The sequence below is a fragment of the Lepisma saccharinum genome, chromosome 28, assembly GCF_977018435.1.
Source record: "Lepisma saccharinum chromosome 28, izLepSacc3.1, whole genome shotgun sequence".
In the NCBI taxonomy this organism is placed as follows: Eukaryota; Metazoa; Arthropoda; class Insecta; order Zygentoma; family Lepismatidae; genus Lepisma; species Lepisma saccharinum.
In genome coordinates this window covers 27,070,615-27,135,134 of record NC_139256.1, presented here as the reverse complement: position 1 = coordinate 27,135,134, position 64,520 = coordinate 27,070,615, and the positions used below count along the sequence as shown (strand labels likewise).

Here is a 64,520-nt window from a genome sequence, read left to right as displayed (position 1 = left end):
ATGTAACGGCATGGCTTCCTGAGTATACACTGTCTTCTTCAGCTGTTGGCTACACTCTTTGAACATTCATTTTTGTACAATTCAAGGGTTCACAAAATAATTCATAGGTATTAAAAGACAAGATGAGGAGATGAGATTTTTTTCCCCTCTAGGTGTAAGGCTGTATTTTTTGTCAATAACCTGAAATTTTATTTTAAACTTGTGCATTTCTCTTTGTGAGTGCCAGGGTTCCCAGGTTCAAATCTCAGCTTGGTCATGGGTGTTTTTTGTGATTGTCCTTTCATCACATCATCACTCATCCTCATCTTCACAATTTGCCAAAGTGGCAGAAAAACGAAGTCCTGGTCATATTTGAATGACCTAGTATATTGAAAATATGTTTTCAGTAACTTTTATTACAATGTTTAATTTTTTTTTTACTTTCAAAAAATTGTTAAAGAAAAAAATCATAAATGTGAGAATATTTATATAAAATGTAACATTACATATCTGTGGAAAGAGGGCGTGTTGTAAAAAAAAAGTTCAATAATAGCACACTTAGCAACGTACTTTTTATGATATTTTGAAAAACAGTAAAAAAAAGCAAAAAAAACTCCCATCTCCTGGGAGAATCTTGGTATCTTCAGGCTCGTCCGGAAAGTGTTAATATTGTTAATGCCAGACACAATGTGGGGGCTATTTGCTTAAATTTAGAGGGGGGAGGGTAGGCATTCATCATTCACTCTTGTTACTCTCGGGAGGACATGGCTCCCTCTCTTTTACATTGCAGATATTTATATACGCTTTTGATTGCTGCTTGTGGGTTAAATTAGTGTAGACATTTCCTTTCATTTTTTATGTGTATAACCATTGATAGCTTGGGATAAGAGCAGGCGCGGCTCGTGCATAATTTTCCTGGGGGTTCACCAAAATTATGCAAAGTGTATATATTCTAAGACAACTAAACCTAAAAAGCCTAACATGTCAACGAAAGCATTTAGTCTGACGTAAGAAGACCAAAAGGTTGTTTAAGTCTTGTCCGATAAGCAACCCCTCGCCCTCGCGCTATTTTTGACTTTTCGGCTCCTTCCACCTGAAGTGTTTCCATCTTAAAGATGAAAACTCTGAATGTGTAGCAAGTTGTTTTCTATCATATTTATCTTATTTGTCCCATCATCTTTACTTCTAGCTTTCGTTCGGTGTTACCTCTACATTTATATTACACCCTCTTCATTAATCTAATAAGTCTTGTAACATATAAAAATACAAAGAAAATGCCAAATGAATTCAAATTAAAACACATAGTGCAACACTGGAAGAGAGAAGAGCGTGATTCACTCCAGCTCGCTGGTGATACTACGAACTGCACATGTCCGTTTTGACGAGACGGCCTTCCTCCAGTCTCAGACTGCATGTATTTTCGCCATATGTACGCGTCAAGCTTCTGCTAGCCGTCCTAAGCTTTTAGCATGGTAGGGGTTGGCTTGCGGAGGTTCAGCGGAGGCTTTGCACGAAACGGAACTAGAGGGGAGCTGAGTGGCTCTGGCCTGCGGTTTCTCCTTCTCACTAAGAGAATTTGCCACTCTACGCTTATGAACTTCTCAGTTATTGTTTATTTTGTATATTACTGGGGGTTCACTGCACATTTGCGCTATACAGCCAACCGCGCCTGGATAAGAGGTATCTCAGTTTTTCACAACATGACTGGGGATGGCAGTGTCCCTCCTGTCCTGATGAGTTCCAACGTTCCTACATGCATAAGGGCCCCCAAAATCCTCAGTACATAAGGAATGTTACATAATGTGCTCAATGTGGTGGCCTTCGAAAACTTGTTACTATTTATTGTTAATAATTTCAAATTACAACCAATAAAATTTTGTCTAAGCAATTTACATAATAATACTTCCCTTCCATCAAGTCATCACTCATCCTCATCTTTGCGACTATCAGAAGTGGCAGGGAAATGAAGTAAAATAAAGTAAGTAAATCAACATTGTTTTTCCATTTAACTTCTTAGAGTAAGATTTTATTTCTAAAAACCTATTTGTGTGTGTGTGTAATATTAATAGAACTTTCAAAATCTTTTAGAACTACACAATATGTATTTATGTCCAGATATTATTAGAATAATTAAATCAAGAAGACTTACATGGGCAAAATAAGAGTTTACAGGATTCTTGTTGGGAAACCTGATGACAGAGACATGTAGGAAGGCCAAGACGAAGTTCGAGGGATAACGTTGAGATTGACCTAAAGGAAATCGCCAAGGATGGGAAAGGTTCGATTGATCTTAACCGAGATAGGGACAGATGAAAGGCTTGTGTTGCTGCGGCCATAAACCTTCGAGTTTAAGAAGGCTACAGGGGCGTACAATTTAAAGTGGGATCCGAACCACTATATGTGCCTCCACCGGGTATCGAATCCGGGATCCCTTGATTACAAGGCGACGACGCTACCATTGCGCCATCGGGGAGGCCACAAATTTGCAATGTTGATGCTCTCGTCAGAAGTGAGGCATTTTGGCGTCTCACCTGCAAAAAAAAGGAACGTTATTGCCAGTGGCGTGCCCAGGGTTTTCGAAAGGGAGGGGTTACGTACACTTTTTCTGGTAGTCAGCTCTGATTTTGCCATCTTTTCCTACCTCTAACGTTCTTTTTTTTTTAGGAATGCTGGGCCAAAGGGGGGGTTATAACCCCCACCAACCCCCCCTTGGGCACACCACTGGTTATTTCTACAATATGTGTGGAGACTTAAGGGACATCCTGTAGAAATGTATTCTGTCTACAGTACATTACTGGTCAAATGCAAGCCACATTATTTTGCTTCCTCCTTTTGTATCATTCATGGTCAGTACACAAAACTCAACGTGTACCCAAATGAAATTTGGTTGAAAATGTTTTACCTCCAGGAGTGCCTTGTAAACTCTGACATAACCATTCGTCATTCAGTGAAGGAAGTAGTGGAAAGCGTGGTCGAATTTCAAGAGTAACCTGCCAGAGGACGTAATCGGCAGACGGCAATGGAAAAGAGTATGGGCCCTTTTTTTTTTATGGCCCATTAGCAGTCGAAACCTTCATTACAACCCAGCAAGGTGGAAGTGAAATCTTAAGCTGAAACACCTTTATAGTGGCGGAAGCTAAGCTTGCGTGTATTGCACAACAGTTGTTACGCATTTTTGTAATCCGAATCTCATTGCTATTCAAAAGCAGTGCAAGGGGGATTACTTACTTCCGGTCAGTAATGTGTGTCTAGACATGAACGACGATAGCGCGGCGGCGCCAGGATTAAACATCTAGGGGTGCGGAATGAAATGTAAGGGGCGCGATGTTGAAAAAAATGAAGCATGCATATGTTTTAGTCCTAAATGACATGCTAATCAACTTTTAGTAGGCAAGTATGATAATATGCCAATGAGACTGAATAAAACTTTCTTAATTTTTGTTTGATTTTATCCAACAACGACATGTTTGCAAATTTGAAAGGAACAGCTTGTCAAGGGAGGCCAGTGATAGATGTGGACGACCGGAGAATTTTTTCCAGGGACAGGCAATAACAGTGGTCTCACTTCATAACCTAACATTCCGTGCTCAATGTGACGGCATGACGTAACATGACACTGTAAGAGTTAATGTTTTCGGTTAAACATAGGTTCTGAAAAGGTGCCGCCTCTGGTCGAAAGGGTTCGATCAATGAACGCGTGAGAGGGAAAAAAGCGACAGCAGCTACCAGTCGTTTGCAGGAGTGTGTTCTGCTTCCCTCCACACACTCGCTTTCTACCCTTATCCACCGTTATGCGCGACCTTGCTCCAGAGATTCCCGAGATAAAGTATACACCTACGATTTTTTCTGTCTGTTCAAACAATTCTGAACATCATCGTCATCCATTACTCACCGAACCTTAATAGTTACAGTGTTGCCTTACAACAATGTACCAGCACAACAATGACGACATGTTTCCCTAGAGCTATTCCTAGCCAAAATAGCCATGCATAAAAAAATCTGTGACTGAAGAGTAAATTTCAATTTTTTTTTGACTTCTCACAGTCAGGAAGAAGTTGAAGCCAAATTCAATCAACAAGAACAAAAAGTAAGTATGGCTTAAATAATAAAAAATGTATACTGTACTCTCATCCAAACTTTAACAATTCGCAATTGTACTAATAACAGGTTATTAGTGATAATTTCGTTCATAAAATAACGAACAAAAATCACGCAACAAGCTGTTTCAAATTGTACATAACATAGATTATCATTACAAGTATGAGTGTGAGTTCGTGAACAAATAGGAGTTGCATTCGTTTAAATTAGTACTCCCTGTATTTTTGCAGTCCGATAACTTTATTTTGTTTTGAAAATAAAATAGTAACAAAGCTCACTCATAAAAGTACAAGTAATTTTAACCCATCTGGCATTTTACTGTCTTATGATCAAGTCAGGTTTGAATATTGCTACAACGAACACATTAATGCTTTTCTTTTTGCAACGCGTAAAACACTTGGCCGTGTTCAATAATATGCAATGCTAATTAGAATCTACATTCTAATTTAATCTTCAAAGTCTGCACAAGATGCAATTCATTGGTCGCTTTTATTAATATGGTTGCATGAAACTTCCATGTGAATAGTATAGTAAAACGAATATATTTTTGTTTCTCAGATGACAGTTGAAGGCTTAGGCAAGTGGAAGACTGCCGGATTCATGGCGCACAGCGAAGTTCGACTTCACGATTTGATTTCGAAGTCAAAGAAACTGCAGAAGAAATATCACCTGGCAAGAAAATTACTGTGCAATCAGCAGGTGAGAATTATTTTTATTTATAACATGTACTGTTTCAAAACATTATGATTCTACATGTTGCACAATTTCTTGTGCTATTATAGGAAAAATTGTGGTACGAATGGAATAGTAAAACGAATACATTTTTCTTTCTCAGATGATGGATGCCTGAACGCGTTGAAGACTTCGACAAGTGGAAAAAGAAACCTCCAATCGAAGACCTCTCCTCAGAAGCCAATCAAAATCAAATAGGAGAACAGAAGCAAAGAGCACCTAGCAAAAGGAGGACTGTACGAGCAGTAGGTGGGAGTTTATTTTATTTACATAATTTAAATCACACAACTGCTATAGAGAAGCCTGTCAGACTGCTGTTTTTATTTTGAACTGTGAACTAGTTGTTTTCAATTTCACGTGACTTGACATTGCTACAGAAGAATATCTACTTTTGGTTTGGTGTTTTAAGTCGACTTTATGCACAGTAAGGCTAATCGGGACCGGACCTACAGTTTAATGTGGGATCCGAACCACTATGTGCCTCCAGAATATCTACTGTAAAGCAGTTTTCATTTATTATTGTTTAGTTAAAGAAACATAACGTAATTTATGCAAGGAGGAAGAAAATCAGGCCAAAAATTGCAACAATGGCTGCTCTACTTTTTTTTTTTTTTGAAATTCGAAATTCTTAAAATTTGTACCTTTTGTTGACAGAAGAAAGGTAGTTCAAAGTAATGTAATATTTTGCTGAAATTGAAAATTAGTTGTGTTGTAAGCCGTTTCAAACAACGTAATAAAAAACAAATGTAAGTGGCATGGGACGTCTGTCTGACCGCTCTCGCAGAAAAAATAATTAAATAAGATTGGAGAAATATAATGGCAAGACCTCGTGACCTTGACAGCGTGCAACCAACCGTAACACCCCAACTGAAAGGTATGGAGAAGAGTCCACTTGTGGTGGAAGGGGTGCGAGAAATAAAGTAAGAAAGAAATTCAGCGGGGTCTGAGAGACGGGTTCCAGCAGGCCCGTAGCTAGAGGGGGGGGCAGGGGGGCAACTGCCCCCCCTGAGAAAATACACACCACATTCCTACCTGGAATTCTCACTACTCTTTACAATATTATATCCCGTATTACTCTAGCAACATAACAAAGACATTTATTGATTTTATGATTTATGAAGGTGTGTGGGATTCCGTATAATGTATCAGTATTGGGGGGAAAATTACCTTCCTTAGCGATTCATGTGATAGAGAGGGGGGTGGATATTTTTTTTTACTTAGCGTTGCTTTTCTACCACATCTAGCTAATCGTGACAATGAGTGATGACGTGAAATTGATGAAGAGACACTCACAAACAGTGCTGCAACCACAGGGGGGCAGGGGCATTCCATCCCCCCAACCTTGGCCGGATGCCAAATCTAGGGGGGGGAGGCAAACGTTGAAGTAAAGAAACATGACTAGCAGAATCTAAGGATAGCAGGACAAATGGATACTCAAAATTAAATTAATTTTCAAGTGTTTCTTGCATCTTTCTTCCAGACGGTTAAGGGCACTCACAGGAGGCACAGAGGGGCAATTTCCCCTCGATTTCAAATTTTATACAAATGAAAGTACATTTCGTAAAATTTTCATGCTCGCTTCGCTCGCAAAAGTGGGGCGCGCACACTTGAGAGACAATTTGCCTGATGAATTTATCATGTAATGTATATAAATAATATATACGGTATATGTATATATATATATATATATATATATATTAAAAAACTTTCAATACGTACACAATTTGGCGTTAACATGTTGCACATGTATTTTCTTATTTTACGTCGCTCCATGTTGCATATGTGTAAAATATATGTTGTACATGAAAGTTATACGTGTCATATGTACAAAAAGAATAATGTTCGTCATGCATATTCTGTCTTTCAAAAATATAGTTTGTGTGCTTGTTTTCCAATATTAGCTAACATGAAACTGAATGTGTTGGAAAAATTATTTCAAATCATTTGTTCAAACACAAATGTTTTAGCACCGACTTCTACCCCCTTTTGCTCAATTTACGACGATAATAACGTCTTGTAATGCTACTATTATTACTACCACTACAGGCCCGTAGCCAGGCAGGGGCCAGGGGGGGCTGATCCCCCCCTGGCACTGAGGTCAGCCCCCCCTGGCACTGAGGTCAGCCCCCTTGACATTAGGTAAAACTATTTTGTGTAATTTGTTTGCAGTGAAGAGTGAAAATGTAGACAGCAGATATTATTTTGCTCACAACTTTGGTGAAGGATAAATTCAGGGAGCATGAACAGCAGCTATTACATTCGTTCATCTTATTTATAAGAAGAAGTGTAAGTAGTGTAAGTAGCGGCAAGTATTTAGGAGATTCTCTTCTCTAGACTTTAGAAAGTTCCTTCACAGGCATGGACGTCCGCAGGATTTTTTGCAGGGAGGGGCAAGGAAGGTATTTTTTTCCAGGGGGGGCAAACGAAGGCAAATTTTCCCCAAAAATAGTGTTGTTCCCTAAAAAAAACATTGCTTTAATTTGAATTTATGGTGTTAATGCAATAATTAACACATATTATTGTGGCTAAAATGAAATTATATGTGTGAAATACATATTTTTTTGGTTGACTTTCATTTTCCAGGGGGTGCCACGGCTCCCCCTTCCGGACGCCCATGTTCACAGGGAGCTTCTTTACCTGTACCTTCGTTGCCCCTGTTACGACCTCCCATTTATACAGAAATCTGTGATGCTGATGTCATTATGCAAATTCCCTGCGCATATGTGTCAGGTGAACAGCTCCCAAGTTTTGGAAATGAAGGGGAGTTTTATTGTTTCGGCCGGGGAGTGGAATGTACGCTAGGCACTATGATTGAATATTGTCCACCTTTTCTTGGGTGATATAAATATCTGTATCATCAAACGTAGTATGGAGTGTGTAGTAAGGGATGATTTTAGTAAGAGCCAAGCGATATTTTAAAAGATATAGAAAACATGTAGTATTTGTGTGATATTTCTAAGCTGTATGTAACTTAATGACCCCCTCCCCCATAATTTACCTTCATTTAACACTGTTAAACTTTTGAAAAATGGACTTGATTTACAAAGCCCCCCCTGATAACCTGTGAGCCCCCCCTGGAGATCAATTCTGGCTACGGGCCTGTACCACTACCACCACCACTATTATTATTATTATTATTATTATTATTATTATTATTATTGGCACATTTGCCCTGGTACTTGACCCTCTCCCCTCCAGATAAAAATTTGTGGTTTCGCCTCTGCTCACAAAGAACACTCATGCCCAGGCTCGAACCTGGAACCCCTGGCTTCCTAGCATGTTATGTAACCATCCCACCATGGAGGCCGGCTAGTGAAAGATGTAAGATTCACATTTATTATTTCGGTTAGAAAGCGATAAAATTTGTAGTTTGATACGGGTTACACTAAGAATCTTATGGAGTGTAAATATCAATTTCAAATCTTATGAATCATTTCTCTATGCAAACGCATCAAATGTGATAAGCAACATAGGTGTGTGTTATGATATCCATTTTATAAAGAAAAAATTAAGTTTTAACCCTGACTGTTTGCATGATATCGTTTCCATAGCATGTTATATATTGCTCTCAGAATTTTAAACGGCAGTAGAAATAAATGACATTTGCAACTGCAAAGCTATCAATGGGATTGCATGCATTAAGGACAGAAGATGCCATATTTCGATTTCTTGTAACATCGAAAGAAGAATTAGACAAGCAAATAGTGACTGAGAAAAGTTGCTTGTCTTGATGTCCTGTACACACTGTGAAAGTTGTGGGCGTTATCAGGCGGCACCCTATGAATATAGGTTCAAGAAAATGACAAGTTGAAAAAAGCTCCAATGAAATAAATACGATTGAAAATCTCTCAAATTATATTATATTAATTTTCTTATATTTATAATATTACATTGTGTCTGTAGCAGATGATATCTGTTCAAGTACCTCAGGCACAACCTAATTTTTTGACAAATAACACTGGTCTACATATGAATTTTTTTTTCTGCTGACTTAGATATTTTAACTGATTCTATATAATTTGAGGTCGCTGATTTCAAATATGTAGTCAGAAAAAGTGTATCACGTCACAATTTTTCACAAATCACATTTGAAAATTTTCACAATATTATAATACTGGGCTAAACTCCAACAATTTTCCATATAGATATCTGCACATAATGAAATTATAGGACTATACATAGGTGGCGTGGCTGATAACAGGTATTAAGTTGCATTGCTTCACAAGTCACATTTCAAAATTTTCAGAAAATTATATCCGGTTACATTCCTACAGAACTTGCAAAGAAAATGCGACGTAGTCAGATGTCCATGCAGAGTATCACGTCACGTTGTTTAACAAACATACGTTTCTATTTTCTCAATAGGGAGTTTTTAATGGACAAAAAGTTTAGGCAATTCCGGCAAAGTGATCAATTTGTTTCACGAGCACATACAGTCAACACCTGATGTCTGTTCTTATGTTAAACTTAACATACACCACAGAATAGCACAACATGCATACGTACTTATGCAAAAATTTTCGTTTCTTTGATTTTCTGGAGTAGGTGGCCTCAGGAACGTCACGCTGCAAGAATCAGCAATAGTCGGCCATCATGTTTTCATTCCATCTCCCCTGATATCGGTGCTCCATGGTTTTTATGTCTTGGTGGAAGCGTTCGCCCTGTTCTTCACTTACGGCACCAAGATTGGACGGAAATGCATATAAGTGGCTGTGCAGGAAGTGAAGCTTGACACTCATATTTACTTCTAACTTTTGAAACGTCACCAACAAATTTTCAACTAGAACCTCGTAGTAGTGCGCCCTGAAGTTTCCAAGAAAGTTTGTAATGACATCAGAAAAGGCACACCATGCATCTTTCTCTGTGTGGTTCATTGTTTGTAAGAATTCTTAATCTTGCATTAGCATCCTTATCTGAGGACCATCAAAAATACCTGCTTTTACTTTTTCATGCGCCAATGCAGGAAATTTTGAGCAAATGTATTTAAAGCAAGCCCCATTCTTATCCAGAGCTTTTACATACTGCTTCATTAATCCCAACTTAATGTACAGCGGAGGAAGTAACAATTTCTTAGGATCAACAAGCGGCTTGTTCTGGATGTTTTTCGCCTCGACTTGAAAGCTTTTCCTGCAGGCCACAGCCTTCGTACCCAATGTTCGTTCCTTGCTCGACTGTCCCATAAACACAAAAAGCATGGATATTTCGTAAAACCTGCTTGTTGACCAAGTAACATTGAAATGACCTTGAGATCTCCACACACAAGCCAACTGTCATTTGCGTACTTTATCTTTCGAAGCAGTTCTTTCATTGTTTCGTAGCTTTCCTTCAAATGTACGGAGTGGCCAACAGGAATGGATGCTAACTTATTGCCATTATGCAGCAACACATACTTCAAACTCCTCTTCGAGCTATCAATAAAAAGTTTCCATTCTTCTGCATTAAACGTATACGTACATCCCATAGCTTCAATTAGTCCCTTCACATCTGTACAATAGACAAGTTCTTCGTCCCTTTGAAAATATCTTAATGGATGCCTCTCTCTGTCCCGATACATGAAGGTTGTTCCAGACGCTAACATATTTCTTTCCTTTAGTCTACACAGGTCCTGCATACTTTATGAGGTGCCCAGGATTTATCTTGGTCTCCCAATTTAATTCCGAAATATGCACGATATGCTTTCCTTACAAAGTCAGTAATATTTGTTCTTTGTTTTGGGATTAACAATGTTCGAATAACTGATTGAAATAATATTCATTATAATATTCCATGTGCTGCCAACTTGTGACCTCTTTACGGACTACGTTGTTTCATTGTTCTAAATATACATCCCTAATATTAGATATTTTTCTATTTTCCTCCGAAACCTGACGTGATAGAAAAAAACTGATTTCGGTTTTGGATTTACCACCCTCGAATTACTAAAGATCAACCATCAGCCTCCAGTCAGCAAAATGGACGTAGACCAGTGTAATTATGTCAACTTTTCTGCTATGGAGTGGATTCTCCTAATTTATTTATATATCTTAAGCCATTCTGTGACTGGAAGAAATCAGTATCAGCATAAAAAATAATGATATTTGGGGTTTGTACGCTTCTGCTCAAAAAGTGAAGGCGATAAGCGGCCCAGAGACCTTGTGCCGCGGAAATGGGGTAAGGCGAAGGAGGCCCCTTATATCGTTCCGTTTCGTACCATAGTCATTAAGGAAGGTATTTTTCATAATGTAAAGAGGATACAACATTTCCCTCTATAAAACTTGATATGAAATATTAATGATGACACTGTAATCCAAGAAGTCATTGATCAATCAAGGGATTCCTATTTTTTTGTCGGGTGTCAAACACATGTAGGGCCTTCCCGATGGCGCAGTGGTAGCGTCGTTGCCTTGTAATCAAGGGGTCCCGGATTCGATACCTGGTGGAGGCACATGGTTGTTCGGATCCCACTTTAAACTGTAGGTCCAGTCCCAATTAGCCTTACTGTGCACAAAGTGGACTTAAAACACCAAATCAATCCAATCAAACACATGTATTTCAATAACATAATATTTTGCAAAATGGTTAACGTAACCAGTAGGCAAACATTGTCGCAAGAGTCTTTCATTTGAAGCAAATATAATCCGTGGTGGACTAAGGGACCCATGTTTTAATGTTTTAGCAAGTAGGCCTACAAAATATGTATTACAAATTTTTACACAATTCATCAAAGTGTAGATAATATGTAACCATTATTATTTAATTAATTCGATTCTTCTTGCATAACACAACACATTAGATTCCTTGTGCGTAAAAATCTTGCATACTGGAAACTAGAGGGAAACATTATGAAGCAGGATTTATAAAGGACTTCCTTGATCAGTTCGGCAGAGAAACCCAAAGCTATTGGTACATATTAATCGTCTATTAATATTATTGACCTGTAAATATAAAGTAGATACAGTCCCGATTAGCCTATTTATGTTAAACTTTATTTTTATATTCTTTGGTAGTCCGATAGGTCATGATCGAAATATTGTTATTTGATGTTGCTTGACCTTTTTTTGTTCGTTGGAGTTTCAAGACATCACTCCTTTCCTGTTACTTATCACTTTTGGAGAAGGGGGGCAAGTGCCCCTCTGTAACTTGCTATATCTGCCAATGCAACACAATATATTACAAATATGCCCCCTCTAGGATTGACTTCGCCCCCCCTACTAAGAATTTCTGGCTACGGGAATGGTTTCCAGTAAGTAGTTATCTGTTAAGTGGGAGAGAGGGAAATTACATGAAATAAGTTACAGATAGTGAAGTGAGAGAGCGCTCACGAGAGAGAGAGAGAAAGAGGGAAGGAGAGAGGAAGTTGAAGGAAAACAAAGAAGCGATAGACAGTGAGCGAAAGAAGTCAAGTGAGAGACATAAAAATTAGAGACATTAAACTGCATTAGCTGGGCATAAAGGGAGAGAAAATAAATGAAGATGCGACAGGAGAATGGAAGAAAAAACGAAGACAAAGAAAACACATTAAGAAGTGTAAAACTATGAGAACGAGTAAGGGAAGCGAGAGAGAAATAACAGAAAACAGAAAAATAACGTGTTGTGCACGATCCAATCTGTGTAAATTGAGAGATATAATTCTGAAGTTTCACGCCAGTTACAACTGATCCAGATTTCCATTTGGACGAGATGCATTGTGGGTTTCATAATGCCCGACTTCCTGTAATATAAAAAAGTTTCCCGTGCATATAGCACCATGCCATGAAGGCACATTTAGGGGATGTGGGTGGGTTGGGCCCCACACATTCTCAATCTTAGCCATTTTGGAGGTGATGTGATCAGCACCACCCTCCGGCCGCCTTTACCCCCCAAAGTTGCCCCCAGGTACCCATTGATTTGAGGCTGGCTGGGTGAGTCCCAGAGCCGTTTTATGCGGGGACAAGGTCGGAAAAATTACAACCTTAGATCACGTACCCAGGGAATCGAACCTGCGTGGCAGTCAGACGTAACAATACTTCAGTAAATACACTTGGCTCGTAGATGTTTCTAACGAGTACGTTTGCGCACGTTATTAAATTTCTTACCGTATGCTTCGTTCGTAACAGTCTGAATAATAAACGGGGTATCTGTAGTCTCGTTTTCATTGATACGAGGGTCACTATTTATATTTTGAGCCTAACAATGAAAAAACAGGAATTTGGCATTGAAAACTGCTTTATTGTTTTTCTAAGTATTCTCCTTTATGGTCAATACACTTTTGCATTCGTTCGAACCATTTGTCAAAGCAGTTTTTCCAATCTTCTTGAGACACCTCCATAATATGGTTTTTGAACGCATCAACGGCGTCTTCCGCCGACGAAAATCGTTGTCCACGCAATTTATTCTTGACATTCGGGAACAAGAAGAAGTCATTGGGTGCCAAATCAGGACTGTACGGCGGATGATCCATCAATTCGATTTTTTGACTGTTCATAAAGTCGGTTGTTAGACGAGATGTGTGACAGCTGACATTGTCTTGATGAAGAATGATCCGACGGCGTTTGTTTGTTTTCCGTATTTGACCGAAGACCTCTGGCAAACAAATTGTTGTGTACCATTCAGAGTTGACTACGTTCCTCTAAAGGCACAGTTGCCACATGACCAGTTTTCCCCAAAATAACAGGCGACCATTTGTTTCGATGTGCTTCGAGCGCGAACAACTTTTGTTGGATTGGGTTCATCTTGAAACACCCATACAGTCGACTGCTGTTTACGTTCCGGCTCATATGCATATATCCATGATTCGTCACCTGTTACAATCTTATATACGTCTCTTGAAGCACCACGATTGTATTTATTGAGCATTTGTTTGCACCAATTGACGCGAGCGTCTTTTTGAGTTTTTGTCAAATTGTGTGGGATCCAACGAGAACATACCTTTCTCACAGCTAAATGATCATGTAATATTTTATATATGCTGGTGGAACTAATGCCTATGGTTGCCTCAATCTCACAGTATGTCACATGACGATCTTGCAGTATTAGGTTTTGCACAGCATCAATGTTTTCTTGAACAACAACTGATTTTGGACGACCTTCGCGAATCTCGTCGGTGAGCGAATGTCGGCCACGATTAAATTCGTTATACCAGCGTTTCACAGTGGCAAAGGATGGGGCTTCATCGCCAAATGTGGAAGCAAGTTGATCGATGCACTCTTGTCTTGATAATCCACGTCGAAAATCGTAAAAAATCATCGCACGAAAATGTTCACGAATTAGTTCCATTTTATTGTTGTCGCGCAATCTCCAAGGCAACATAAACAACACAAATCAAGCTATTGACAAAACATTTGAAGTACGTTATGGTCAATAATGCCAGACGATTCCGTGCAAACGTCAAATCGCGCCTTACTTCAATCAGTGTTGCCAAGGCTCAAAATATAAATAGTGACCCTGGTATAACAGTGACGTATCCTGAAATATTGACCTGGTTTACCGCAACGATTGTTATTTATTGCATATACGTATTTATAATACACCCCTATTTACATGAATTAGATACAATAGAAAAAAAACACCATTGCAGGCAGGTATGTAAAACCAAAAGAGGAGTCCAACAGCTTCAAATTTTCCGACAATTTCGATATTTTTCAAAAAATTTCCCTTCCACTGAAAATTAGACTTGGATTTCCTTCTAACTCTCTTGCCTTCTTAAACCTGAAGGTTTATTTATGGCTGCAGCAACACAAGCCTTCCGTCCCTATCCTGACCAAGATCTATCCACTCTTTCAATCCCTACCAATTTCCATTAGGTCCATCTCAACGTTATCTCTCCATCTTCGTCTTGGTCTTCCTATTGGTCTCTTACCATCAGGTTTCCCAACAAGAATCCTGAAAACTCTTCTTTCCTCTCACATTCGTGCCACAAGGCCTGCCCACCTAAGTCTTCTTGATTTAATCATTCTAACAGTATCTGGACATGAATACAAATTGTGCAGTTCTACAGTATGTAACCTTCTCCACTCACCTGTCTCCTCATCCCTTTTAGGCCCAAATGTTTTTCTAAGGATTTTATTTTCAAATACTCTTAATTTATGTTCCCCTTTCAGCGCAAGGGGGCTAAGTTTCGAATCCATTTCACAAAAGGAAATTTTCCTTCGTGTAACAATACTGTCTCTGCCAAGCGCGACACAGAAAGCAGAGAGGATCAAGCAGTTTTGTCCCGCCAACGCTGTTTCCAGCCATAGACCTGACACGCACGACGCGTGTTTTTAAATAGAAAGCCACCTGTCCACGTTGTCTTCGGCTACATCGCCCTTCCACCGTCCAGCCGGGGTGGAAACCTGGACGTCAGAAGGCTGCGAGGGAAAATGATCAGTGGCGTACTTTTTTGAGCTTGAGTTTTGATTTTTAAGTCAACATCATGTATAGGAAAGGCTAATCGGTACTGAGCCTACAGTTATAAAGTGGGATTCCAACCACTTGTGCCTCCACCGGCTATCGAACCCGGGACCCCTTGATTGCAAGTCGACAGTGGTGTACGCAAACCAGACTTTAAATTCTTGAAACAATTTACATCAATTGTGGTTTATTAGCTTCTTTTAATAGTTTACGTAGCCTAATATATAATGAGCAATTACCCATATATTAAAGCAGAGTAAAAAAATATTATAAAAAAGATGGTTTTCTGGCGGTAACCGCGGTGACATGGAGAATTTGTCACCGATATTAAGCTTCCAGTTGCATTTATCTTAAATTGTTAATAACTAATTTTCCAGCATTGGGCTGATTTGTGTCTTTCCTTGTACCTTCCAGAGGTGACAAAGCGACTCCGCAACATAATGAAAATGCTGCTAAGCGGATCAGTGTTGAATGGGTCGGTAAGTACATTTTTTCTATATTCTTGTGCTGTCGGCATTTATTTCTGTTGCTGGCAATGAGAGAGGGACAACTGTGTTGTACGAGGGGCGTTCAATAAAGGTTTCCCCTGACCCACTTATTAGTCCTCTCCTCCTCACACACTTCTCCCGTCATTGTATGCAGCTGCGCAGACCCTTCTTGTAGAAATAAACAAGTGAGACTGAAGCCAGCACAGTCATCATCTGGAAAGTGGCTACCTTTCGAAAATTACTTCCTGGACGGAAAGAGGTGGAGGTCATAGGCTGCCAAGTCAGGAGAATAAGGGGGTTGGGGCAGTATTTCGTAGTTACCGGAGAGTGCTTCCCTTTGACGACCTTCGCATTCTCTTGCAAGAGACGGACGACTTTGGAAAGCTTACCTCGTTTTTTTTATTTTCATGCTGTTCCGTAATTTAACACACAACGACACATTATAGGAGCGCTTATGGTGGTCCCTTTCGACAGGAAATGTCAACACTTCTCCCTTCAGGTCCCACAATATAGTGAGAGTCAACTTGCCAGCGGAGGGTGGAAGTCTGCCTTTTTGGGTGGTGGTGAGTCGTAGTGCGTCTATTTCTTAGACTGTGCTTTAGTATTTTTAAGCCATTCTCAAAAACTCACGTCTCATCCTGTGTAATAATTAATCTGGCGAAAACATCCTCTTGGTTTCCTTGACACATGGCTGAAAGTTCGAGAGAGCACCTGACTCTGTATTCCTTCCTGAAAGATGGAAGAAACAGGGAACTCAACGAGCTGAACCCTTCTGCATGTGCAGACGCTCCTGAGTGATTTTTTCCACAGATGCCAAACTGATCTTGACTCTGTTAGCTAGCTCCCGAATGCTTATACGCCGATCTTTTGTGATTGACGGTGTTTCCATCAGTGGCCGCCAGAGAATAGGAGCCATTTCCACTGATGTCCCACCACGTTAGAATTGCCTATGCGAGTGCTATATGACCTCATCTGATGAGGCAACTAAGCCATGCACCGTCGTCCTCTCCTGGGAAAGTTCTTGGGGTGCGTTGTCTTTCAGGAAGAAGAACCTGACAATTTCTCTGCTGTCCTTAGCTCAATCGTCGCACCTTACTACACCTTAACAACCCTCAGACAACAACAGTTATTACATCATGTCTAGGAATTGCAGTATGTCACATGTAAAGGTAAGTGTTTACCTCATTCCCATACGTCCACTGGAAGTGGATTAGAATAATCTTTATTGAATTTCCTCGTACGTTCGCAATCTAATTATTTGTAGATATGATGCCGCAACTTTACGTAGGACATAAAGAATTGTCTTTCAACTTAGTTCCAGTGGTAAATTCTCGTTGCAGACAGTGGAGACATTATCGTTCAAAATGTACTAAAACTATTGCGCATGTGCAGTAGTGCTTCTTCTTTGATACAAGCGAAATCTAGTTGTATTACTTGAGACTTTTTTCCATAAACTAAAGTTAACACTCTATTTTTCAGGTTCAGGAAATAATTTGACAAATTAAAAAAAAAAAGTGGATAACTGTCCTTAATTAAAAAAAAAAAAACACTCCATCGATGAATGGTCTGTTTGTCCACGGGAAAAAAACTAGAGTTCCATTTTCCAAGGGTCTCCTCAGCCTTAGTGAGAAGGGGAAGGGAAGGGCAGGGGAGGGTGAGGCCTACAGTTTCCTTAAGGCCCTGGGTTCCATGGAGCTTGTTTTCAGGAGCCTACAGTCTTGGGGCAACCACCCCCCACGGGGCAGCAAATAGGGTTTGGTGAAAGCGGAAAAAATAGGGAGGTTAACTTTGGTGTTTGATCCACCGCCCTTCCCGCAGCGGAGTTTTGTTATCAAAGAGGCGAGACGCCGACAAATTCCAGTCGGCCAGAATCGAGTTCAATTGCTCGAACGCAAGAATCCTGCTGCGAAGCAGTGGCGTGCCCATGGTGGGGGTCATAACCCCGTTTGAATGAGGGATGACTACTATAAAAGTATACATAACCCTCATCCACCCTTTCGAAAACCTGAGCATGCCACTGCTGCGAAGGTGGTGGACGCTGAGTTTGTTTGCAACCAGTTGTCTCTCGAAACGCTGGAGCCGCCACCAGACTTATCACCCAGTGGGAGGCTCAGGGTTAAGGCACCAGAAGGGGATAAAGTGAGGACGATTCCACCGGTCGATCTATCCACTATTCCACTACAAAGCAGGAATAAATACCCTCTTAGCTCAAATGTGCATTTCACAAAGGAATTTAGTGGTAGGTCAATTAGTGTCCAGCCAAGCTAACTCCCGGCAAAAGACCCGCTGTCGCCGCGTTTACCTATAAACAATCGTACATTCAAACAGCCAATTAGTCCTACCGCTGCCCTCCCTCTGTTTGGACAACAAGCAGCAACCTTAGAATATCTCCTCCCCGAAGCAGCCAGCACGGAAGTAGGATTTTGTCGAAATAACCGCTCTGCGCTGTGAATGGGGGTCGGGAGATAGCTTGGACGAGATATGAATGTGACTGCCCCACCAGAAACTTTTCCCCCACCACCACCGTTTTTTTCTGGCGCCATCACATTTGACCAAGACTTAACGCCGTGTTCGAATCTGTCTTGTTCCCCGTCGCTTTCCCCTACCGTTCAAGGCACAGGTTCAAGGAGTCCTGAATGGACGACTAAGAGTAACACTGTTTCCACTTTCTCCCGCCAGGTGGCAGTTTAAACGTCAACGGCGCACTCAAGGGTGCACTTGTCGACAGTAATTCGCTATCGGAGAGAGTTTGTCTGACGCCATTACTAGTGCATAGTTAGAGAATCGGTTACTTCATTGGACTATCCAGCCTAACTATTTTGGGGAGAGAAGGAAAAGGGTTATTAAGGGTGCATTCGTCGCACCTTCCTACTCTCAAACTCTGCCTGTGACGCAGATTCAGAGAAGAACGGTAAGGGGATTCGACGGGTAGTAAGGTGCTTTGAAGGGTTGCACCCAGTGCTCGAAGTGAGGGTAACACGGGGATGCTATTCCCCCAAGATAAGTAAATCTGAGGGAAGCGTCTATTCGGCTAAGATAATTTGCTCAAGCATTCCTATACCTGCCTCATTGTCTGCAAGTTGATTCATACGAACAGTCCCAAACTCTCACAAGCATCCCCCAACAATTCTCTGTTCCAGGACCAAGGCCGCGCATGAAGATAGAGAAGGGGAGAAAGCGAGGGAGTGTACCGAACTAGTGCACGATCTTGCAAACAGCTGGTAGATGAACTAAGTTTCCCTCTCGCGCGCTGTATCTCTTTCCTATTTGCACAGAGACTAGTTTTCGATCGCTGACTCCAAATATTCCCAGGACAGAGTATAAGAATTCCCACTTCGAGCGAGGGTTGTACCTGCGGATTCGGACACGGCCCACATGATAAAACGGGTTTCGTGGAATCCAGGCCTACACGGGGGAGAACCAGCACTGCGGAGGGGTGAATGACCAGTGGGCGACGTAACCCAAGTCGGTGGGGACGTAGGCACCAACGGCTGCTGAAAAGCACTCGTTGGTGAAAACTTCACACTTCCACCCTCATGCGCCACGGGGGATGGGTCCTCTGGATAACTGGGTGCCGTGTCGGGTGGTGTGATGGTGGTGTCGCTCGGGGAAAGACTCGTCGCAGTTGGTGCCGTGAGGAGCGGGGGAGGCAGCGGCAACTGGTGGTCCGAATTATAAGGGCCTGTCAATGGGAAACAGGCCACCTCGAATCTCGACGTGTAGATGCCGCAGATCTACGAAACTCCTGCTGCCACTGGAAGGGGGTTGCGTTGTCGCCCGGAAGGTGGCAGTCGCGTCGCAGGCTTGCGTGAAGCAGTGCGAGTGTGAGCCGTTTGAAGTGCCGATGTGAAGTGACTTGCAGTCCGGCACATCGTGGAGGCCAGTAAGGAAGAACAGCGAGCCGTCGTGCGTTTACTGGTGGCGTAAAGCGCTAGTACGCCAGACATTCACCGTCGAATGACGGCAGTGATTGGGACACATTGTTCATCTCTGTCGCGGGTGAAGAAGTGGAGTCGGAGGTTCATTCGCGAAGGAAGAACGTCACTGCAGGACGATTCAATTCCTGAATCTTCTGTCACTTCGCAAATGATGGCCTCATCCAACGTGTGAATGCCATCATCAACAGGATCGACGGTGTACAGTGGAGTACGTTGCACACATCAGAGGGACAAGTCACCGCATGGTGTTTGACATCATGGAACACCGCCCCCAGTATCGGAAGGTGTACGCAGAGTAGGTTCCCACAATCTTACCGCAGAACAAAAGCTGTTTCGCATGGAAATGGCACTAGAGATGCTCCTCCGATACAACCAGGAAACCAGTGATATCTTCTGTCGAATTGTCACGGGAGATGAATCCGTGCGCCATCTGTATGAACAGGAAACCGAGCGGCATGTCAACAGTTGAAGCGCCCCAACTCGTCACCACCGAAGAAATAGAAGGCCACGCAGAGATCTCGTGGTCACGTGGTCCTCACATTGTTCTTCGACCGCAAGTTGCCCTTGCTTATCGAATTTTGTGAAAAAGGTGCAACCATTACTGGCGTGCTGTTTACAGAAACCTTGACGCACTTTTGTCAGACCATCAAATCCAAGGAACCAGGTTTTCTGCCTCCTGGTCCGTGTTGTAGCATTATAATGCACGTCCGCATACGGACAATGTTGTCCGGCACCTGTTACACAGATTTCGGTGAAAAACACTCCCGCACCCACCTCATAACCCAGACATGTCACCGTGCGACTATGCCATGTCTGGTGAGCTGGAACGTGGACTGTGTGGTTGCCGGTTCAACTTGAACGCTGAGGTGATGGATGCAGTTAGTGACTGGTTGTTGCAGTAACCGCCCACCTTCTACAGGGCTGCCACTGACCTACTACCAGGACGGTGGGACAAATGCCCCAACGTCTACGGGGATTACTTTTAAGGTGAGCACGTAGTTTCATAGTTATACAGGGCGGCCTGTTTTTATTATATGAAAAATATTTTGTATTGGACAAATTGTTTTGCTTATTTTACTTCGCTTTTTGTGGCACTTTTGGCTAATTTTCGAAGATGGGGATGAGTGATGATGATGTGATGAAATTGATGAATGGACCCTCACAAATATCCATGCCCAGGCCAGGATTTGAACCCGGGACCCCTGGCGTTGTAGCGCGATGTGCTAAACTCTACCACAAGGGGCGGCTATTGAAAACAATGTATCATTTGTGCAATCAAAGGAATTCATTGCACTGAAAATAGTGTGTTTTCTATAGAAATTCCATATAAAACTAGTTATTACTTAAATTTACTATGAATTAATAGGTACAGCTATTAATTTATAATAAGCACCTAAAAGTTCTAAAATGAAGGTTACAAAGTTATAAATCCAATTTTTCATACAACCTAAAAATTCTTTCCCTAGTTTTGATGAATATGGTTGAGTAATCTGTGTCGATCTTAAGGTTATTACATTGCGTACGGGATTGCAAGGCGGGTTTGGGAAAATTGCTGCTTCTTGAGCCTGTGAAACCTTTTGGAAACAATCATTACGTATTTAAAGAATGGGAAAAGAGGGAAGAATGTATTTGTCCAATACAAAATCTTCATCATATGTAGGGTACCCTGTATAACTATGAAACTACGTGCTCACCTTAAAAGTAATCCCCGTAGACGTTGGGGTATTTGTCCCATCGTTCTGACAGTAGGTCAGTGGCATCGCTGTAGATTGTGGACGGTTGTTGCAACAACCAGTCACTCAGTGCATCATTCATCTCAGAGTCCAAGTTGAACCGATGAACACGTAGGGCCCGTTTTAGCTCACTACAGATGGCATAATTGAACGGTGACATATTCGGGTTACAAGGTGGGTGCTGTAGTGTTTCCCACCGAAATCTGTGCAACAGGTCCTGGACAACATTAGCTGTATGAGGACGTGCATTATCATGCAAAAACCACCACCCCGGACGGCAGCAAATATGGTCTCTTGGATTTGATGGCCTGACGCAGGTGCGTCAAAGTTTCTGTATACCGCACCCCAATGGTGGTTTCATCTTTCTCACGAAATTCGATAAGCAGGGGCCCTTTGTGGTCGAAGAACAATGTGATGAGCACATGGCTGCGGGCACATGGCTGCACAGCTTTCGATTTCCTCGGTGGTGACGAGTTGGGGTGTTTCCACTGCTGACTTTGCCGTTCGGTTTCCGGTTCATAAAGATGATGTACGGATTGAACCCCCGTGACAACTCGACAGAGGAAATCACTGGTTTCCTGGTGTTATCGGAGGAGCATTTCTAGTGCCATTTCCATGCGAAACAGCTTCTTTTCTGCGGTAAGATTGTGGGGCCTACTCTGCGCACACCTTCCGATACTGGAGGCGGTGTTCCATGATGTTAAACTCCGTGCCGTGGCTTGGCCCTGTGGTCTGTGCAACGTGCTCCACTGTTCACCGTCGATCCTCTTGATGATGCTATTCACACGTTGGATGAGGTCATCACTTGCGACAGTGACAGAAGGTTCAGGACGTAAATCGTCCTGCAGTGACGTTCTTCCTTCGCGAAGGAACCGCCGACTCCACTTCTTCACCAAAACAGAGATGAACTATGTGTCCCAATCACTGCCGTCATTTGACGGTGAATGTCTGGCGTACTAGCGCCTTCCGCCACCAGGAAACGCATGACCACTCGCTGTTCTTCCTTACTGGCCTCCACGATGTGCCGGACGGCAAGTCCCTGCACATCTGCACTTCACAAAACTCACACTCGCTCTGCTTCACGCAAGCCTGCGACGCGACTGCCACCTTCCGGGCGACAACGGAACTCCCTTCCAGTGGCAGCAGGGGTTCGTGGAGCCGCGGCATCTACGCGTCGAGACATTCGAGGTGACCTGTTTTCCACTGACTGACCCTTAAAGGTGGCAAGCTGGTAGGGAAAAGGGAATAATAGAGATAAAATTTGATCAAAGTTATACATACCTATTAGAAAATGGGTCTTTCTAATAAGTATGTGTAACTATTGATCTAATTTTCTCTATTCCCCAGAGAGAAAATTAGACCAATGTTATATGTACTTGTTAGAAATGGGTCTTTCTAATAAGTATGTGTAACTATTGATCTAATTTTGTCTCTATTATTTTCCTACTAGCTGTTCACCTAATTCAGACTTACCAGCCGCCGCTTTAATCGATCTCCACCCTCTTCTCTTCTTAGTTGTGGTAGAAAACATTCCGCTTCTGCACCGTAGGGGAAGGGTTGCATGTAAACTGTCCTCTGTCGCATCCAGGCAGTTCGATCTCCTTTCCATTTTTTTTAGCAGCTATAGCTATTCCCCCAGTGACTCATGGTGCCACTTTCGGAACAGTAAATTGAAAGTACGTAACACTCTCAGGCAACTTTTATCGGTTATAAGATTAACAGAATCAGATATTCATGTCCATAGCAGGGTTCGAGTATAGGATCATTGACATCGTAGATCGTTATGTTAACCACGAACATTCAGTACAGTAATTCAATCAGTTTTTTTTCAAACTTTGCACTGTGAAACTATTTGTATACACACTTGTCTAACCTTCTAAAGTCAAACTCTGTTAATATTTCTTACAGTTTCAAATATCCCTATCTTAGGGCCAACGCCCTTTTTAACAGTCAATTTTTTTTATTCTCTTAAAGTGCCTCTACTGGTAACAGCCATTCACATTTCAGCCGTTATATGCTAAGATAAATAACAGAAAGGTATTTCACAACAGTTATTTCCAGGATACTTCCATTACTGGCAGTATATATTTTAATACTTCTGAAGTACTACCTCAATTTTTATTGTTACGTTCAGAGTTCGTCACGCACAGTTATCATTCTAAATGCACTTATTAAGCTCCTGCATCCATTTCAGGCCACTGCTAACTTTCCTCTTCGTAAACTTCCACTAATAATAACTCCATTAAGCCTTGTTTCCATGATTATGAAAAACTAAATATGCTGACCAAGGCAGTAATTTATTTTATTATAAAACATAAACTAACGTAACGTTTCAACCTTCTAGCAAGGTCTTCTTCAGACTCTGTATCAAGTACAAAAGTACAAAGAGACTTTTGTACTTGATACAGAGTCTGAAGAAGACCTTGCTAGAAGGTTGAAACGTTACGTTAGTTTATGTTTTATAATAAAATAAATTACTGCCTTGGTCAGCATATTTAGTTTTTCACTTCCACTAAATGGGTTCAATTCATCTTCTCGAAAACAAATTTGATCACACACACACAACAGTTTAAGTATCATTTACACTGTTAGGTAAGACCACACCTATTATTACCTACAGCTGCATATGCTTAGTTCGGTTTATTTCACTTCGATTTTCTGCCACTTGCCTAATCGCGAAGATCAAGATGAGAGATGATGTGATGACATTGCTCAAGGGACACTCACAAACATCCATGCCAGGATTCAGTTGCATTTTATAGCTGGGAATCCTGTGGTAGGTGTACTAAGAATAGGGCGAATGCTGTATGTTGCCTACCATGAGTCACTGGTCCACACACAGTTTTTCTATTCCGTTTCTATTTTCTTCATAACATTCTTCCTTCATTCATATTTATTGATCTCTGTCCAGTGCCACGTTTCTCAGGCTTTCGGATCTTGTGCCTTATATCTGCACAGGATCTACTATAATCTAATAGCAGATATCTTCTTCTTCCTCAGATATTCCCCCCACGCCTTTACTGTTCCTTCCAGCTAAATGTTCATGTCTTGATCATTTCCAGTATCGCTTTTATCTCGATCTATTTCCAGCAGAGTTTAATTTCTTTGTCCGTTTCACGTGCTCCATTCTTCATCATAGCCACTTTCTAAAGCTTCTAGTCGCTATTCGTCACTGCGTTCTACAAGGCACCACACCACAAAACACTTCATTACATATTTCCTTACTTCTTTGTTCAAACGTCCGCAAAACACCCTCTATTTCTATGAAAGGCTTATTTCGCCATTGATAATCTCACATTGAGATTGACTTCCTCAGTGCAGTATGCATTCTGATACATCCTCCGTATCTGCGATTCCTTTGTTGTGCATGTTTTTTCTACATGCTTTTCCATAAATTCAGTATTCCTAGATTGTCTGTGATTTCGAAATCTCTATCATCTTCTATCGCCCTTGTTGTTTTCCATTTCTTCTATCCAAAGTCCAAGCAATTTGCCTCACGATACATCAAATCATAATACCTCCTTTTTAGTTTTTCAGTTTCTTCCCATTTCTTCTTCATATACTACCATATCAGTTTCTCTAGTTGGCTGGCAATACAATTTTATGTAGTTTTTCTTTCTTCCTATGTCTTTACTTTCTTCCATTATCTTCTATCACATCTTCTGCAACATATTTGCTTTCATTTTTCATTTGCTTCCACCTTCTTCAAGGCTTTCGTCCACTTCTTCACCTGTAAACCCTCGATATCACATGTAAACTTGCATGAAAACCAAGTCTATTTTTCTTTGCGAGATGTTTCTGTGTCTGTATCAAATATATCCATTAAGATATTTTCATGTCCTCATTTATATTTTGGTAATATTTCGTTGCTTTCCTACCTCTCTGTACTGATGGAATACTGTAACATGAAACACGTGTACCTTGCTCAGGATTCGATTCTAGAATTCCCGACTTCGTGGCGTCACACTGACAGAGACCGAATTCATTAATTTAGACCTATTTACGAGGTTTAGGATCTGAGATTTTCTTGTTCGTTTGAATGTTCAGTGTAAGAGTTGGTTTGCCCACCTATAATTCTCAATTGGCTTCTTCTATTGACTCATGCGTCCAACTGCAGCCTTCGCCGCATCAGTCTTTACATTAGTAGTCCTTCTGCACATATTCTTCTTATTTAAGTTCTTCTCCCATCTATCAGTGACACTCTCCACTTCTCTTCCATCGCAGTCCTTTTCTGTGCTTTTGCAGATCTCTACTCGGTACTTTTTGTTTTCTTTCTATTTCATCATGTTACACTTCGTTTATATTTCTCTAATTAATTTTAACAATCATAATGGATTGAGAATTGACGAGACACCCGTACATTACGTAGGATTTCAATCAGGGACTTACATGTTATTTTCTCTAGCTGTATTTTGTATTGTGTCTTTAAACATCTTCAGAATATTTACATCGAGGGTTGATGGCAATGAAAAAGATTTTTCTCCTTGTGACCCAGAATTCAAATCTAGGACCACTGGCATCGTGGTATGCTATGTAAACCTTCTGCCACGTGCTTTGTACAAACCTCTGCAAAAGGAGATTGGACTGCCACTGTGTTTTACCCTTGCCTCTTCTTGCCCTGTGAACAGTGTTCCCCTAGATTATACTTTGTGTCCTCATTTTCCATAAACCTTTGTTATCCTCGCACGAAGCAATGTTTAACTGTGGCGACACACCTTTCATAATCAATTTCTGCGATTATTCAATAATCACCTTACATATTCAGGTACCTCTAAAAAAACACTCTATGTCATAATCTAGGTTAGGTCTAAATTTGCTGTTACAGTAAGCGAGGGATTTCCTGCGAAGAGGAATGTTTTGTCATTAGGGTGCTCTTCGGCTGCCAGGAGGTGGCTGGAGTCACCGTAGTTCCCTCAATTCCTACCTTAGTTCTCTGCTCTATTAGTACTCTCCGTCCTTTATGCTATTAGTACTTTGCGTCCTTTATTCTAGCACTTTCCTTCCTTTTTTGTATTAGCACTTTCCTTCCTTTATGCTATTAGAACTTTCCTTCGTTTATGCTATTAGCACTTTCCGTCCTTTATTCTATTAGTACTGTAGTTTCTCATATCTACCTATATCTGTGTTTTGCCTCTCTCACCCCTTGCGGCGCTGGCCACGGCGGGTCCTCCTCTGGGCACACCATCACTGCACCATCCCATACAGCGTCTGGGAACCCAAGGGATCCATCCAGTGGCGGGAGGGATATGGTGGGAAGCAGGGTGGAAGACGGAGTTATCCCACGTCCCTTCCGACCTGGAAGTCTCACATTGGGCAGGACCTCCTCCTCGGTGTTGGTTTTCCCTCCAGAGGGACCTGGGGCTCTCTAAAAGGGGGCCAGGGGGCCCTCAAGGGATTTAGGCTGGGGTGGGATGGGTGAGCGATTGATTCACCAAAACATCTAAGGCTGAGGAACATTTCAGAAAGTGAAACCCCTATTCGCGGCCACATGGGAAAAGGGAAAGAAGAATGGATTGAAAGAATTGAGGGCAGGAATCTACGTCAAATTATGCAACCCTGAAGGCTCTCAGAGAAGGAATGCAGCAACTAAAAGTAAGTTTTGTTACTTTTTATAGTAGACTATAGAATATAGGTAATGAAAAAAGAAGTAATGTAGTTCGAATGTATAAACAGAAGTAGTCTTCTTGATAATGTTTGTTGAGTATTCCACACAGACACATTTCAGTTAATTATTTTATAGGGTAACAATAGTATTTGGTTTAACAATTGCTGCAGTTGAATCACCGAAAAGAAAATTCGAATTTGCAAAATTATACTTAAAAAAATCAAACCTACTTGTCACATTCAAGTTTCCGTGTACGGAGACTAGCCAAGTATAGTATATGGTTTTGTGTAAAGGACACTAGAAATCGTACGTGATTAAAGTGTATTTATTCTGACATTTCCACTGAAGTTTGTGCTGGCAGATTTTAAGTCGTTTTTGTCAATGAATTAAACATATTATAAATAGCTTCTACCTTCGATATTTAAAGTTTAATTATTCTTGTACGATAAGGTAGAACATATAAAGATACATCTGCTAGGTGCATCGGCTTCGTAGATTGGAACGTAGATATGACATATTTTTCTCATAAACGAGGGGTGACAAATTTTTGAGTCTGGCACAGAAAAATGGGTAGCTAGGAAAACCAAATTATATTTTTGATAGCAGCACTCTTCATTAGTATCATATTCCATGCACATGTTTCTAACGTTTCTTGTTTTCTTATTGTAGAGTTTTGAATTGAAGAAGGTGCAGTGATTTGTTGAAATTGGAAAAATTGGACTATCGCACGGTGATCAAATACCTTCAGGAATTTGAGGAATGTCACCATCAGAAATCCGCCAAGATATGCTGAATAGCTGACATAACAATGCCCCTTGATATGCCACAGTAAAACGCTGGGTACAACAGTTCAAGAGTGGAAGGAGGTCCAGGAATCCAGCAACTGCCACCATGAAAGAAACAATGACCTTGTTTTAGACATCATCATCATGCAAGATCACCGATTGTCAACATGTCAATTAGCAAATTGGTCATCTCATAGAAGCGAGCCGATTGCATTTTGAAGAAAGAGCTTAGCTTCTCATAGGTTTCTGCTCGATGGGTCCCACATCTTCTGGCTCCTGAGCGGAAGCGCCCTAGGCACAGGATGTCAAAGGATAATTTGGAACTTTTTGAAGCAGATGTGGACAAGTTTCTTGTTCGATGGATGAATGCTTGGTTCACCACTATCAGACTGGAAGAAAATAATAATAGAAGCAGTTTAAGCATATATCACCTCGCACACCGAAGAAGTCCAAGGTCACGGCGTCAGCCGGGAAGGTGATGGCATCAGTTACTTGGGATTCGCTAGGTTTCCCATTATGAGCTGATTGATTATCCTGAAAGGGGTCACACCATCACCGGAGAGTATATTCTGACCTACTGGAACGTCTCAGAGTGCAAATCCAAGAAGAGGCCAGGCGTGCTGACCAGAGGAGTCGTCTTCCATCAGGATAATGCTCCTGTACACACCTCAGCGATTGCCATGGCAACAATCCATGACTGTGGGTTCCAGTTTAGTTGGCCAACTACGTGGAGGATTTCTCGTAGTCCCAGCATTAAGACTTCATTTCCACTGGGATAAAGACGCTTCAACACCACTGGAGCAAGTGTGTATGTAGCCCTTGAAGTGGATTATGTTGAAAAATAAAAACATTGTCAAATCTGTATCTTCTTTGGTTTTCTTGAGGCTCAGAACATTTAAGTCGCCTCTCGTAGAGTAAAACATTTTACTATAGTAACGCCCGGAAAAATACACGTTTCCTGGTGCCCAAATTTTGCAATTTCTGTAATTTTCATACATTTGTGACGTAATTTGAGAATGAAATACGATGATTAAGTTGGAGATGCTGGCAAAAAGGTATTCTCACAGCAAGGATATTTCTTACGAAGCATCATCCTTAAGTACCCCCTAGACTAGAATTACATACTGACCTAATAATTTCCACTAAGAGTGCTGATTTTTACACATTGGTATTGTGATTTCAATTGGCATGGTATAGTTGAGGGAAATCCAATGTATCTTACCTCTCACATAAAATATATTTCTCACCATTTCTCGTCCGTTTCATCATCGAAGTCGAAGAATATCACTATCTTTCGATAATCTTGCGAGGGAGTTGAGCCTAGTTTGCTATTTCAAATAATTCCTTTGGGAGGAATTTCATTTAACTGCTCCTGAAGCATCGATATACATTCAGATTTCCCCTCCCCAAAGAGAAAAAAATAGCAACCACAGGGCAGATGGAGAAACCAGAGTAAGTAATTGACCCTCATCCGCCTTTCAAATACCACCCTGGGTGACCATTTTTTGGGGTCATTGGTATAATAGTCAAATAAGGGAAAATCTGGGTTTTAAGGAATTAGAAATAAAATATCTTCATTTCTATTTTGCTTCACACAAAAGGGGTATATGCCAACCGGGACAAGTTTCTTCTTGTCATATTTTCTCAATTTAGATCCATTCCATCGTAAATTCCAACCCCTCAAATGTGGGGTGTCCCGGCTTGAATGCAAGTAATCACACGGTGTCGGTAGGAGATTGAGGTCAAAAACAAAAACTCATCTGTGTTTACAGCTGATTTTTTTTACTTTACTTACTCCAGGAACTTATTTTGTAATTGCAAACCACAAGATAATTACCTCTTTCAATATTGCTCTTTCATGAACTCAATTGTTTATCTTAATTTGTTTCCTTTGATAATTCTCGGACATATGAGGTATGAGATACCTAAACCCAATATGGTCTACATACCTGTTATATCTGGAGTACCAATAGGATGCGTTCTTGGCTCACTATTATTTGTATTATACATAGATGATATTATAGACCTCTTCAATTCCCCCATCTCAAGCACTAGTCTAATGTTCGCTGACGATTGCAAGATTATTAGAGAAATAAAACAGACACGCACCTTCTCCAAAATGACATAAATAGATTCTCCGAATGGGGCCAACGATGGAAACTGTCCAAAACCTTTCTAAATGGTCCTACATAACATTTTTTCTTAAACACAACATTCCTAAAAGTAATTATACGAGACACTTAATGGCCTCCGAATCCTTTAGATTAAAATCTCACTTTTGAAAAAAAACATCTCAACCATCACAAAAAAGGAGCAATGCACATGCTAGGCCTATTGTACAGATTCACCGAAATCAGTAACTTGAAAGCCCTGTACATATACTTCAATACATTTTGTCCCCCATTCTAGAATACTGTTCACCCATCTGGAACATGGCTGCCCAATCTGATACCTTCAAGATCGACAGTGTTCTCAGCAGAGGCGTATATTCGGGGCTATCTAGGCTATCTGCAAAGCCCAGACTCAGTGAATAAAATACACAAAAATATATATATCAGAAAATGTGCATGAAATTGTTCATTTGAATAAGAAGATGAACCTGATTTCTTAGAGGAGTTGGAAACATTGCCCGCTTTCTTTGAATTCGCGAGACGTCTTGCCCAGCGCCGGCGGGCAACTCCACGGGGGTTACCGTGATCAACCAATTTTTCCCAGCATGAAATTTTCCCAGGAATGGGGAATTTTGAAGCCAAATTATCGCAGGAAGGGAAATGTGTGTCACATGCAGGGACAAGAGCATGATTGAACGCTTGCAGAAGAGTTGAAAAAGAGGTCGTTGACAAACAACTAGAGATACAGTGGGGAGTAGAAAATTCTTGGCTCAGCGGGAATGGTTCATGAGTGCATCTAAAAATTACCGAAATGAAGGACCAGTTCTAGTCTAGATCGCGTCGAGTGGTCTTGGTTTCGATTTCGATTTGTTGTTTTAAGTCCACTTTATGCACAGTAAGGCTAATCGGGACTGGACCTACAATTTAAAGTGGGATCCGAAACAATTGTGCCTCCACCGGGTATCGAACACGGGACCCCTTGATTACAAGGCGACGACGCTACCACTGCGCCATCGGGGAGGCCTAAGAGTGGTCTTGGTGCGTGTGAATAGAGTAGTGAGGGGATTGTATTTTTGTGAATGATATGTGATGTTGTGTAGTCACTACACACTGCTGTGTAGTGTGAACTGAAATGAGTGATATAATTAACAAGCTATCTATTCGGCTTACGAATGACGATAAGCTCCAAATCATTGTGGATTTTTCTTGTGCGTCCACTTTATGAACAGGTAAGCTAATGGGGATCGGACCTACAGTTAAAGTTGTATCTAAACCACCATGTATCGAACCCGGGACCCTTTAGTTTCAAGGCAACGACGTTACCACTGCGCCAACAAGGAGTACCCGAACATAAAATCGTGAAAATTGGTAGGTTGAAATTTTATTTTTATTCTCGTATATAGGCCTACATAATATTTCACAATATGGGCCTCTCATTTATGCAAATAAGAATGAAATTCTTGAAATCCTTTCCTTACTGACAGTGTACATTTCCATGTTTTATTTATGAGGTATATATTTTTAATCAGAGTCACATCACTTCAACCCGCCACCCCAAATGAGTTAAAAACACAAAAACACCCCCACCAGCAATTTTTTGTCCATTCGAACACTATGATATTTTGCGATAGCCCAGGTTCTTAACCCCGTATGCGCCACTGGTTCTCAGCTATTCCCTCTTCATCGTTCGATTTAGAGTACTGGCTCTAAGACACTTATCCAAGAGAGATCTGCTAAAAACAAATGTACACATTAATACCCCAGAAGCACGTAGATACCTTGTAGATTTGAAATTTCTATATAAGGTCATAAATGGTATCTTGAGATATAGCAGCCCACGAACTCACATAAAACACGGAACAAGGAAACTTTCCACAATGCAATTCCCAGACCCTCACTCATACAACGTTCTTTATTCCATAAACTTCCTAATCAATTTAACATCATCTCAAACCAAACAGATATTTTCAGCTGTTATTCCTCTTTTATCATCAACTTACAAAAATTTGTACATAAGTAATACTATTGCCAAACTGATTTCTGTTGATCTTGGGACTGTTTTGTTTTGTAATGCCTTTTTTTGTTCTTATTTATTGTTTTTTACTGTTGTTTTTTCCGGCTTAAATTGGCTTCTAAAGTACTGGAAATTTCAATAAATAAATAGACAGTGGGTCATTGAGGGATATATTTTGTTAACTTGTAACAAAACATTATACAGTAAAACCTCGTTAATCCGGACTCCGATAAGACGGACTTCGCTTAATCCGGACAGGCAAAAGGAAAAAAAAGCACCCGTCGGACACATCATCATAATATAGGTATCGCGTATGTACGTACTGCATTGTATGTACAGTATTGCTTTACATTTTATTGTACTGTATAGTGTACTTAGGCCTATGCCCTTTAAATAACCATAATAAACGTGTTTTGTTGCTATAAACGGAGTTTTAATGCACTTTCTACTGTTCTTTAAGGTTATTTAAGTTAATCCGCACTTTCGTTAAACCGGTCAACTTACCCCCCATTAGTCCGGATTAACGAGGTTTTACTGTACTTCTTCTTAACGGTTTCTCAAGATTATGATTTAGAAAAAGTTTCTGAAGTTTTGTGCAGTGGAGGAGAGAGAGAGAGAGAGAAGAGAAGAGAACGAATGTGAGAAGAAAATGGAAAGAATGAGAAAGAGAAGGTTTTAAAGGACACAGACGAAGATAGAAATAGAGAAACAGTGAAAATAAAGAGATAGAGAGACATAGAAATTAAAAATAGGTTGAAAAGTAAGAAAAGTAGAAACAGCTAGATGAACAGAGGAAGAAAAATAACATTAGAGAGAGAGTATAGTATCCAATATTTTGTCTACACTTGACCTGAAGAAAACTATTTGGCGACGCCACTACCTTGCTGGTCATTTTATGTTGTGTACACTGTACAATTTATAAATAACTGCCCATGGTGGGGACACCACATTAGTTTTATCCGACATACCTACAAAAAGAACGCATATTTCTGGAAAAGATGGCAAAATATAGGACTGACTACGAAAAAGAGAAGACCTTTAGATCCTATTACGACACTTTCGAAAATCATGGCAAGCTAATGTGTGAAACATGAAAATCACAACGTTTGAAGAAAAGAAAAGAAAAAAAAAGCACCAGATGGCAAATATTACCCTTGCAACCATTTTAAGTTCCCTGAAACAAAATGGCGTAGTTGAGTACATCATCATGCAATGTAGCTCACGGTTTATGCTTTTACATCCTAAATCCAGCACCCTGGAATAGATTTAGAGTCAACTCACGTCGTCTTTTTAAGGTACGGAGCTACACAGACGTAAACTCATTATCTTGCGTAAGGATATCAGTTTATTTTGCCAGACGTTCAAACAATCCTCGCAGCGCACCTCTACAACAATTGATGGCCGACAAGTAAGGAGGCATAATTATCTTGTATAATACAAATGTTGTGGTCATAATTATAGGTCGAGATATTGCTAGTGTCTTTTTTCGTATGGAAACCCACACTATGCTTGAGGAAATGAAAGTATAGAACTGCTTGTTGATCTACTTACGATTGTCATTTTTTTTAAATAGGCATGTGAAGCATGTCCTTGAAAATGAAGCCATTTGAATCTCAACAAGTGTCTGGAACAGAAATATATAGTGTTCAGATATATGACAACTGCGTGATATATTGTTCAAAATTAGTGCAAACCTGTTTATTAATCATGTAAATATCCTTTCCGTCTCAAACATTACCCTATAAGTCTTTTATCAGTAATAAAATCTTCAATATGTTTGTCATTTTATGCTGGTTTTATTTATCATTTTCTACAGTTGAACAATAATAATTTTCGTTTGCGTTTGGCTAACCTAGATGCGTGCTTTGAACACTTAATTCCCTTTTATAGTGCCCCTTTTTCTTTTTTGGTATAAATATTTATGGTTTTTTAGTATCTAGTTCTTCTCTTAGCCACCAGGATGCGTTTCTTGGCGTCTCCCTTCATCATTCAACCTCAGTGCTGATAATAGCCTAAGGAGGGAGAAAGAGGACGTACAAATAAAGAAAATAATTATAGACATAAGTTCCCCCATGTATTGTCCATATTTTCCTTTCAGTGTTTATATTCAGGTTTTTAGTGCACATTTTCCCACGTTAATGCATAATTCCCAACTTATACAATAGTTTTATAGAACAGGTTAATTAATCATGGGAAACCGGAATTACTGGAGAATTGTAGATATTATATTATTACAAAAGGGGAGTAATATCAAACTATCATTATTCCCTATATGGTGTAATAAAATATTCACTATTTTATTACACCATATAGGGAATAATGATAGTTTGATATTACTCCCCTTTTGTAATAATATAGTATCTACAATAATATGCAGGTTCCTAATTTTAGTGTTGTGTCAATCTGTGATATATATTTAAAGCACGTATCTACATTTAATTTTCGGGAAGGTTCTTGCACACTAACCATTTACTCATACATAATAATAGCAATGATGACAATAATAAATGCTATTAGTAATCATAATGGTAATATTATAATTCGTAAAGTTTTAATTATTAATGCTCTTAATCAATTACACCAAAAGTAAGAGGATGGCTTAAAATTAAAGATATAGCCTAACGGCATGAATTCTCTATCTAGCTCATTTGCAGTTCTATACCACGAAGCCAATCTACAAAGGAAAATAAGTAAATATATATAGAAACATGTAAGATTTATAAAGTAATCAAAAGGTTGTTATTTCCAGTTGATGAAGAATAAAGTCCCTGATTATTAGCTATTAATTAATTAAATTTAGTCAATACAAATCTAATCTTTATGCAAATTCAGTGCAAGTTAATGAACTTCATATTATCCTATCCATTCAATTTAAGCGCTGAAACACCCATTTCATTTTATTAAGCAGAGGAATTTTATTGATTTTAAGTCCTTGTCAACTCTTCCGAGGGGTCTGGTCCTCTTGGACCCCCTCTAAATGGGTCCTTGGTGTATTTTCCCTATTTTAGTGACCATCCGTCTCTTTCAGAGTCGATTTCGCGCGCCATAGATATATGAAAGAAGGAAATATTCGTATGGGATACGAATTCAAATCCGTCCGTTGTGTAATCCATAACTTTATAATGAGTCAACGACGTTTTCTGCTAACTAATTCTGTAAACCGTAATTATTCATGAAGGGAAGTACTTTCTATCCACAATATGGAGGCCAAGTAACATGCAATCATCCAAATTGCTGGAAAACTAAGTCCTAAAGCCATTCGCAAGACATAAAATGCTGTACGAGAGGGAAATTCAAGACGTTACTAAAGATTCAAATTGCAGGAAAGTTCAAGGTCAGTTACGAGATCACTTTGGACGAGTACGTTTCCGCACACTGTGTGAAATGAAAGGGCTACTTTACACATTACACATGTGAATTTTTCACACTTTTTTGCGCGTGATACTCGTCTGAATTGACACGCAAATTGCCTTTGTTAGCAAACGGAGATCTTCTTTTAAAAAAAGGCTCAAGGATATAAAGAATGTGAAAGAGAATGTCCAGTAAAAAAAGAGTTCTTGGTTATGGTATTGAGACAAGTCTCGAAACTGTTTCTCCAGAAGTTCCAAAGAAGACGGAAGAAGTAGAAAACATTCACTGCGGGAATTGCATGGGAAGAGCTCAAGTTATGGATAAGTTGGTGAGTATTTCTTCTTCCCTTATGCCTAGAAAAATCCACTTTAGCACAGAAGAACCAGAGTCCACGTCATTGTCATCTTCAGGTAACTTAGGGCCTAATTTTGGGTGACAAAATCGATCTTGGGACTTAACTTTGGGGTGGGGGCCAGAATCAAACTAGGGACCATGGTTGTTAACGGTGCAGGAATTTAAAATAAATTCAATTCAGGTCCATGAGAGAAAATCAACAACCCTAAATGGGTTCTGGACTGTAAATAAGCTTTTTATCTGTATAGGTCCACGAACCTTCTTTCCGGATCAATTTAAATACGGTTGAGGAACCTTTCTTCAATGAAAGAATAAGCAACTTGGACCGAATTTAATTTGCGCGATAAAAAAGGTTCCAATCCTGTTGCGGAATCCAATAGAACTCATTGATAGGTTCTTGGTCCTTTAACAACTCTGATAGGGACTAACTTTGGGAGGGGTAGAATCAAACTTGGGCCTTAACTTTCAGGGGATAGAATTAATAAGTTTTCCATCTTGAACTATTTTGCTAAATAGCTTACATTTACGCAATCATAAAAAAATAATATTCAATGTTTTGCTCCTCCCAGGACGGTATCCTTAACTTTTAAATTTGGTAACATGAATATTTTGGTGGCGCAAGTGCCCCCTTGCCCCCGCCAAATTACGCCCATGTCTTCAGGGCATGTGCTTGGAACCTCTATCTCCAACCGGATTAAGGTCTCCCCGATGGCGTCGTCGCCTTGTAATCAAGGGGTCCCGGGTTCGATACTCGTTGGAGGCACAAGTGGTTTGGATCCCACTTTAAACTGTAGGTCCAGTCCCAATTAGCCTTACTGTGCATAAAGTGGACTTAAAACACCAAATCATTCAATCAATCCAACCAGGTGGACGCTCAACACTGCACTTCTACTCTGAAGATGAGAATGCTTGGAATCCTTTCTACAACTCACCTAAGAGAATCTATTCAACAAATATTATGTTTGCGATTAGCCAAAAGTGGCATAAAAGCGACTGAAAATAACAAAAATTTTAAAACCCTGAAGATTTATAATATCCAGAGGGAAATATCTATTTTTAACTAATTTAATATACACGACGTAGCTACTGTTTTAGCGTAGAAAATTTTCGGATCATATCCTTGCACATTCTGTTATAATAAAGTCGTATGAGTGGATAGAGATTAGTTCTAATCGACCTAAACGTAAATTAAACCTAGTATCCCAGTTAAGTATCGCGTGTACGAATACAGTTGACTTCGAAATAAAATCTAATCTACATTTCCCCCATAGTAGTATATTTTAATTGCTGATCTTAGACTTTCACTTTGCCATCATTGCGTAAAACATGCTTATGAAAATATATATGATGACATTGTAACATTGTTGAAAAGTCGTACATTGTGCATTATTCTACGTATATTCACTCTCGATACTTCAGACTGACCAGAACCTATGTAACAATTTGCTAAAGTTGAATTACCGATGGTCCTTTTTTGTCTAGATAACCCTGATTTAACATCTCATTGGGGAAGATTTGAAAAGAATTTTCAATAAATTAAATATTTTTAACATACATTTTATATCAACCGGGCTAGTCTTAAACTATGACTGGGTCGTAATTCAGAAAATAACCCAATCACAAAATAATCAATAATTAGCATTTGACGTCATTCCCATCTGTAGTGACCATTTTTGTAAACATTTTTCTTTCTCATTGGGAGTCTATGTGGCTGTTGACCCAAAGTCTCTTCCTGTCTCATTCGAGTAGGAATGGTAATCGTTTTAGCTTGGAGAAGCGTGGGCACGATTTTCCCTCTGTGCTGGAAATGCTGACTAACTTATTATATCATGAAATGATTTTTTTTGCGGATTTACAGGGAGGGGCATGGATTCAAGGGCTTTTCGCAAATGATACGAATCATATATAAAAAAATGAACTGATAGCATTCTACTACAGCGAACCAAAACGTTAGAGCCTAATTTTAGTAGACAGTAAAATAATAAAACAAAGTTTATTTATTCAATTACTGCCTCAACAGAGGTAAATCCTCCAATTACAGAAGGCAGATAAGCAATCTTACAAAAGATAAGTTTATAAACACACATACAAAAAAAGATCCTAAACAGAAGAAATGCAATTAGCATAGATAGACCGAAGTTGAGCACAAATAAATTAATCGGGACTCTATTTACTAGACAATAAATACAATAAATCGACACTGGAAGTCTAATCAGGCAATAACTTGAACTGAGAGGCCCAAAGGGAGAGCATTCTTGGTTAAATGATTCCCTTGTTTGTGACAGTTTCTCCTCAGTAAATGAATTATCAAGCTTATTTCTTCTTGTAATCATTGTTAGCACTGGCGTACGCAGGATTTTATTTCGGAGGGGTTAGAATTTAAAAGATGGATATTAGCCTACATAACTGCGTTAATTTCGTAACCGCAATTAACCTTCAATTTAAAAGTTGTTCGAAGACAAAAATGGTAATAGGGGGTCATTTTAATGGAAATTAGCATTTACCACATGGGTTTTCCGAGTTCTATCCTGCTTTCATTTGAAAATCTTGATTTTCATAAATTTCGGGAGGGTCTGGTCTGTAGCCCCATCAACCCCTCCAGTGATTGTTAGTACAATTTATGAAGAACTACTTGTACAGTCGCCTCAACGGAAATCTTTACATTTGAACGCAATTGAAATATTTACATGGTTATTGCGCGTGCCAACTGTGTCATTGTTATACTCCGAAATAAACAATGTGGGAAGAATCTATAATCTTGTGATTGTTCAGTGAACAACAGCCGACAGTGTTTTGGTTATGCTTTGGCTAACAGTCTTTACAAGGGAACCAGAGAAAAAAAAGTCCCGGTTGTTGTATCCAGTGCAAGGAATTTCTCTGTGTTGCAGAAGTGTGCAGCTTCGTCATTTCGTTATTTCTGCCTAAGAAGTCAATGGGGAGGAAGAAGTTGACAATGGAAGAGAAGACTCGTGCCTTGACTTTGCTTCAACAAGGTATGTCTGTGATTCGTGTTGCAGCTGATTTGACATTTGACGAAACTGTACACTTCTGTAACACAGAGAAATTGTTTGCACTGGATACCACAACCGAGGCTCCTTTTTCTCTGGTTCCCTTGTAAAGACTGATAGCTAAAGAATAACCACAACACTGTCGACTGTTGTTCACTGAACAATCACAAGATTATAGACCACTCCCACTTTGTTATTTCGGAGTATAACAATGGTGGCACGCGCAATAACCATGTGAAGATTTCATTGCGTTCAAATGTAAAGATTTCCATTGGGGCGACTGTATTTAACAAAAATCTACTATGTGTCACTTCGTAATCCAAGACTTTTGTTCGTTTCCTGGTTCAGATATATTGTAGAGTGGTTCGGATTCCACTTTGTGAAATATATATATATATATATATATATATATATATATGTATATGTGTGTGTACCTTAATTTCTTCTGGTTTCTTATCTACTAAATTTCTGTAGGAAGGGCCGGCCCCATGGCACATCGCGCTACGACGCCAGGGGCCCCGGGTTCGAATCCTGGTCTGGGCATGGATATTTGTGAGTGTCCATTCATCAATTTCATCATATCATCACTCATCCCATCTTTGCAAATTAGCCAAAAGTGGCACAAAAAGCGAAGCAAAATAAATCAAGTCAATCAATCAATTCGGTAGGAAGGGTTAGACAAGTATGCTGCACTTTAGCACAGACTTATTGCTGATCTAAGCATATTTTCAACTTTGAGTTAGTGCCTGTATATCTCAACAAGAATATAAGTCTTTGGGGTCCACGTGCAATCACTTCTGAGCCACTATGAAGAGTTTTCCATCTATCTGCCTGCGAACTGAGTCCATGGTCGAACTTTCTTTCCCATTAGTAAACTTGTTGGTGTGGTAAACATGCACAGAGATATTGAATTTCATTTAATGATGATAAATTTCTGGACGTTTTAGGCTGGCAGAGGGCAAGAAACCACTCCTCTTCACTGGTGCAAGTGTGTAGAGGAGGCGCCATCTTTAAAATGACAAAAAATGGCGTTTTGAAGCTCACGTGATTGTTGCAGCCTTGAGCTGGTTTTGTAAATAAGTTGCTACCTAATGTAAATTTGAGATGTATACAGTTTGCCCTACAATTTTTATTGGACTTTTCATGTTTTCATTTTATTCTTGTAACTGTATATATATATGATGATTTTCACATGTCAATATGTGCACATTATACTTCAAGCTTTACATCTTATTATATGCTTACAGCATATTCTGTGCCCCTCCCAGAAACAAATTCTAGATCCGGTTAGTCATTGTTCAGACTGATAAATTTTAAAAAATCCACCCAAGAACATTACCGGAAAAAGGATGAAACTCGGAAATGACCAAAGCGTTCTTTTTTCTTTGCAGATTGTAATTGTACTCCTGGCAGCAGGACAATGTGCGATAGCGCAGGACCTTGGTTTGGCCTTTGGGGCTACGTACTCTGACCAAGGCTACTACGGACAGTCTCCAGTAGTTGGCGTTTACCCACAGACTCAGGTTCTGAATCCAGGATACTACTCACAAGGTTACACTGGAGCCTATGTGCCTCAACCACAGGTACCGAGCTACGCAAGTCAACCTGCAGTTGCAGCTTACGAACCAGCAAGCGTGGCTATACCAGTGCAGCTGGTGTATGCAGTGGCTTCTCCTTATATGAGTTCCGCTGCAGCTACCATCCCATCTGCATCGTATGTTCCTGCTGCACAACCTATCGCCGCTGGAGGATATGGGTCTGGCTATTACTACACATAGTTTCACAGCAGTTACTCTTCGCAATTCATAAACTTTCTAGTGAGATAAAGTAGTAAAGTTTGTATGAAATAAAACTGTTCTATATGACTGATTGGTTTACTGCTCTTGCCTCTCGATTGCCAACAGAATGTTCCTTCCAGCTAGGGCTGTAGTCAAGGGTATACGTCGTATACCCTCTGTTTAACCTTACTCGTAGTTGTATACCTTCTGTTACAATTCGTGTGCTACTTTCGTTTTGCCTATAGCTATTTTTTATGCAATTTGACCGGTGAGCTTATTGAGATTTGACTTTTGTTATCAAAACAGGCCCGTAGCCAGGTAGGGTCGGACATTAGGTACTATTTTGTGTAATTTCTTTGCAGTGAAAAGTGAAAATGCAGACAGCAGATATTATTTTGCTCACAACTTTGGTGAAGGATAAATTCACAGGGCATGAACTGCAGCTATTACATTCGTTCATCTTATTTATAAGAAGAAGTCAAAGTAGCGGCAAGTATTTAGGAGATTCTCTTCTCTGTGAAGGAGCTTTCTGAAGTCTAGACTCTAGACTTCAGAAAGTTCCTTTACAGGGGAGCTTCTTTATCTGTACCTTCGTTGCCCCTGTTGCAACCTCCCATTTATACCGAAATCTCTGACTTTGCTGCCATTATGCAAATTCCCTCCGCATCTGCGTCAAGGGTTAACAGCTCCCATGTTTTGGCAACGAAGGAAAGTTTTAAGGTTTCGGCCGGGGAGTGGATCCCCGTGAAGTTGACCCGACCCATTCGCGTTGCCCACTTCAAAACTAGTCAGGACGTTAGTTCTTCGTTAGTTCTCGATAGTTCTCATAAAATTTTCGTTAGTTCCGAAAATACATAGAAACTATTAAGGAAATAAATGGGTTGGGCCAACTTCACACTTTTTCGACCCATATTCAAATTCGAACCGAAAACCATCCAGATCGATTGATTTTCGTTAGTTCTCCTAAAATTTTCGTTAGTTCTCAAAATTTATCCAATTTATTCGCCGATTAGAAAATGGAAGCAATTTGAAATTTCCCAATTTTGACACGGAATTTTCTCACAAAATGGTCCGTATTGTTAGAATGTAGAGAGTATGGGTAAATTTTGTTCAAACTTTAGTCATTTTATCAAATTTATCCAATTTATTCACTGAATAAATGCTTAGACAAAATGTGTTGCCCTGAACGGCCAAATTTCGTTGCCCGCCTCAAAGCTAGTCAGGACGTTAGTTCCTCGGCAGTTCTCGATAGTTTTTATAAAATTTTCGTTAGTTCGGAAAATACATGGAAACTATTAAGGAAATAAATGGGTCGGGCCAACTTCACACTTTTTCGACCCATATTCAAATTCGACCCGAAAACCATCCAGATCGATTGATTTTCGTTAGTTCCCGTTAGTTCTCCTAAAATTTTCGTTAGTTCTCAAAATTTATCCAATTTATTCGCCGAACAAAATTTCGAGGTAATTTGCAGTTTTCCAGTTTTAACACGGATATTTTATCAAAAAATGGTCCGTATTGGTAGAATGTAGAGAGTATGAGTAAATTATATTGAAACTTTAGTCATTTTATCAAATTTATCCAATTTATTCACTGAATAAATGATTAGACGAAATGTGTTGTCCTGAACGGCCAAATTTCGTTGCCTACCTCAAACCTAGTCAGGACGTTAGTTCTTCGTTAGTCCTCGATAGTTCTCGTAAAATTTTCGTTAGTTCTCAAAATTTATCCAATTTATTCGCCGATTAGAAAATGGAAGCAATTTGAAATTTCCCAATTTTGACACGGAATTTTCTCACAAAATGGTCCGTAATGTTAGAATGTAGAGAGTATGGGTAAATTTTGTTCAAACTTTAGTCATTTTATCAAATTTATCCAATTTATTCACTGAATAAATGCTTAGACGAAATGTGTTGTCCTGAACGGCCAAATTTCGTTGCCCACCTCAAACCTAGTTAGGACGTTAGTTCTTCGTTAGTCCTCGATAGTTCTCGTAAAATTTTCGTTAGTTCCGAAAATACATGGAAACTATTAAGGAAATAAATGGGTCGGGCCAACTTCACACTTTTTCGACCCATATTCAAATTCGAACCGAAAACCATCCAGATCGATTGATTTTCGTTAGTTCCCGTTAGTTCTCCTAAAATTTTCGTTAGTTCTCCTAAAATTTTCGTTAGTTCTCAAAATTTATCCAATTTATTCGCCGAACAAAAAATCGAAATAATTTGCAGTTTTCCAGTTTTAACACGGATATTTTATCAAAAAATGGTCCGTATTGGTAGAATGTAGAGAGTATGAGTAAATTATATTGAAACTTTAGTCATTTTATCAAATTTATCCAATTTATTCACTGACTAAATGATTAGACGAAATGTGTTGTCCTGAACGGCCAAATTTCGTTGCCCACCTCAAGCCTAGTCAGGACGTTAGTTCTTCGTTAGTTCTCGATAGTTCTCGTAAAATTTTCGTTAGTTCTCAAAATTTATCCAATTTATTCGCCGATTAGAAAATGGAAGCAATTTGAAATTTCCCAATTTTGACACGGAATTTTTCTCAAAAAATGGTCCGTATTGATAGAATCTAGAGAGTATGGGTCAATTTTGTTGAAGCTTTAGTCATTTTATCAAATTTATCCAATTTATTCACTGAATAAATGCTTAGACGAAATGTGTTGTCCTGAACGGCCAAATTTCGTTGCCCACCTCAAACCTAGTTAGGACGTTAGTTCTTCGTTAGTCCTCGATAGTTCTCGTAAAATTTTCGTTAGTTCCGAAAATACATGGAAACTATTAAGGAAATAAATGGGTCGGGCCAACTTCACACTTTTTCGACCCATATTCAAATTCGAACCGAAAACCATCCAGATCGATTGATTTTCGTTAGTTCCCGTTAGTTCTCCTAAAATTTTCGTTAGTTCTCAAAATTTATCCAATTTATTCGCCGAACAAAAAATCGAGGTAATTTGCAGTTTTCCAGTTTTAACACGGATATTTTATCAAAAAATGGTCCGTATTGGTAGAATGTAGAGAGTATGAGTAAATTATATTGAAACTTTAGTCATTTTATCAAATTTATCCAATTTATTCACTGAATAAATGATTAGACGAAATGTGTTGTCCTGAACGGCCAAATTTCGTTGCCCACCTCAAGCCTAGTCAGGACGTTAGTTCTTCGTTAGTCCTCGATAGTTCTCTTAAAATTTTCGTTAGTTCTCAAAATTTATCCAATTTATTCGCCGATTAGAAAATGGAAGCAATTTGAAATTTCCCAATTTTGACACGGAATTTTTCTCAAAAAATGGTCCGTATTGATAGAATCTAGAGAGTATGGGTCAATTTTGTTGAAGCTTTAGTCATTTTATCAAATTTATCCAATTTATTCACTGAATAAATGCTTAGACGAAATGTGTTGTCCTGAACGGCCAAATTTCGTTGCCCACCTCAAACCTAGTCAGGACGTTAGTTCTTCGTTAGTCCTCGATAGTTCTCGTAAAATTTTCGTTAGTTCTCAAAATTTATCCAATTTATTCGCAGATTCGAAAATGGAAGCAATTTGAAATTTCCCAATTTTGACACGGAATTTTCTCACAAAATGGTCCGTATTGTTAGAATGTAGAGAGTATGGGTAAATTTTGTTCAAACTTTAGTCATTTTATCAAATTTATCCAATTTATTCACTGAATAAATGCTTAGACAAAATGTGTTGCCCTGAACGGCCAAATTTCGTTGCCCGCCTCAAAGCTAGTCAGGACGTTAGTTCCTCGGCAGTTCTCGATAGTTTTTATAAAATTTTCGTTAGTTCCGAAAATACATGGAAACTATTAAGGAAATAAATGGGTCGGGCCAACTTCACACTTTTTCGACCCATATTCAAATTCGAACCGAAAACCATCCAGATCGATTGATTTTCGTTAGTTCCCGTTAGTTCTCGTAAAATTTTCGTTAGTTCTCAAAATTTATCCAATTTATTCGCCGATTAGAAAATGGAAGCAATTTGAAATTTCCCAATTTTGACATGGAATTTTTCTCAAAAAATGGTCCGTATTGAAAGAATCTAGAGAGTATGGGTCAATTTTGTTGAAACTTTAGTCATTTTATCAAATTTATCCAATGTATTCACTGAATAAATGCTTAGACAAAATGTGTTGTCCTGAACGGCCAAATTTCGTTGCCCACCTCAAACCAAGTCAGGACGTTAGTTCTTCGTTAGTTCTCGATAGTTCTCGTAAAATTTTCGTTAGTTCTCAAAATTTATCCAATTTATTCGCCGATTAGAAAATGGAAGCAATTTGAAATTTCCCAATTTTGACACGGAATGTTTCTCAGAAAATGGTCCGTATTGGTAGAATGTAGAGAGTATGGGTAAATTTTGTTCAAACTTTAGTCATTTTATCAAATTTTTCCAATTTATTCACTGAATAAATGCTTAGACAAAATGTGTTGTCCTGAACGGCCAAATTTCGTTGCCCACCTCAAACCTAGTCAGGACGTTAGTTCTTCGTTAGTTCTCGATAGTTCTCGTAAATTTTTCGTTAGTTCTCAAAATTTGTCCAATTTATTCGCCGATTAGAAAATGGAAGCAATTTGAAATTTCCCAATTTTGACACGGAATTTTTCTCACAAAATGGTCCGTATTGGTAGAATGTAGAGAGTATGGGTAAGTTTTGTTCAAACTTAAGTCATTTTATCAAATTTATCCAATTTATTCACTGAATAAATGCTTAGACGAAATGTGTTGTCCTGAAGGGCCAAATTTCGTTGCCCACCTCAAAGCTAGTCAGGACGTTAGTTCCTCGGCAGTTCTCGATAGTTTTTATAAAATTTTCGTTAGTTCCGAAAATACATGGAAACTATTAAGGAAATAAATGGGTCGGGCCAACTTCACACTTTTTCGACCCATATTCAAATTCGAACCGAAAACCATCCAGATCGATTGATTTTCGTTAGTTCCCGTTAGTTCTCATAAAATTTTCGTTAGTTCTCAAAATTTATCCAATTTATTCGCCGAACAAAATTTCGAGGTAATTTGCAGTTTTCCAGTTTTCACACGGAAATTACATCAAAAAATGGTCCGTATTGGTAGAATGTGGAGAGTATGTGTCAATTTTGTTCAAACTTTAGTCATTTTATCAAATTTATCCAATTTATTCACTGATTAAATGCTTAGACGAAATGTGTTGTCCTGAACGGCCAAATTTCGTTGCCCACCTCAAACCTAGTCAGGACGTTAGTTCCTAGTTAGTCCCCGATAGGTCTCGTAAAATTTTCGTTAGGTCTCAAAATTTATCCAATTTATTCGCCGATTAGAAAATGGAAGCAATTTGAAATTTCCCAATTTTGACACGGAATTTTTCTCACAAAATGGTCCGTATTGATAGAATCTAGAGAGTATGCGTCAATTTTGTTGAAACTTTAGTCATTCTATCAAATTTATCCAATGTATTCACTGAATAAATGCTTAGACGAAATGTGTTGTCCTGAACGGCCAAATTTCGTTGCCCACCTCAAACCGAGTCAGGACGTTAGTTCTTCGTTAGTTATCGATAGTTCTCGTAAAATTTTCGTTAGTTCTCAAAATTTATCCAATTTATTCGCCGATTAGAAAATGGAAGCAATTTGAAATTTCCCAATTTTGACACGGAATGTTTCTCAAAAAATGGTCCGTATTGGTAGAATGTAGAGAGTATGGGTAAATTGTGTTCAAACTTTAGTCATTTTATCAAATTTATCCAATTTATTCACTGAATAAATGCTTAGACAAAATGTGTCGGCCTGAACGGCCAAATTCCATTGCCCACCTCAAACCTACTCAGGATGTTACTTCTTTGTTAGTTCTCGATAGTTCTCGTAAAATTTTCGTTAGTTCTCAAAATTTATCCAATTTATTCGCCGATTAGAAAATGGAAGCAATTTGAAATTTCCCAATTTTGACACGGAATTTTTCTCACAAAATGGTCCGTATTGATAGAATCTAGAGAGTATGCGTCAATTTTGTTGAAACTTTAGTCATTCTATCAAATTTATCCAATGTATTCACTGAATAAATGCTTAGACGAAATGTGTTGTCCTGAACGGCCAAATTTCGTTGCCCACCTCAAACCGAGTCAGGACGTTACTTCCTTGTTAGTTCTCGATAGTTCTCGTAAAATTTTCGTTAGTTCTCAAAATTTATCCAATTTATTCGCCGATTAAAAAATGGAAGCAATTTGAAATTTCCCAATTTTGACACTGAATTTTTCTCAAAAAATGGGCCGTATTGGTAGAATGTAGAGAGTATGGGTCAATTTTGTTGAAAATTTAGTCATTTTATCAAATTTTTCCAATTTATTCACTGAATAAATGCTTAGACGAAATGTGTTGGCCTGAGCGGCCAAATTTCGTTGCCCACCTCAAACCTAGTCAGGACGTTAGTTCTTCGTTAGTCCTCGATAGTTCTCGTAAAATTTTCGTTAGTTCTCAAAATTTATCCAATTTGTTCGCAGATTAGAAAATGGAAGCAATTTGAAATTTCCCAATTTTGACACGGAATTTTCTCACAAAATGGTCCGTATTGTTAGAATGTAGAGAGTATGGATAAATTTTGTTCAAACTTTAGTCATTTTATCAAATTTATCCAATTTATTCACTGAATAAATGCTTAGACAAAATGTGTTGCCCTGAACGGCCAAATTTCGTTGCCCGCCTCAAAGCTAGTCAGGACGTTAGTTCCTCGGCAGTTCTCGATAGTTTTTATAAAATTTTCGTTAGTTCCGAAAATACATGGAAACTATTAAGGAAATAAATGGGTCGGGCCAACTTCACACTTTTTCGACCCATATTCAAATTCGAACCGAAAACCATCCAGATCGATTGATTTTCGTTAGTTCCCGTTAGTTCTCGTAAAATTTTCGTTAGTTCTCAAAATTTATCCAATTTATTCGCCGATTAGAAAATGGAAGCAATTTGAAATTTCCCAATTTTGACATGGAATTTTTCTCAAAAAATGGTCCGTATTGAAAGAATCTAGAGAGTATGGGTCAATTTTGTTGAAACTTTAGTCATTTTATCAAATTTATCCAATGTATTCACTGAATAAATGCTTAGACAAAATGTGTTGTCCTGAACGGCCAAATTTCGTTGCCCACCTCAAACCAAGTCAGGACGTTAGTTCTTCGTTAGTTCTCGATAGTTCTCGTAAAATTTTCGTTAGTTCTCAAAATTTATCCAATTTATTCGCCGATTAGAAAATGGAAGCAATTTGAAATTTCCCAATTTTGACACGGAATGTTTCTCAGAAAATGGTCCGTATTGGTAGAATGTAGAGAGTATGGGTAAATTTTGTTCAAACTTTAGTCATTTTATCAAATTTTTCCAATTTATTCACTGAATAAATGCTTAGACAAAATGTGTTGTCCTGAACGGCCAAATTTCGTTGCCCACCTCAAACCTAGTCAGGACGTTAGTTCTTCGTTAGTTCTCGATAGTTCTCGTAAATTTTTCGTTAGTTCTCAAAATTTGTCCAATTTATTCGCCGATTAGAAAATGGAAGCAATTTGAAATTTCCCAATTTTGACACGGAATTTTTCTCACAAAATGGTCCGTATTGGTAGAATGTAGAGAGTATGGGTAAGTTTTGTTCAAACTTAAGTCATTTTATCAAATTTATCCAATTTATTCACTGAATAAATGCTTAGACGAAATGTGTTGTCCTGAAGGGCCAAATTTCGTTGCCCACCTCAAAGCTAGTCAGGACGTTAGTTCCTCGGCAGTTCTCGATAGTTTTTATAAAATTTTCGTTAGTTCCGAAAATACATGGAAACTATTAAGGAAATAAATGGGTCGGGCCAACTTCACACTTTTTCGACCCATATTCAAATTCGAACCGAAAACCATCCAGATCGATTGATTTTCGTTAGTTCCCGTTAGTTCTCATAAAATTTTCGTTAGTTCTCAAAATTTATCCAATTTATTCGCCGAACAAAATTTCGAGGTAATTTGCAGTTTTCCAGTTTTCACACGGAAATTACATCAAAAAATGGTCCGTATTGGTAGAATGTGGAGAGTATGTGTCAATTTTGTTCAAACTTTAGTCATTTTATCAAATTTATCCAATTTATTCACTGATTAAATGCTTAGACGAAATGTGTTGTCCTGAACGGCCAAATTTCGTTGCCCACCTCAAACCTAGTCAGGACGTTAGTTCCTAGTTAGTCCCCGATAGGTCTCGTAAAATTTTCGTTAGTTCTCAAAATTTATCCAATTTATTCGCCGATTAGAAAATGGAAGCAATTTGAAATTTCCCAATTTTGACACGGAATTTTTCTCACAAAATGGTCCGTATTGATAGAATCTAGAGAGTATGCGTCAATTTTGTTGAAACTTTAGTCATTCTATCAAATTTATCCAATGTATTCACTGAATAAATGCTTAGACGAAATGTGTTGTCCTGAACGGCCAAATTTCGTTGCCCACCTCAAACCGAGTCAGGACGTTAGTTCTTCGTTAGTTATCGATAGTTCTCGTAAAATTTTCGTTAGTTCTCAAAATTTATCCAATTTATTCGCCGATTAGAAAATGGAAGCAATTTGAAATTTCCCAATTTTGACACGGAATGTTTCTCAAAAAATGGTCCGTATTGGTAGAATGTAGAGAGTATGGGTAAATTGTGTTCAAACTTTAGTCATTTTATCAAATTTATCCAATGTATTCACTGAATAAATGCTTAGACGAAATGTGTTGTCCTGAACGGCCAAATTTCGTTGCCCACCTCAAACCGAGTCAGGACGTTAGTTCTTCGTTAGTTATCGATAGTTCTCGTAAAATTTTCGTTAGTTCTCAAAATTTATCCAATTTATTCGCCGATTAGAAAATGGAAGCAATTTGAAATTTCCCAATTTTGACACGGAATGTTTCTCAAAAAATGGTCCGTATTGGTAGAATGTAGAGAGTATGGGTAAATTGTGTTCAAACTTTAGTCATTTTATCAAATTTATCCAATGTATTCACTGAATAAATGCTTAGACGAAATGTGTTGTCCTGAACGGCCAAATTTCGTTGCCCACCTCAAACCGAGTCAGGACGTTAGTTCTTCGTTAGTTATCGATAGTTCTCGTAAAATTTTCGTTAGTTCTCAAAATTTATCCAATTTATTCGCCGATTAGAAAATGGAAGCAATTTGAAATTTCCCAATTTTGACACGGAATTTTCTCACAAAATGGTCCGTAATGTTAGAATGTAGAGAGTATGGGTAAATTTTGTTCAAACTTTAGTCATTTTATCAAATTTATCCAATTTATTCACTGAATAAATGCTTAGACATAATGTGCTGGCCTGAACGGCCAAATTTCGTTGCCCACCTCAAAGCTAGTGAGGACGTTAGTTCCTCGGCAGTTCTCGATAATTTTAATAAAATTTTCGTTAATTCCGAAAATACATGGAAACTATTAAGGAAATAAATGGGTTGGGCCAAATTCACACTTTTTCGACCCATATTCAAATTCGAACCGAAAACCATCCAGATCGATTGATTTTCGTTAGTTCCCGTTAGTTCTCCTAAAATTTTCGTTAGTTCTCAAAATTTATCCAATTTATTCGCCGAACAAAAAATCGAAATAATTTGCAGTTTTCCAGTTTTAACACGGATATTTTATCAAAAAATGGTCCGTATTGGTAGAATGTAGAGAGTATGAGTAAATTATATTGAAACTTTAGTCATTTTATCAAATTTATCCAATTTATTCACTGACTAAATGATTAGACGAAATGTGTTGTCCTGAACGGCCAAATTTCGTTGCCCACCTCAAGCCTAGTCAGGACGTTAGTTCTTCGTTAGTTATCGATAGTTCTCTTAAAATTTTCGTTAGTTCTCAAAATTTATCCAATTTATTCGCCGATTAGAAAATGGAAGCAATTTGAAATTTCCCAATTTTGACACGGAATTTTTCTCAAAAAATGGTCCGTATTGATAGAATCTAGAGAGTATGGGTCAATTTTGTTGAAGCTTTAGTCATTTTATCAAATTTATCCAATTTATTCACTGAATAAATGCTTAGACGAAATGTGTTGTCCTGAACGGCCAAATTTCGTTGCCCACCTCAAACCTAGTTAGGACGTTAGTTCTTCGTTAGTCCTCGATAGTTCTCGTAAAATTTTCGTTAGTTCCGAAAATACATGGAAACTATTAAGGAAATAAATGGGTCGGGCCAACTTCACACTTTTTCGACCCATATTCAAATTCGAACCGAAAACCATCCAGATCGATTGATTTTCGTTAGTTCCCGTTAGTTCTCCTAAAATTTTCGTTAGTTCTCAAAATTTATCCAATTTATTCGCCGAACAAAAAATCGAGGTAATTTGCAGTTTTCCAGTTTTAACACGGATATTTTATCAAAAAATGGTCCGTATTGGTAGAATGTAGAGAGTATGAGTAAATTATATTGAAACTTTAGTCATTTTATCAAATTTATCCAATTTATTCACTGAATAAATGATTAGACGAAATGTGTTGTCCTGAACGGCCAAATTTCGTTGCCCACCTCAAACCTAGTCAGGACGTTAGTTCTTCGTTAGTCCTCGATAGTTCTCGTAAAATTTTCGTTAGTTCTCAAAATTTATCCAATATATTCGCCGATTAGAAAATGGAAGCAATTTGAAATTTCCCAATTTTGACACGAAATTTTTCTCAAAAAATGGTCCGTATTGATAGAATCTAGAGAGTATGGGTCAATTTTGTTGAAGCTTTAGTCATTTTATCAAATTTATCCAATTTATTCACTGAATAAATGCTTAGACGAAATGTGTTGTCCTGAACGGCCAAATTTCGTTGCCCACCTCAAACCTAGTCAGGACGTTAGTTCTTCGTTAGTCCTCGATAGTTCTCGTAAAATTTTCGTTAGTTCTCAAAATTTATCCAATTTATTCGCAGATTAGAAAATGGAAGCAATTTGAAATTTCCCAATTTTGACACGGAATTTTCTCACAAAATGGTCCGTATTGTTAGAATGTAGAGAGTATGGGTAAATTTTGTTCAAACTTTAGTCATTTTATCAAATTTATCCAATTTATTCACTGAATAAATGCTTAGACAAGATGTGTTGCCCTGAACGGCCAAATTTCGTTGCCCGCCTCAAAGCTAGTCAGGACGTTAGTTCCTCGGCAGTTCTCGATAGTTTTTATAAAATTTTCGTTAGTTCCGAAAATACATGGAAACTATTAAGGAAATAAATGGGTCGGGCCAACTTCACACTTTTTCGACCCATATTCAAATTCGAACCGAAAACCATCCAGATCGATTGATTTTCGTTAGTTCCCGTTAGTTCTCGTAAAATTTTCGTTAGTTCTCAAAATTTATCCAATTTATTCGCCGATTAGAAAATGGAAGCAATTTGAAATTTCCCAATTTTGACATGGAATTTTTCTCAAAAAATGGTCCGTATTGAAAGAATCTAGAGAGTATGGGTCAATTTTGTTGAAACTTTAGTCATTTTATCAAATTTATCCAATGTATTCACTGAATAAATGCTTAGACAAAATGTGTTGTCCTGAACGGCCAAATTTCGTTGCCCACCTCAAACCAAGTCAGGACGTTAGTTCTTCGTTAGTTCTCGATAGTTCTCGTAAAATTTTCGTTAGTTCTCAAAATTTATCCAATTTATTCGCCGATTAGAAAATGGAAGCAATTTGAAATTTCCCAATTTTGACACGGAATGTTTCTCAGAAAATGGTCCGTATTGGTAGAATGTAGAGAGTATGGGTAAATTTTGTTCAAACTTTAGTCATTTTATCAAATTTTTCCAATTTATTCACTGAATAAATGCTTAGACAAAATGTGTTGTCCTGAACGGCCAAATTTCGTTGCCCACCTCAAACCTAGTCAGGACGTTAGTTCTTCGTTAGTTCTCGATAGTTCTCGTAAATTTTTCGTTAGTTCTCAAAATTTGTCCAATTTATTCGCCGATTAGAAAATGGAAGCAATTTGAAATTTCCCAATTTTGACACGGAATTTTTCTCACAAAATGGTCCGTATTGGTAGAATGTAGAGAGTATGGGTAAGTTTTGTTCAAACTTAAGTCATTTTATCAAATTTATCCAATTTATTCACTGAATAAATGCTTAGACGAAATGTGTTGTCCTGAAGGGCCAAATTTCGTTGCCCACCTCAAAGCTAGTCAGGACGTTAGTTCCTCGGCAGTTCTCGATAGTTTTTATAAAATTTTCGTTAGTTCCGAAAATACATGGAAACTATTAAGGAAATAAATGGGTCGGGCCAACTTCACACTTTTTCGACCCATATTCAAATTCGAACCGAAAACCATCCAGATCGATTGATTTTCGTTAGTTCCCGTTAGTTCTCATAAAATTTTCGTTAGTTCTCAAAATTTATCCAATTTATTCGCCGAACAAAATTTCGAGGTAATTTGCAGTTTTCCAGTTTTCACACGGAAATTACATCAAAAAATGGTCCGTATTGGTAGAATGTGGAGAGTATGTGTCAATTTTGTTCAAACTTTAGTCATTTTATCAAATTTATCCAATTTATTCACTGATTAAATGCTTAGACGAAATGTGTTATCCTGAACGGCCAAATTTCGTTGCCCACCTCAAACCGAGTCAGGACGTTACTTCCTTGTTAGTTCTCGATAGTTCTCGTAAAATTTTCGTTAGTTCTCAAAATTTATCCAATTTATTCGCCGATTAAAAAATGGAAGCAATTTGAAATTTCCCAATTTTGACACTGAATTTTTCTCAAAAAATGGGCCGTATTGGTAGAATGTAGAGAGTATGGGTCAATTTTGTTGAAAATTTAGTCATTTTATCAAATTTTTCCAATTTATTCACTGAATAAATGCTTAGACGAAATGTGTTGGCCTGAGCGGCCAAATTTCGTTGCCCACCTCAAACCTAGTCAGGACGTTAGTTCTTCGTTAGTCCTCGATAGTTCTCGTAAATTTTTCGTTAGTTCTCAAAATTTATCCAATTTATTCGCCGATTAGAAAATGGAAGCAATTTGAAATTTCCCAATTTTGACACGGAATTTTTCTCACAAAATGGTCCGTATTGATAGAATCTAGAGAGTATGCGTCAATTTTGTTGAAACTTTAGTCATTCTATCAAATTTATCCAATGTATTCACTGAATAAATGCTTAGACGAAATGTGTTGTCCTGAACGGCCAAATTTCGTTGCCCACCTCAAACCGAGTCAGGACGTTAGTTCTTCGTTAGTTATCGATAGTTCTCGTAAAATTTTCGTTAGTTCTCAAAATTTATCCAATTTATTCGCCGATTAGAAAATGGAAGCAATTTGAAATTTCCCAATTTTGACACGGAATGTTTCTCAAAAAATGGTCCGTATTGGTAGAATGTAGAGAGTATGGGTAAATTGTGTTCAAACTTTAGTCATTTTATCAAATTTATCCAATTTATTCACTGAATAAATGCTTAGACAAAATGTGTCGGCCTGAACGGCCAAATTCCATTGCCCACCTCAAACCTACTCAGGATGTTACTTCTTTGTTAGTTCTCGATAGTTCTCGTAAAATTTTCGTTAGTTCTCAAAATTTATCCAATTTATTCGCCGATTAGAAAATGGAAGCAATTTGAAATTTCCCAATTTTGACACGGAATTTTTCTCACAAAATGGTCCGTATTGATAGAATCTAGAGAGTATGCGTCAATTTTGTTGAAACTTTAGTCATTCTATCAAATTTATCCAATGTATTCACTGAATAAATGATTAGACGAAATGTGTTGTCCTGAACGGCCAAATTTCGTTGCCCACCTCAAACCGAGTCAGGACGTTACTTCCTTGTTAGTTCTCGATAGTTCTCGTAAAATTTTCGTTAGTTCTCAAAATTTATCCAATTTATTCGCCGATTAAAAAATGGAAGCAATTTGAAATTTCCCAATTTTGACACTGAATTTTTCTCAAAAAATGGGCCGTATTGGTAGAATGTAGAGAGTATGGGTCAATTTTTTTGAAAATTTAGTCATTTTATCAAATTTTTCCAATTTATTCACTGAATAAATGCTTAGACGAAATGTGTTGGCCTGAGCGGCCAAATTTCGTTGCCCACCTCAAACCTAGTCAGGACGTTAGTTCTTCGTTAGTCCTCGATAGTTCTCGTAAAATTTTCGTTAGTTCTCAAAATTTATCCAATTTGTTCGCAGATTAGAAAATGGAAGCAATTTGAAATTTCCCAATTTTGACACGGAATTTTCTCACAAAATGGTCCGTATTGTTAGAATGTAGAGAGTATGGGTAAATTTTGTTCAAACTTTAGTCATTTTATCAAATTTATCCAATTTATTCACTGAATAAATGCTTAGACAAAATGTGTTGCCCTGAACGGCCAAATTTCGTTGCCCGCCTCAAAGCTAGTCAGGACGTTAGTTCCTCGGCAGTTCTCGATAGTTTTTATAAAATTTTCGTTAGTTCCGAAAATACATGGAAACTATTAAGGAAATAAATGGGTCGGGCCAACTTCACACTTTTTCGACCCATATTCAAATTCGAACCGAAAACCATCCAGATCGATTGATTTTCGTTAGTTCCCGTTAGTTCTCGTAAAATTTTCGTTAGTTCTCAAAATTTATCCAATTTATTCGCCGATTAGAAAATGGAAGCAATTTGAAATTTCCCAATTTTGACATGGAATTTTTCTCAAAAAATGGTCCGTATTGAAAGAATCTAGAGAGTATGGGTCAATTTTGTTGAAACTTTAGTCATTTTATCAAATTTATCCAATGTATTCACTGAATAAATGCTTAGACAAAATGTGTTGTCCTGAACGGCCAAATTTCGTTGCCCACCTCAAACCAAGTCAGGACGTTAGTTCTTCGTTAGTTCTCGATAGTTCTCGTAAAATTTTCGTTAGTTCTCAAAATTTATCCAATTTATTCGCCGATTAGAAAATGGAAGCAATTTGAAATTTCCCAATTTTGACACGGAATGTTTCTCAGAAAATGGTCCGTATTGGTAGAATGTAGAGAGTATGGGTAAATTTTGTTCAAACTTTAGTCATTTTATCAAATTTTTCCAATTTATTCACTGAATAAATGCTTAGACAAAATGTGTTGTCCTGAACGGCCAAATTTCGTTGCCCACCTCAAACCTAGTCAGGACGTTAGTTCTTCGTTAGTTCTCGATAGTTCTCGTAAATTTTTCGTTAGTTCTCAAAATTTGTCCAATTTATTCGCCGATTAGAAAATGGAAGCAATTTGAAATTTCCCAATTTTGACACGGAATTTTTCTCACAAAATGGTCCGTATTGGTAGAATGTAGAGAGTATGGGTAAGTTTTGTTCAAACTTAAGTCATTTTATCAAATTTATCCAATTTATTCACTGAATAAATGCTTAGACGAAATGTGTTGTCCTGAAGGGCCAAATTTCGTTGCCCACCTCAAAGCTAGTCAGGACGTTAGTTCCTCGGCAGTTCTCGATAGTTTTTATAAAATTTTCGTTAGTTCCGAAAATACATGGAAACTATTAAGGAAATAAATGGGTCGGGCCAACTTCACACTTTTTCGACCCATATTCAAATTCGAACCGAAAACCATCCAGATCGATTGATTTTCGTTAGTTCCCGTTAGTTCTCATAAAATTTTCGTTAGTTCTCAAAATTTATCCAATTTATTCGCCGAACAAAATTTCGAGGTAATTTGCAGTTTTCCAGTTTTCACACGGAAATTACATCAAAAAATGGTCCGTATTGGTAGAATGTGGAGAGTATGTGTCAATTTTGTTCAAACTTTAGTCATTTTATCAAATTTATCCAATTTATTCACTGATTAAATGCTTAGACGAAATGTGTTGTCCTGAACGGCCAAATTTCGTTGCCCACCTCAAACCTAGTCAGGACGTTAGTTCCTAGTTAGTCCCCGATAGGTCTCGTAAAATTTTCGTTAGTTCTCAAAATTTATCCAATTTATTCGCCGATTAGAAAATGGAAGCAATTTGAAATTTCCCAATTTTGACACGGAATTTTTCTCACAAAATGGTCCGTATTGATAGAATCTAGAGAGTATGCGTCAATTTTGTTGAAACTTTAGTCATTCTATCAAATTTATCCAATGTATTCACTGAATAAATGCTTAGACGAAATGTGTTGTCCTGAACGGCCAAATTTCGTTGCCCACCTCAAACCGAGTCAGGACGTTAGTTCTTCGTTAGTTATCGATAGTTCTCGTAAAATTTTCGTTAGTTCTCAAAATTTATCCAATTTATTCGCCGATTAGAAAATGGAAGCAATTTGAAATTTCCCAATTTTGACACGGAATGTTTCTCAAAAAATGGTCCGTATTGGTAGAATGTAGAGAGTATGGGTAAATTGTGTTCAAACTTTAGTCATTTTATCAAATTTATCCAATTTATTCACTGAATAAATGCTTAGACAAAATGTGTCGGCCTGAACGGCCAAATTCCATTGCCCACCTCAAACCTACTCAGGATGTTACTTCTTTGTTAGTTCTCGATAGTTCTCGTAAAATTTTCGTTAGTTCTCAAAATTTATCCAATTTATTCGCCGATTAGAAAATGGAAGCAATTTGAAATTTCCCAATTTTGACACGGAATTTTTCTCACAAAATGGTCCGTATTGATAGAATCTAGAGAGTATGCGTCAATTTTGTTGAAACTTTAGTCATTCTATCAAATTTATCCAATGTATTCACTGAATAAATGCTTAGACGAAATGTGTTGTCCTGAACGGCCAAATTTCGTTGCCCACCTCAAACCGAGTCAGGACGTTACTTCCTTGTTAGTTCTCGATAGTTCTCGTAAAATTTTCGTTAGTTCTCAAAATTTATCCAATTTATTCGCCGATTAAAAAATGGAAGCAATTTGAAATTTCCCAATTTTGACACTGAATTTTTCTCAAAAAATGGGCCGTATTGGTAGAATGTAGAGAGTATGGGTCAATTTTGTTGAAAATTTAGTCATTTTATCAAATTTTTCCAATTTATTCACTGAATAAATGCTTAGACGAAATGTGTTGGCCTGAGCGGCCAAATTCCATTGCCCACCTCAAACCTAGTCAGGATGTTAGTTCTTCGTTAGTTCTCGATAGTTGTCATAAAATTTTATTTAGTTCCGCAAATGCATAGAAAAAAATTGCTGTGCCCACTCGATTGCCCACCCAATCAAATTAAATAAATATATACAATTAGGGAAATGTAAATGGTTCTGTAAGTGTAGGCTGGTACTCACTCCATGTATATTTTACTTGTGAATTTGGAGATACTCGTGAGTTCAAAAGTTTCATCCCATAACAAGCTCTGCTGTCATTTGGCGAAACCTTTGTCTAATAAGCAAGTTTACAAAGATTAGAGAAAATATCTTCTTGAATGAAATTAATTTAAGCTTTTTCTTTCTACTTCCTTAATTTTGTCATTGGAGAGCTAAAAGCACTATGAGAACTTTTTTTTTTTAACACTGCTATGACTGGAAGAAATCAACAAGCTTAGTAAGTTTTATTGGATATTCACAATTATGAGGTATGCTATATGATCAAGACTTAATCAGGATTTAGAAGGATTTGGAGGGTTGCAGCTCCCAGCCTTCAATGGGGAAAAATTGCTTTGAAATCAGCCATATATTGAAGTAAAAAAAGATATTAGGAATGTGGAAGTATGAAAAGTATAACTAACCATCTCGCATGACTTGGGTTAAAGGTTATAGACTAACTGAAACTGTGCATAGATGGGAGTGAGTTCTTGATGTTGTCAACACCGGACCAGCACATAAATCTCGGCCTGGGTATGATCAAAGTAATAAACAATATACAAATAAAAGCATTTTCCTTCCCTTAATCACAATGATGACTATGAATGATGATGATGAAAATTATGAAGGGACACTCATAAAAACAGCCATGCTCAGACCGGGATTCGAACCTGGGACCCCTGGCGTCATAACCCACTGCGATAATCACTCCCCTGGTAATTTGATGTGTCACTTTCTTTATTCTCTGGCAGTTTTATTTGCATAACTGTCATCTTCAAATAATGCAATGTTTCTAAAATTACAATTTTTGATTTGTTCTAATTAATAACGAGTAATCACAAACACTACCATACCGAGGTGACCCAATTTTAATGTAACAGTTTTGTAGGTTTGGAAAAAATCTATAGAATTACTGAACTGATATTATTAGTGGCTAGCACTATTTGCAAGTTCTCTTCCAACATATAAATTTTCACTATCAGTTATGCAGTTCTTATGATTAACTTGCATGAATTTCAAAGATGATGAAGGAAGGGGTGGAAAGAAACTTTGTTCCCTGTGTATATAGCACCGTGCCATGAAGGTACATTAAGGTATCTGGGCCCTACATATGTTTCGATCATCTTGGAGGTGATGTGATCAGCACCACGCTGCGGCCGCTTTTATCCTCTTCCCCCAGGTACCATTTGATTTTATGTTTGGTGGCCCATAGAGCCGCTTTATGTGGGGACAAAGCCGGAAAAATTACGACCTTAGATCACCCACCATGATTTTCCCGCGTAGCAGTCAGACTAGAATCAAATGAGGCTAGAATTTCAGGAAAAATGCAATGGTGAAGGTTTCTTCAACAAATCTTTAATCAGGAAGATGTTACGACTGCATGATTGTAACAAATGTATCATTTTCCAGGTGTTAGAAAACAGTGTCATATATATCACATCACCCGTTTAAAAAATTTGAGTTGAATGCAATATGGCACACGTCCGCTTGGAACACACCGACGTAGTTCCCCCTAATACTAACATGTTTCTATCGACCAATTGTAGCCAGCCTAACTCCTTTCCTTTCTATAGGGGGCGTTAACGGACTTTTGAATCACCCTCTTGTCCCTTATATGTGACTTAGTCAGCATGAGATCAAGAATTACACACGCACACACGCATTCATTATAAATGTGTGTGTGTGTGTGTGTATGTATATATATATATATATATATATATATATATATATATATATATAGTGTGTGTGTGTGTAAAGGTAAGTAGGTAGTAGGGGGCTTTGGTAATATTTTGCGGGGTGGGGGCCAAACTTTGTAGATCCGGCACTGCCAAGAGGATTATCTTGACTGCGGTTACAGGCGCTAGAGACTCATTTGCCTACAAGAATACAGTTTACAGGATGTACTATTCAGGAGGAAGGTTGACATTTGAGTGTGTTCGAATAGGTCACACTTACAGCCCAAATGATATGTAAAAAAGATACGAATTACTGGATACGATGATTAGGTTTGATGAATTCCTTATGTCCAGATTGCTTTCTACACAAGGAAGGTAAGAGGGAAATCGAGAGAGAGAGAGAGAGAGAGAGAGAGAGAGAGAGAGAGAGACTGGGGGTAGATACGTGTTAGTCAAACTCACCTAATGCCTTACGTTTGTACTGCCCACCCTAATTTATCAATAAACAGCTTCTGCCCACCAGGTCGAAAAATACTGCCGACGTCCCTGTCGACCCATATTCAACTTCGAACCGAAAACCATCCAGATCGATTGATTTTCGTTAGTTCCCGTTAGTTCTCAAAATTTATCCAATATCCTTGCCGAGCATATTTTTTATTTAGTTCTTAACATTAGTCCAAGAAATATGAAGGCCATTTGTGGTTTCCCTATTTTCCGCAGTCGAGTTTGACGATACAGAGGTCCATGTTAGGTTTTAAACAATATTGCCCTGTTTTTTTGTAATACTTAGGTAATTTTGACAAATGTATCCATTGTATTCATGAGATAAATGGGTTGTGAAAATTTGGAATTGGAAGTGGTCGGAGGAAACGGTTTCTCTTTAGGGGGAAATATAAACTTGGGTTTAAAATAATTGTCAGCCACTAAACATAAGTTTTTCTCTTGGCCCGGTACCGGGCCACAGTCCGGCAGTTGAGTGCTCGGTAACCCTAAAACTGAATCAGAAACAGAAATAGAGTGGCCACAAACGGCAAAAAAATCCACTTAAAGCAAAGAAGAAAAAAACGGCTTTCCTAAGACTGTTACATTTAATAAGTAAAAATCACTGACGTTCTTCACCGGAAGTTTGTTGTGTAGCAAGAGAAGAAGGCTTTGGGGGGTGGGGGTTCTAGATCCGACAAAGTAGAATGTATGCACATCATAATTATTATGCACAGTCCAATTAGCATAATCGCTAAACTTTCTAATAAACAGAAATTCACTTTGAAACTTACACTTCCTTTTGGGTGTCATAATGAACTTGCCCCCGATCTTTTTGTGACTCTTTGCCCCGCACTATGTCGTCTTAATGCTAAGTCTTGTCTACCTACGAAAAATGTCGTCCGCCCGCCCGCCCCGAGTTTTGGCACCCAATCGATGCTACTGGAATTAACTTAAATTCAACACCACAAACAGAAGGAAATAACAGATCTCTGCTGCACATTATTGCAACTCAGCAACTGTTGTATTATTGAGAGGAAGCGATTCAATGTGCAGTTTGTTTTGTGAAATGACCATTTGAAATATTGTTCACACATTTAAATAGAAATAATTTTCATGAAAGTATAGTATTAATTATTTCTGCTTTCCCACCCCACTCAGGGATATTTGTGCGTCCCCAAAGAATTTTTCAGGACACTGGGATAAATTATACCTTTCCGGAACTGTCCTGGAAAATGCGGGACGTATAGCAACTCCTAGCATTCCCTCTTTAAAATTGTGTTTGTTTATGCCCAGATATGCTAATTGGGATTGGACCTACGGCTGAAAATGGAACCCGGACCACTGTGCCATTACTTTATGCCATCAGGGAGGCTCATTCTTTTGTTATAGATATATACATAAGATTAAATTAAAAAAATCCGGCAATTTTTCAACAACAGAACTCAAAGTTATAAGATACGTTGGGCTCTAAATTTCCATTGCAGTAGCATACTGATCGTAAGTATTACATTAGGTATATATACATGCAGTTCTGCACACGTATTATGAATTGTAAATTTTCTAATTGCCTTGAAACATCTAATAGTTTAATATTAACATTTGCCTCATTTTTATGACATCACCGGCACAAACACATGAAAGGGTGTTTTATGTCTATTATTATTATTTATTTAATTAATTATTTTATTAATGCTCAGATAGGTTAATCAGGACTGGGCCAACAGTTTTAAAATGGAATCTGAATTACTATGCCATATGTCTCCAAGAGTATCCAACCTGGTACCCATTGATTACAAGACAACAGTGTTACCAATATGCCCCTGTGTAGGCACGTAGGACAAAAATAAAGGATACCCTATCTCAGTTATCTCTGGAGCAAGCGCAAGAGATCAAGCCTCTACGCAAATAGTGACGCGAGACGGGTCATCCAATGAACACGTGGAAGCGACTGCAGCTACTAGCATTCGCAGCAGCGTGTACTGCTTCGCTCTGCCCACTCGATCTCCCCCATTCCCTTTCTACCGGTATGCGCGGCCTTGCTCCAGAGATATTCTACTCAGAGAAGAAATTGCCGACATGTCTCTCGTTGTTGCTACATCATGTAAAATTATTTAGCTAGTTCCAAATATAACATTACGAGGCTATAAACTCTTAACTGACACTTCAAGGGAACCTCGCATACATTTAGAAAAAGAAAATAGAAATTTATCCACCTCATATTACTACACCTGACTACAAAACTCAATACATACTGTTGAAAAATCTGCAAATGCAAAAAAGGTAACAATATATGACTTTAGCAATGAAAACTTTCTTGCGTAGTACAGGATATTCCAATCCAACAGTTTAATTCATTATATTTCCTTATGCAAATAAATGTAATATGATATTGTTTTTAATGTAGAATTCAATTCGGGTTGAAAATCTTTGTACTTGAGCACTGGACGTGTAATGTGGTGGTTTAAATTGTATTTTAGTGATATATTTAGTAGAAACGAAATTTAAAAAAAAAATTGAATGATGCTAGAAGTATTGAAGCTCACACTATTATAATTATGTTATCAGGTTAATACATGTGCCCAGTACCTTGCTTATAATAATTGCAAAATTGTGAGTTTCCAACTACTATCTTGTATGGATTTGTGTAAGACATCAGCAGGGAGCATGGGATGCTGGAGATTAGAATAGAATATTGATACTGTGAAAGTTACAGGAGGCAGTGGTCTGAAAATTTGGGAAACCACTCTAGTAAATTGAAAAGGAAGCTTTTACCCCCTTTTTTAAAATCAGAATCCTACTGCGATGTTACATTAATAGGATGAAATGGTTCAAACAAGTGCAACCTCTGCTCACATGAGAAGTACGATATTTCACAATTTCTCTTGCCCTTGATATCCTTTGTTCCACTTTTTTTGTTGCGGCACATCAAAAGATGTCTGTCCGAGGAACGTGCCTTTCTAACGATTTTTACAAGAAAATTGAACATGTAGGAAGCTCAAAGATATTTATGTAATAACCGTAATAGGATATGTATTTATTACATGTAATTATTATTGCACACATTTCTGTGTATTTTTAGCTGTGGAGGTTTATATGTTATTGGAAGGATTTGGCCAACCACTTAAGTGGAAAGGAAGGAACAGGTTAACATGACCAGGTGGAAATATCTGTTGTTTACTCGTAATTTAATGGTTAAAAGGCGAATAGCTGGGTGGGAAGTAACTCATTGTTTTCACAAGTAATTGTGAGTGTTGACAATTAGTTGAACATGTATAGGGGACGCTTGCAAAAATTAGTATGAAACGGGGTAGGCTGACAATAAGAAGTGGTTTTCCCTGATGGGAATAACATTTGTTCACTTCCTTTCATTTACCTCTTCACACCAGACTAATTACTCGAAGGCAAGGATTTGTTTGCAGCACCAATATATTACTTCCATCATTCACGACCTCCTTCCTTTTGTGATGTACAGTCCTACCTGTCGACCTAATGCCATCCTCCGTGGTGCCTTATTTAGAAATATCTATTGTTCGTAATGGGTCGTTTCAGGGACATCGGACGCAGCAGCAAGCTTTCACGGCCGTGATGTGTAACAAAGCCTCCTTTCCAGCGCCAGGTGTGTACAGGTGTTCGCAAGGGCTGCGTTCTGCCGTGAAAGAAATAGCTGTGAAAGCATTCGTAGACTGGATTCTGTTGTAATTGTAATTTTACCGTTAATGGGGAGAGTTGGTTTTGTTGTAGAACTCAGGGGCTCTGACATTTAGAATTGAGCACGCTACTGAATTTGACTCAATTTCACAGATTATTATTATTATTATTATTATTATTATTATTATTAAAGCTACCATTTTGATATTACAATAGATATGCAAGTTCGAACATCAAATTCAAAGTAGCCTTTTTGCAGTGGCGTGCGCGGGATTTTCGAAAGGAAAAGGCTTCATATACTATTTTAGTAGTCCGTCCTCATTTTTTTCTTTGCATGCCTTTCACATTCTTTTTTTTAGAAATACTGGGTCAAAAGGTATGACCCTCATCAACACACCCCCTTAGGCACGCTATTGCCTATTTGAAATCATTAAGAACTCTAAGGATTGTGTAACCGAGCTACAACCAGGGGTCTCAGGTTCCAATCTCGGCCTGGGAATGGGTAATTGTGACTGTCCATTCATTAATTTCATCATATCATCACTCATCCCCATCTTCGCAATTAGCCAACAAGTGACAGGAAGGCTAAGTAAAATAAACTAAATCAATCAGCCAAATCAAAGGATTGTGTGGTGGTTATTACTAGAATTGTGTAATAATTGGTCCTGTTAAGGTTAAATATTCCCTCCATAAAATTGTAGACACGGGCAGATTTAAATACCTAGGTATATGTGTTGAATGTAATATTTAAAGTGGAGGATGTCTTTCCCTAGGCTATTGTAATTTAAGTAAAGCAGTCTCTTCCCAGCCTATTCTCAAGGCTCAGAGAAATGCCCCCATTTCGAGTACCAAAACTATTAAGAAATCAGCTGACGACATACGTAAATGTATTTACAGCTTTTTCCATCACTTCTGAAATTTTATATCAAGAAGATAGTAATTTATTCGCTAGAAATTGTAGGAATATATCTACTTTATATGGAAAATTTTCGTGGACTTCCTGAGCTTCAAGCATAGACGAATGCGATTGTTCTTTTTTCTGGATTTAAATCTTCTTCCACTACAAATAGTTGTATATCATGTATCTTGTCAAGTGAACTTTGGTTAGGTGTTGCAACACCGAAAATGATAGAAAGAAAAATGTAAGCAGAAATCAGTCCAAGGCCACGGTTTTACCCCCGATGTTGTCTA

The 64,520-nt window shown here is 38.4% G+C and overlaps 1 protein-coding gene across 2 annotated transcripts; it reads left to right on the top strand.

Annotated features, from left to right (window-relative positions):
- The first annotated feature begins 3,956 nt into the window (after window positions 1-3,956).
- LOC145980761 (uncharacterized) lies at window positions 3,957-40,411 on the top strand. Of its 2 annotated transcripts, XM_083113826.1 has the most exons (5): window positions 3,957-4,066; window positions 4,636-4,776; window positions 4,913-5,058; window positions 15,574-15,638; window positions 39,938-40,411. In XM_083113826.1, exons 3-5 carry the CDS (start codon window positions 4,920-4,922, stop codon window positions 40,322-40,324), a joined length of 591 nt encoding a protein of 196 aa, XP_082969952.1. In that variant the 5' UTR covers window positions 3,957-4,066; window positions 4,636-4,776; window positions 4,913-4,919; the 3' UTR covers window positions 40,325-40,411. The 2 variants fall into 2 exon arrangements, with proteins under 2 accessions (XP_082969952.1, XP_082969953.1); XM_083113827.1 differs by lacking the exons at window positions 3,957-4,066; window positions 4,636-4,776; window positions 4,913-5,058; window positions 15,574-15,638 and adding an exon at window positions 35,349-35,512.
- Window positions 40,412-64,520: the final 24,109 nt, after the last annotated feature.

Excerpts from the sequence above, each read along its gene's own strand:
- LOC145980761 (XM_083113826.1), top strand. The coding sequence starts at position 4,920 with ATGCCTGAACGCGTTGAAGACTTCGACAAGTGGAAAAAGAAACCTCCA. Across the intron at positions 5,059-15,573 it reads GAGGACTGTACGAGCAGTAG|AGGTGACAAAGCGACTCCGC; the intron begins GTGGGAGTTTAT and ends TGTACCTTCCAG. Across the intron at positions 15,639-39,937 it reads GATCAGTGTTGAATGGGTCG|ATTGTAATTGTACTCCTGGC; the intron begins GTAAGTACATTT and ends TTTTCTTTGCAG.